Genomic DNA, 57,926 nt, shown 5'->3' on the forward strand with positions numbered 1-57,926 from the left:
CAGCAGCCTCGTTGTGGCCAAATCTCGAGGCTGGGTGCTGTGGGGTTGTTAGCATCTTATTAGTATCACTCTGTGAATGATGAATAAGCGTATTATTTTCTCTTCCTCTGTGTTTGCCCGAGGAGGGTCACAGGAGCCTTTCACAGGAGCTTCAGGAAATGAGCTCCTCCCTGTAAATCTGCGCCTGTGGGCAGGACTGAGCGCCCGCGGGAGTAGCTTCTGGCTGCTCCTGAGCCCGGGGCTCCTTGCTGACTAAGGCAGCGACTTCACCATTGTTCTCCAAGGGAGGGAAGAACATGAATCTACACGCCGCCCTGGCGGCAGGATGTGCATGAACACAGTGTGGTTTCCGGTGTTAGCCAGGAATTAGAGAAATCTAGCTTTTCTGTGGAACGAGGAGGTTGTATCAAAGAGAAGACACGGACTTTGATTCTGGTTCACCTTCTAGTTTGAACAAAAAAGGGGAGGCTGTCGATTCCAAGAATTCAGGCTCCCTAACCCTTGTGTCAGAGCCACGGAGTTTTCTTGGGGCATCTGGCCTCTCCCTGCCAGTACTGAGGCCGTACCTCACGCAGGACCGGCCTTTTCCCGGGCGGCGGACCCGCCTCACCGGAGAACATGCCGGGAGGGAGCCCTCGGCGCCCTTCCGCCACTCCCTGCTCCCGGGGCCTCACGTTGCCCTCAGCCAGGCTTCCCGCGCCCTTCCCCACGGGGCCCTCCCCCCAACCCCGCCCCCTGGCTCTGTGGGGGCAACCATACCCGACCCTATACAAAGTCTGGCTGGAGAACTACAGTTTTGACCTAAGTCCCTGGTACTGGATTGGAAACACAAGCAAAGTCAGACAGCAGCCAACTCTGTTTGTTCATTTATTTTGCATAATTTTCATGACCATGGGGCCTGTGGCGATGCCTTTCTTCCTCCCCTTCTCTCAGACAGAGATCGAGGGCATGGTTAGAAGTTCACTCTATTAACACCAGCGTCGGGGAGATGTCTTTTTAAAAATGAGGTATTTGGTTGACTGTCCCCAACCCCAGAGGTCTGGGGATATGGCAAGAGTGGTCTAGCAGGTAACACAAAGCAGGCGGACACGCTGGAGGAGGAGCAGAAACAGAACCTGGCGAAGCGTGGCCGCGCGACACCCTGAGGACCTTTATTGTGGCAGATGCGCCCGCCCACCATGCGCCAAAAAGCAAAACACAGCCCACGCCTCCCAAGGCAGACAGCCCGCGCGGGACAGAAGCGAGAACAGGGGCAGCAGCGAGGGGCTGTGGGAGGCGCTGGGGGGGCGTTCTCACGGCCCGATCCACCCACAGCCGCGGGTGAGCGGATGGCTATCTCCCTCGTCTCCAGTTCTCTCCAGAACACATTTCCAACCATGGCCACAGCAGCCTCTCCCAGCGAGGTGGCGTGGCTGCTGTCGCGGTTCCAGGTGCCGCGGGAGACCTCGTGAGGACGGGGGAGGATTTCACATAAAAAACTGGGCGGCCAGGTTGGCCAGGCCCAGGACGATGATGACCGCGTGGGAGAGGAGCGCGGGCCACGTCAGCCGGCCCTCCTGGCGGAGGGCGAGGATGTAGGTGAGCGCCGGGTAGATGAACACGAAGGCCAGGCCGCAGGCGGCGCCCGAGTACCTGCAGGGAAAGCGATCTGAGCTCATCTCCGCCCGCGTTCTGCTTTTTCTCATGCACAAGTAAGACGAGTGCAGTGCAAGTGAACCCTCCTCGGTCTGGGAGAACAAAACTATCTGACTCCCTTCCTGCCGACATAAATAAAGCAACTCATTTTACTTGCTAACTTAACAGACAGCGTCATTTCCTGTTCATCTTTAAGGCATCTGCTCGACAAAAAGCCTTTCATTCCTCCCCCAAGTCTCCATCGTTCCTGAGTCTCCGTGGCCGAGGCCGCATCCCCAGGCACATCTGGGGACCGGCCCTGCTCCCCCTTTGATGTTTTAGGAGCCGCCGGTGCACCCGAGCAGCGGAAGGACGGCCAGCATCTGCTGGGCGAGGAGGACCGCGCGCCCCCGCGGTCAGCCTGAACACCGCGGACGCACAGCCCTCCCCGCCCCGGGAGCGGCCTGCTCGGGACGTGGGTGCCCCACGCCCCGTGAGCCTCGGCGTCTGCCGCCGTCTCAGGGGAGGCTGGCTCCTCGCTGCAGGGCTCCGCCCTGCTTTCCAGGGGTTCCGGAGCTCGTGGGGACCCGGAGTTCCCTGAGACTCCGAGGTCACGACCCCACCCCCAGCCTGCTCCTCGCTCTCTCCAACGCCGCACGGCTCTTGGAGGGAGGCTATTAAGGGCAGGGCCACCTGGGGTCCGAACTCTTCCCTTCCCACGGCAGCCGGTGCTGCAATACGTTCTCGAGCAGGAACGGATTAGGGAGATCAGGATGCAGCCTTGACATGTGGGAGACCTCCCAGGCACCCCAAGAAGTTCTATATTACTTACTAAATAGACGTTTGTATTTCGGGTAAGAAGAGAGGAATACAGTAGAAAACAATGAGATGAAGGGAAAAAAGAGAGGAACAGGTGCCCCGAGCTAAGGGATAAGGGCGCGCCCAGTTAGAACCACGCGTCAGCGGAGACAGCGGGCCCCCAGCCGATGCCAGGGAAGGCCACCTGCGTGCCACTGGCCTCAAACTCCGACGTTCTGCGCAGCTAAGTCACAGCAGCAACGACAGCAACCGGAAGCGCAGGAAGGGTCCCCCTGGGAGGGGCAGGGCCCTCACGGCCGCCGTACCTGATGATGCCTCCGATGTTGGGGTAGAAACAGGCCATGACCACTCCGGCTCCCACAATCATCAGGTTAAGAACCAGCACATGGAAGATGCTAGAAGTTGATGAGAGAGTTTGGAGGAAAGAAAAAATATAAATACAGGCAAATCAGAACCATTAATATGAGGATACGATTCTTTATGAACATCTTTAATGCCAGAATGTCCTACGCTTGACACTTGAATCACAGCAGAGAGAGGGGGTGGCGGCAGGCAGGGCTGGGGATGGGCCCACGGCTGCGCTCTGCTGCGAAGGGGTCCCTTTACAGGAGCTGCCCGGGGGGCCTGTGTTGGGGTTCGCGCACCTGGGCCTCCAGCTCCACTCAGAGCGCCTTAGAAAGTAGTCAGATCTTGAAAAACCTATTATCGTAAAGATACTCATGAAAAAGCAGAAGTATCCTAGACATACAGCAAGGTAACAATTTACATGATGGAAAATATTAAAAATTATTAAAAACACTTGTTGTTACCCACATGGCAAAACTCTATCTGGGCAACTTGGGAAAAAGCTGGTTAGAGTCTAAACAGGAGAATCGGAAAACACTTGAAAAATTTCAGGAGGAAAGACACTAAAAAGACAGTAGTGATGGTGTTAAGATTTGGGGTAATTTTTTTTCTTTTCTATATTTCACAATTTTTAAAGGTGCTTATTTTACTTTTATAATTAGATAAATCAAGGAATAGGCAAAATGAGGTTTTTATTTTTCAGATTCAGCCACGAAAGGCTCCTCCGTCTTTTCAATGAACAGAACTACTAAATCCTTAAACTAGACGTTAATAATTCAAGGTCTGGGAATCAATTTGGACACAAATAAAAATAAAGTAGATGAAACCTGATGCTCAGGAAATAACCCCCTTTTCAAGGACATGGCCCCTAAAAGCCGAACGGACACAGGGAAGTGCCGCTGGAGCCCAAACTGTCAACGGCGAATCCATCCCAGGTAAAGATTACAAAGAGAATTAAAAACAAAAATTATTTACACAAGCAAGTGGTTAGTCATACACCCTGGTGAACTACGAAAACACCCAGGGCTCCAAGCCTCACTGCCTCCCCGCAACCCCAGCCTCGGCGTCCTCGGGGCCCGGGCCTGTGCTGCTCCTGCGCTGGGAGAGGGAGCAGCCTCCTGCATCTCCCAGAGCCGTGGCTCCCCGAGCGTAACCCCAGCCCCGGGGCAGTGCCCGACACCCCCCCTGGTCCCCGGGGGCACGGCCACACCAGGTGTTACTGGCCGCTCCGCAAAGGCTACGTGGGCACAGTCACGGCCTGTAGCGCACGTGGCGGCGGCAGCGGAGCGCGACCTCACCTGGGCGCGTCAGGGCCACACACGCCCCCACGACGTGGCTCAGAACCGCCCTCCACGAAGGAGCCAACGCTACCAGCCTGCTGCCCCTCAGGCGTGGGACACCAACAGCGAGTGCAGCGCAGTACACGCCTGCCGGGCTCCAAGGCTGGGGCTGTCGGGGAAGCTCTAGGCTGCGCCGCTGGGCGCCCAGCCCTCTGCCCCAGGGACGCTGTTTTCACTGAAGGGTGGAGAGAGATGGCCCTTCAGCCTTGGGCATCTGACATTTTCTTGCAAACGAGTGACACCTGCCATTCCAAGGAAAACAAATGGTGGTGTATGTGGTCGACGATAAGACTGGAGCTTTCAAGCGAAATAAGAATTTTGGAGACCTTGTAATTGCTCCCCTGTGCTCGCTGGTTTCCCAGTATTTAAAGACATAATGAAATCGATGAGAATATGAACAAATGTGTGTCTTGACACTGTATAATGACATGTGTCAACATTTGGAAGCGCCTCAGAACTCAGCGAACCAGTGTGTTCCAAATGACTAAACATGAAGTTACACAAAACCATGCGTGGGGGAAAAAGCCAAAGTGTCGGACAGATCGACGGGTTTTAATGTAACTGAGCTTCAGATTTAACTGATTTTTAAGGAACAAGCACTTGACAAGGTTTGGCTGAGTATCAAAGAAGAAATCCACAATGACCTGAAGGGCTACGAAAGTGCTCCTTTTCCCAACTAGGCGTCTATGTGAAGGGGGCGCATTGTTCACACACTTAAATAAAGACAACATATGACAGCAGTTTGAATGCAGAAGATAAAAGAATCCAATTACCACAAATCAGACGTTAAAGAGTTTTCAAAATATACAAGTTACTTTGGAAATAGTTATTCGTGAATGTTATTTATGTTAACAAGTAATGGTTTTATTATTGCTTTTAAAAAAAATGAATACTTTTAAAATTCCTGGCTTTAATTTTTTACATGTTTGATATTGACAGACACACACTAAAGCCCCTGGGGTCCGCAATAAGCTTTCGGAGTGTCACGGGGTCGCAGGACCAAAAAGCACGCCCCGAGGGACGCAGCCTGCAGGCTGCTCGTGGCCGGAGGGGGCGGCGGCGTGTGTTCCGTGGTGGGGGAGGGGACGCCACCGAGGGGAACGCAGGGGAAAGCCCGGGCTTTTCCCAAGAAGAAAAACATTCTAACGGCCACCATCGTGCATGACGACGGCAGAGGACGGGAACCGCGCTGTCACCGAGCGCGCGTCCATCTGTGACTTCACGGCGCCCCGTCTACCCCGGTGAAGGCGGAGGCCGCACGGGTGGCGACCCGGGGCGCCGTCCACTCGCCCGCACCGGTCTCTGGCTGAGCCACACCGGCACCACGGCGGCTGCTGCTGCAGTCGCTGCCGGAGACTGGGACTCTGGACTTCAGTTTGAACTGTTTATGGCTTTTAAACCAACACATTTATAACTATTTATTTATTTAATGGGGGACAGACGGTGTCCATTCACTTCAAAGAAGAAGTGATTAAGATCATTTGTTTGTTGGTTACTGTCAATGTAACTTTTTTCAAACTTTATCCAAAAGTTGTCTTCATCTAAGATCATTTATTACCAATGAAATAGGTTAGGACTAGGAAAAGTAAGAAAAGTTACCACTCTTCGTCGCGAGGAATCTCTAATAAAACTGGCTGCGAGAGCTGGAGCCAGCGGGCCCCCCGGACGTTTCGGGGGGCCTGGCGCGGCACGTGGCCACACCTCCCGGCTGAGGGGCACTCGCGCCCCCTCCGCCGCCAGCAAGAGACGGACCAGCACGGCGTCACTGCGGCAGTCCCAGGGGCAGGGCCTCTGCTCAAATCTCGGGTCGCGTCTTCTGACGGGCCAACTACCACTCATGTGGGAACGCGGGAATGTCCGTCAACAGACAAGTAACCAGCGAGTCCCAGGACCACTGACTCAAATGAAAGAGCTGCTTCTCTTTAGCTAACGCAGGGTCTTTATATGAGTAGCTTCTGGCAAGGTGAGGACTAACAGCAACCAACCCGTACGATGGACAGCTGGCATCGGACCTGGTGTAACTCTGCCGGTGGGACAGGCTGTAACTAACCCTGGGCTGGAAGTGCCTTCTGTTTGTGAGGCCTCCAGGGGAAAGAACAGCAATGACTTGTCCCTGGTAACCATGTTCATGGGGCATATTTTATAGCAACGGGAGCAGTCACATTTCCAGACGACCTGTTTGCCCCATCGCCGGTGGCTCGGCACGTCGTGCTGGCCTGGAGAAGAGCCCTCACCTGGGATACACGTCCCCGAAGACTTGGCCCAGGAGCTGGACGCGCGCCAAGTAGCCCAGGAGTGGGTACACGGTCATCATCTGGAACAGCAGGAAGATCCTCGCAATGAAAGACAGGATGTCGCTGCTGGGGAAGTTGTCTAAGAAATTCTGACCCGAGAGAGAGAGAGAGAGAGAGAGAGAGAGAGAGAGAGAATGAGAACGGAGTCGTGTTAAAATGTGAATTCAGTGCACGCCCCTCAGGAGGCGGGATGCCCCCGCCCGCTGTGAGCCGGGGCCCTGTGAGCCGGGGCCCACGCCGCGCCCTGCGGACGGGCGGCCTCTGTGGGGCGCGGCGTTCGGACCCGGGCAGGGTCAGCCACGTCCACAGACGGCCTTGCACTCCGGCTCACAGGAGGGTCAGCCTGCCGCTGGCTTGACATGCAAACAACGAGGCCTGTCCTCTACCAGGGACAGTGGGGCGCTCTGCTCTGCAAGGGCCCCATGACAGTCTGTCCGAACGTGTCCACGTGCGCTCACGGGCTGCTGTCCCCCTCGCGAGCCCTGGCGCTCGGAGGCCTTTCCAAGTCACCACGACAGAGCCTCTCTGTCCCCAGGATCCTCACTACTTACAGTCCATCACTGAGTAGAAAGGGATTTGTTTCTATTTCCTTTCGTGAGTCTTTCCTCCATTTTAGCTTGGCATCTACAGAATAGGTAATCACTCATTTTCCCCCACTTTTGAAATAAAATACCACAGCTATTCCTATTCCCAAGGGAGTGGGCTTGACGTGGGATTGTCCATGCCGGGGAATTTTCAGCAAACGTTCAGCTGCCAAAGAACTTCTGGAATGAAGGAACCCAGAGAGGCCATTCCTGGCTGCCAACCAACTTCTCCACAAAAGCGAGGGCAACGGTCACTCTGCGGGGCTGAAGGAGCCTCTGTCCCGCTCCTGGGGGCAGTCACGCTGTCTGCTCCACGACACTCTCCCAGGGGAGCTTCTTTCTGACCAGAAATCGGGTCCCCTGGGAAAAGCTACTGCTTTGGGGTTTTTTTTTTGGTGAGAAATTCTGCAGTCATACTAGACTCCAGAATGTTCTATGGCTAAGTTCCCAATGGCTCAAGTCAGGGAAAATCTTACTTACGGCAACCTCTTAGTAAAAAAAGTCTCTTGTACTCCGTCCGTCTCTCTGCCTGGTTTGCTGCCCGTCAGCAGGGCATGCTAGCCTTGAAGGGACACCTGGGGCCGGGGCTCCAGAGCCCTCGGGAGCCGAATGTGCCCTCGGCAGAGGGGCGTGACAAGGGCCCTTGATCGGAGTCACAGGTGCCAGCGGGAGGCGGGTTTCCTCCAAGAGCCCAACGGACAGCCTCCGGGAGAGCGCGCAGCTCAGGGAGTCTCGGGGTGGGCAGGGCTGAGTGCCCGGGGCGAGGGGGCGGTGGCGGCAGCGGCGCAAACGTGCTGGGGCGTCCCCGGCGGGCGGGGTGGGGGCAGATGCGGGGCCAGGGCCCACGCACGGGGCCGGGGAGGCGTGCAGAGCCTCACCTGCGCGATGCATCCTTTAGGGAGCGGTGGTGAAGGGAACGAAGCAAACACCAGGACTCCGATGTAGAGGTAGGTCAGCGTCACCAGCAGGTAGGCGATGGACAGGTCCCTCACCTGCGGGGAGCAGAGCGTCCTCAGCGCGCGGCCCGCCTGCAGCGGGCTGTCCGAGCAGGGGGCGCGCACGCCGCTCCTCTCTGGCCGCATGTGTATTGTGTGCACATGGGCCTCCTGTTCTCAGAAAGTAACCAGAACCAAACTCGCAGCCCTATGAGTTAGCCTGGCCGCACGTTCACTGTTCCAGAGCACGCAGGCCGAGCGACCTACTGGCCACCTTAGAAGCTAACAGGAGAGGTGGTGTAACACAATGGGAACACTGGCTTGACTTCAAACCTAATTTATTTACCAACTTTTAAAATGTTTAACTAAAATAATAGAGTTAAGGGATAACAAGAAGTCAAGGCTAAGCCACCTATGACCTATGGAATTCAAAATTCTTCCTTTTAGTAAATTAAGTTAAACCTTCAAAGCATGCCTAGACCAAAAGAGGCTGCTACGTAATAAAATATATTAAATGAAGGAGAGAGGCTACTTAAAGAGCAGACAGTAAGCAGGCACTGAAGACAAGCTTCGTACACCTAAACAGCAAACAAAAGGAAATCAGAAGGCAGCTGTTCCCACAGCCGCACAGAGCTGTTGCCAGAACCAGCAAACACACGCAGAGCATCGCGTGAAGTGGGTCGCTCTCCTCCAGGGTGGCCCTCGCCCCGCCTCCTCCGAGCGAAGTCGAAGGCCCCAGGATGTTGAGGGCGGCCGGCTGTCGGTCCCCACAGCACAGGCCCCGCGGCTCACCAGGCTGGTGTCCGTCAGCACTCAAGTGATGGCCAAACAGTTCCGTACAACTCGATTATGGCAAAGGACAACTCATTTTTCATTTCAAACACAAACTGCTTTGCCAGCTAAGAAAACAGATAAAGAAAAATTATATACAATTTTGCTTTGGTTTGATAGCACGGTAACTGGACATTTGGTATTAGGGAGCGTTTCTGATTTTTGGACACACTTCTTTCTTAAATGAGCTAAAGCAACAGCAGAGAGTTATAAACTTGAGTGCTGATAAATTCACTTAAAAGCCAAGTAACACACAGTGGGGCCTGAGCGGACATCCAGCTGGAAAACCAACCCGGGGTCCCCTCCCGAGGCCCGGCGGCGTCCGTGGCGGGTGGCTGGGCCTTCCCAAAGCGCCCGGGCCCAGGGCGGAGCACAGAGGGGCTGACCGCACCCCCGCGGGCTTCAAAGGCCATGGGGCTCCGGGCTCACCCCTGACCGGCCTCGTGGGCTTGCGCGGCACCCACAGAAGTGAACCGCACGCCTCTTGCTTTCCCACCCAAGGGGGGTGGTCTCAGGTTGCAAAGCTTCGAGGTCAGCCCCCCGCAGCCCGCTCAGTGCCACTCCGGGACAGGGCAGTCCTATGAAACGCAAGGCCTGGGGGCCAGGCGGCTGGGTCGCAGTGAGCTCCGCAGGGAAGGGACAGCGGCCACCGCCCGGCAGCCTTTACCCTGGCGGCCCCAGGTCGCCGCCTCCCCTGGGCCAGGCTTCCTGCAGAGACGCGCCCCTTGGCTCGCCCGGGGGTAAATCTGGTGGAGGGGAGCGGGCTGACGCGCAAGGGCTGCCCAGTAAGGTGCGCCCCGCCCCAGCCGGGCAGCACTGCACGGCTGCCGGGGCTGCAGTGTCAGGACAGGTAACTCTGAGAGGCCCCGCGAGAGGCGGCCCCGTGCTGAGGGCTCTAGGGCCGGTCACTTCACAGGAACTGTCGGTGACCCCTATTAAAAAAGCAATCCACATTCACGTGGCGGGTCTCACGTGGGAAGAAAACGCCCCTGACACCCTTAAAGTGCCCCCGGTGAATAATTCTTAGGTATTTCCATGGTTCTGCAGTGCGGCTGGCCCGCACCACCGGCCCGGGAGGCCCTGGAGAGAGGGCCGGGCCCCTCCCGGCTCTGTGCCTGCGATCCGCCGGCACCCAGGAGGCGCTCAGTCAGCGAGGCAGACAACGGGCGCCGGCTGCGATCGCTGGGGGCCGCTCGGCGCAGAGCTCCCCCGGACGGGGGTGCGGTCGTTTCCGCCGCCTCACCGGCGAGCGAGTTAGCGCACGGAGGCTCCGGGACTCCTGCTGCTCCCAGGGGACAGGCGGCGAAGGCAACAGCGAGCCCGTCCTCCTGGCCCCGGACTGCACGCCCCGAGCTCCTGGGAGGGGGACCCTCCGGTCTCCAAAGCACCGTGCCCCAGACAATGAACAACAGCCAAGAGAACAGTCAAGAGCTAACAGTTATGAATGACAACGGAGACAGCTGAGCACACTTAAAGACGCAAGAGAAACACTAACATCAAAGCTCTATCTCATAGCAGCCCGAAAGCACCTTCAGTAGAGTGAGGTCAGGAGCTGCCTATCTGTTCCCACCTGAAAAACACCCTAATGAACAGAAGGGCTACTTTAATATCGAAGCAGCTGCAGGTCAGCATGATCCTGGGCAACTGGGAGCAGCACACGCACACGCACACGCACAGGCACACGCGGGCCTGGCTGCGCCCTGGCTCCCTCGCAAGCCGTCCCCGAGCTGGGCCAGGACACGCAGCCTCTTCAAAGGCCACGTCATGGGAAACAGCAGGAGAGGCTGCCCCTTAGAACACGAGGCTCCGGGTAAAGTATCTATTTAAGAAGAGGCACAAGCGACGATCTGAAGTGTGGTGCGTGGAGAGTCCCTCCCACAGAGGAGGTCTGTCCCCTGCGTCCGGCGTGAGCATGGGGTGGGGCGGGAGGCGGGGGCGCAGAGGGTTGGCAGGAATGTCCGCTCAGAGCCAGCAGCACACAGGGCCAGGGGCACGTCCTGCTTCCCGGGCCTGGCTTCTCATCTGTCCCACGTCCCACGCACAGGGAAAACCCTGTCCAGGGCAGATATGACTCAGAGCGACGAGGGCACTGACCTCCTGGACCCCCCCAACACCTATATGAAAACCTCCGCTGAGGCTCGGGCGCCTGCCCACCCAGATTCAGAGCAAGAAGTGAAAAGTAAGTGAATTAGGACATGAAGTGTTTCGCCTTGTTTTTAAAGAGCAAAGCAGGGTATAAAACCACAGACAACCCAACCAAGGAAGGCCCTGTCTGGTTTCGGATCTGGAGTGGACTGGGCTGATCCCCTCCTGGCCGAGCAGCGGTTCCATTTCCGACTTCAGGGGCGGGGGTCCCTCTGCAGGGCCAGACGAGGCGGGACAATGCCAGGACCCCCAAAGACGCCGTGGCCACCACTGCATGGCTCGGCCGGGCCTTGCTCCCGCCGCCTGGCTGCTCGCGCTCAGGGGAACAGGCGGGCTGGGGGCGGGTGCCGGCGCCATCAGACACGGAGGAGCGGCTCTCCGCGCGCCACCCAAAGGGGCAGGTCCGGCCTCTGAGAGGCCCCGCGAGAGGCGGCCCCCGTGCTGAGGGCTCTAGGGCCAGTTACTTCATGGGAAGAGAGTGAACTTTGACTCAGTGCTGACTCCACTCCGAGGTACGAAGCTGTGCGTATGCTACCAGGTAGCAGAAAAGACACACATTTTTGGCCTCATTTGAGAGCTAACTTCCTTCTACTCAGGAAGACTTGTTCTGCCTTCATTAACGACTTTGCCAGCCATTCCCTGGAACTGCCTCAGAGTCCCCACACCCAGGGGGTGCGCCCGTCCTTGGTACTTCACCAACAGCGGCGCACGCCTCCGTTAGAGCTGCACCATGACTTCTGTCTGCATGCTTATAAGCTGTCGACTTACGTCCAAAATCTGCAGACAAGGCCACAAAGAGCTGGATGACATGCTTGTGTGGGTTTAGTTTGCTCTCCTCCTTCCAGTGTGTCAGTTAGAAGGTGAGGTTACTGACATTAGACCTTGCTTGAGGCAGGTGTTTACAGCTATAGATTTCCCTCTAAGCACTGCTTTAGCTGCATCCTATAAATTCCGATATGTTTTGTCTTCATTTTCAATAATCTCTAAGTATTTTCTTTTTTTTTTTCTTGTAATTTCCCTTCGGCCCATTGGTATAAGAATATGTTGTTTAATTTTCACCCATTTGTCAATTTCCAAAATTTCTTTCTTTTATTGATGTCTAACTTCACTGTGGTCAAAGAAATACTTGGCATGAATTCAGTCCTTGTAAATTTATCGAGACTTGTTCACTACATGGTCGATCTCGCTAAATGTTCCTGCGTGTCTGAAACAAAGCCCTTCCTGCTGGTGTCTGAGAGGAGACTTTTATAGATGTCAATCAGATCAAGTGGGTTGATAGTGTTTTTTGGATGTTCTGTATCCTCACTTATGTTCTATTTGTTCTATCAGTTATTAAGGGAGGGGTCACGAAATCTCCCATTGTAATTGTGGATTTGGCCATTTCTCCTTTCAGTTTGGACATGGCATTGGGAAGCTCTGCCGCGGGGTGCACACAGATCTAGAATTATTACCTCTTCTTGATGAATCGATCCCTAACGATCATTATGTAACGCACCTCTCTATTTCGGCAATACTCATCGTTCTGAAGTCTGCCTTGACATTAAACCAACCACTCTACTGTTTTCTGTTCAGTGCCTTTATGGCGTATCTTTATATTTAAGGTAAGTTCCTTACAGGGGGCATATACTGTAGTTAGGTTTTCTTTTCTTAATCAGTCTGACAATGCCTATGTTTTAACTGCAGTATTTAGACCACTTTATTCAAGGTAATTATCAATATCATTGGGTTTAAGTCTATTATCTTGCCATTTGCTTTCTATCTGTCCCATGAATTCTTTGTTTCCCCTTTCCTTTTAGGCCACCTCGGTATTTTTACAGAGGCAGTCGCCGCTGTTGGCTCCCGGCCATGCATCTATGTTTCAGGGTTCGCTCAAGGAGGGGCTGGGGACCTGCGGCCACCGCTGAAACCAGCCGGCTCTCTGTTGCAGTAAATACAGTTTGCTTGAAACAGAGCCACCAGCGTTTGTTTACACGTTGTCCATGGCTACTCAATGCCACACCAGCGGCCTTGGCGGTTGTCACCAAGATCACATGTCCTGCAAGGCTTCAAATATTTACATCTGCACCTTTACAGAGAGTTTGCCAACCACTGCATTATGGCTTAAATTTAAAAATTAAGACCCGGTAACAAAAATCAATTCCTCAGATAATTACTCACATTGTTCTCTTGGTTCCTGTTGTTCTTTAAGAGTGTGATAATACAATTATGAATAAAGAAAGCAAGGGTAAGCACTCCAGTCAACTGTGGAAACTGAAATCTTATCTCTAGGAGAAAAAGAGAAGGGGGAAAACCACATTAAAACTGACAACTAGAAAGTGGATATAAGCTGCCGCAAGTTGATTACTAAAAACCAGTTGTGTCTCTTTGTCTGGGAAGAAAAGGGATTAAAAGGCCTTTGCAGAGCTCCCTGAGGCCGGCACTGGGCCTGAGCAAAGCACTGGACAGGAGGAAGAGGGGATTAGGAAACGCTGGTCTGCGAGGAGACTCCGCCTCGGCCACTCCTGTCTGAGGTCACGCAGCAGCGTGCGGCAGAGCAGGATTCGGGTTACAGTGGTGAGTATGTGCAACAAGAATAAGTGTGAGTTTATTCTTGTGCTGTTACTTTATTAGTTATTGTGTTATTTTCCATACGAACACCTGCGGCCCTGCTCTGCCCCACCCTGTACCCGGCATTTCTGCCTGAGTCACGGGGCCCACGTGTGGCTGGCCAAGCAGGGCTCCAGCCCAGGGCCCGCGTGGCTCCACCGCTCCTCCTCTTCCAACGCTATGATCTGCCAGAAAAGAACCTTTCGGAAAGAAAGGAGTCATAGAAGGGAGAATGGGTCACTTAACGTTTTTAACAGCTAATCTAAAAAGCACTGCTTGAAGATACTGGAAATAAATGTCTACAGAGAAGAAAATGGCCAATATGATGAGCTGCTCAGTGATGCGCAGTGTGTGAGAGTTAATGTTCTAGGGGAAGGTCCTATGTTACGACAAACGTTCATGATTCACTTAGCACGCAGAGAATGCTGCTTTTATTTTAAACAGGGTGTGTGCGCGCGCAGAGGAAAAAGACTGGAGGAACACTCAGAAAGGCAACCAGCGGCTCCCCCCGCCAACGGATTTACTGGGTGCTAACCATCTCCCTCTGGTCCCCCGATCTACTGCAGGAACACAAGGTGTGAGGAAATAAGCACCGGAACGCGGACGGCGTCCAGGCGTCAGCCTCGCCTCCGCAGGGCCGCGGTGGAGGCCCTGGCTTCGGGAAGACGGTAACGTCATCTACACGTCATTTGTGGCCCATTCTTTTTAGAGAAACAATTGAAAAACTTTTTAGTAAGAAGTCAAAGTCATCAAATCACAAACAAAAGAAAGGAATTACAAGACAACCAGAAATCAATGGCAATAGTAAGCCCATACCTACCGGTGATGAGTTTAAATGTAAATAGATTAAATTCTCCAAAAAAAGGTGCAGAGTAGCCAAATGGATAAAAACAAAACAACAAAAAGAACAAAAAAACCCAACCAAGACCCAGCTAGATGTTGTTGACAAAGGACATTGTCAGCTTTAAGGACACCCACAGGCTGACAGTGAAGGCGTGTGAGGCTGGCAACCGTCCTCCATGGGACGGGCGCTGACAGCCACCGCTCAGGGAGGCCAGTGCACGGGGCCCTGGGCACCGTAGCCTCCGAGAAGCCCCGCCCTTCGCGCGGGTCCAGCTGCCAGTCTAACCCTTCAGGGAGGCGTATTAACGGAGGAGAATGTAGTGTGGGCAGGAGCGAGGGGCGGGGAGAGAGTTGTAACACTTTAGTTCCACAAAGAATGTGTATCTAGAATGTATAAAGAATGCTTAGAAATCAATTTAAAACATAGAAAATTGGGCAAAAGACTTGAAGAGATGCTCGACAAAGGAGGCAGCCCAAATGGTCAGGGAGCGCGTGGGAAGGGGCCGGCAAGTGCGGTGAGAGCCGCAGGCCACTCCGCCCCGCAGAGAGGACAGAGCACGAGGACAGGACCCACGGTTCCTGCGCCGGCCGCCCCCCCGCCCCCGCAGGCGCTCACCGCACGGCCGCCTACCGGCCTCTGCCCTCTGAAGCCCGCTGCCCGCTCCCGCCTCGCCGACCTTCTCTTGTGTTTGTTTTAACGTACTTCTTTACTGTTGTTCTAACAGAACTCAGGAGAAAGTAGAGATAAAAATATTTACTGACTCAATGAGTGTGTGCTAAGCACTCACTACACACACAGGCCTGGGGGCCACACAGGGACAGAGAGGCACAGAATCGGGAAGCAGGACAGCTTTTTCTCAGGGAGCCGTCACCGCAGCGGGGGCCGGGTGTGCAGGTAAAGCCCTAGGGCCTCGCCGCTCGCTCCTACCACCTGGACGGTCACTGCCCGAAGTCAAGAAACAAACAGACTTGGCAACATTGTTGGATAAATCCCTTGTTACTGTATCTTCTGCTACCTTCTACCTGAAGCTCAGGGACCAAGGCACTGAGAATAACGATATCCCTCGATACTCCCAACCCTCACCAGAGCCAGGAGCTTCAGAGCCTGAGGCCGCCGGGACATTCGCACGTAAGCTTCAGCGGCGATGAGGGCTCTGAGGAAAGACAGGGGCCAAGACAAGGCACTGGACAGGCGAGGCGGGGTGGGGAGGGCGGGGCATCAGGGAGGGCCCCGCCAGCGCCCTGACCACGGGGACCCCCGGGGACAGACTGGACGATTTTCGCACAGGGAGGATGGCGCGCCGTGGTGGAGGGCTGGGAATCGGCTTGGCGTTTTGCAGGACCGCAAGGAAGACAGTGCGGCTGGAGGGGTGAAGAGCAGGACAGTGGTGGCAGGCGGCGCTGGCGCGGACGCCGGGGCCGGGTCACCGAGGCCCCGCAGGCTGTAGCCTCCTGTGCTCTGAGCGACGTGGGAAACCCCGGACGCCCTCCCCGGGGGCGGTCTGAGACCATGGCCCGCGCTGCTGGTGCGGGGCGGACTGCGGGACAGGGGCAGAGCGGGGCGGGGACACCAGTCGGGGGTCGGTGACCCCGGGGAGGGGCCAGTGGCCTGACCTGGCTCTTTTTGGTAGAAATTACCAGGGCAGGCAGGAAGCCTCCCGAGCCGGTGACCTGGTCACACGGAAAGCAGGAGCCCCGCCCTCTGAGACTGAGACACAGAGAGAAGGGCGGGTTAAGCAGGTGGGGGGGGGGCGGATGGGGAAGGAGACAGGCACTGATTTTGGTGAACCTGAGGTTTAGACCCCGGTGGGCATCCGGACGGGGACGCACAGGGGCCGGCGGGCGCGGGAGCACGGGAGTCAGCGGGGGGCCCTGGGCCACAGGTGCAGGACTGAGACGGGTCGCCACGCGGACGTCGGAAGCCTGGCGACGACTTAGGGGTTTGGGAAGAAGGGAGAGAGGAAAGAGGTGGGAGCCCTAAGGCCTAGGTGACCTCACTACGGAGAGGCCAGGCGTGCGAGAAGGCGCCGGCGCGCACCAGAGGCGGGAGGGGGCCGGCCGCGCAGTGAGGGCCGAGGGCGGCCGGGGCGCCCGGTGCGCCAGTGCTGCCGAGGCCCGGCGGGCGCGGGGAGGCGCGCAAGGACCGGTGGTCGGGCCTGGCGGCTGCGGTCCCCGGCTGTCAGCAGAGCGACCGGCAACCACAGCAGCGCAGAGGCGAGTTCAAGGCACGAGGGGAGGGTGGAGAGCAGACGCCCTCTCAGAGGTGTTCCCTCCGCGGGCAAGCGGCACCCAGGGGGACGTGAAGCCCCGTGCGTTTTGGTTCTGCAGCTCGGAGACTGGCTTGTACCCCAACAGGAAAAGCTGAGTAAAAAAAAAATGATGGTGCTGGCCCAGGACTTAGGAGAAGGGGGGTAACCACGGAAGCGACGGGCTGGGCCGGGGAGGGCAGCCTGCAACGCGCGAGTCCGTGCTTCCTCCTGGTCCCCGGCTCCCTGCCGGGGGGACGGGGTCCGCTGCGTCAAAAAGGAAACTTTCAGGAACAAAGGAACAACAATGACGAAGGCTCCCTCAGAACCATGGGTCGCCGTGAACCCCTCATCGGGACAGTAAGGACGGATACCCCCAGAGGCCCCTGGTTCTCGGCTTCTGTTCTCGAGGCGTTTCACCCGTGAGAAATTCTTACCCCAACAGGGTAATTTACTTTGTGAGCATTTTAACACAAACATCTAGCCTCACGATTCTCCCCCTCCTGCCACTCAGAAGTGAAGTGAAATAAACTGCTTAGTAACCAGTTAAACTGGCTGTCTTTTATCTTCTCAGTAGCTACTTACACTCTCCTTCCCCTCATGTTTATCTCCCTTGTCCTATCGTTGGCCGAGACTTTTATCACGAAGACTCTGCAGATAAATCAGCACAGACCTAATTTCAGACAGTAACACCCGAGACTATTTTTACACGCGACGGGAGAGCCAGCTTCCAGTCTCTACTTCCGTCCGTGTCCAGCTCTAAACACCATGGGGGGGGGGAGGCGGAGCCCCAGCGCTTCCTTCATCCTAAACCTCCACGGACATTCTAGGCTCTGCAGGCTTCGACTAGAAAGGATACGAACAACAAAAAGCAGCCACGCGACGTGGAAACAGGTGACCGTGGTAACGGCTGGAAGCAGCGTCTTCCAGTGAGCACCGCTCAGTCCCTGGAAACCGCAGGGACGCGGTCCCCCACGGTGCAGGGGGCGGCAGCCTTCGGAGGGCGGCCCGGGGCTGGGCGGGGACTGGACACCCAGACGGCCCATGTCACGCGCCAAGGACGAGAAGAAATCCGCCCCTCTCAGCAGCGACAGAACTCGGGGCTGCTGTCCCCTTGCTCGTGTTCCCGGTACTAGCGGGCGTCGCGTCCTTCCCCACCCGCCAACTCCCTCGGCACTGCCCATCCCTGCCGCACGGGGCGCCAGCATGTCCACATGCCCTCAGCTCGGGTTTAGTGTGAGAAAAGGCCCAGTCACAACCAGGAGGGAGAAAGGGACAGGCACTTCATCATCACCACCAGCCTGAAAAGCAGCGACTTTAAAGAAAAGCCCCGAGGGGCGCGATGGCCGCGAGGGGCGGTGGCCGGGAGCTTCGGCCACCTGCCGGTCTCTGACACACACCCTAGGGGCGCGTTGTCTCAGGGAAGTCGACGACGCGTCCTTGATTTTCCCACTGCACAGTGACCTGAGTGACTTCAACCGCCCGCAGAGACGACAGAGGGCCCGCGCACCCCTGACCGTGCAGCGGCCAGGGCAGCGGCTCCGGGACCCCGGTTGGCCGGTGAGGAGCACTAAGAAGATGCTCATCGTGAAGACACCGCCGCTTGTTTCAGAACCGCAGTGGTCAGAAAGAGCCGCCTTAAAGACCCCATTGCTGTAACTTATTGGTTCCTTATTTGGCTAAAACAGCTCACCTGGGACAAAATATTCTGTTGGCGAAAACCAGTGAAATTCCAAGTGAAATCCCAAGCGAGCAGCCTTCAAGGTGACGAGGAAAATCAAATAGAGGACGGATACCGTGCCTGTGGGAGAACAGTCAGAAACCATCTGTCACCTTATTTTCACAGGCCCTGTAAAATCTGCCTTTGTCCCTACATTCTCGGGAAAGGCTGGAGTGCCTTCCCTGGTGGTGCCCACGATGGCCCAGAGGGGGTCGAAGGGCAGACACCAGCTTCGAGAGGAGAAGTACCAGGAGAGAGGCAGCGGCAGGAGAGCCGGGGACGGCCTGTGGACACCGTGCCCGGCCGGGCGCGCCCTTCTGCGAGCGCGCACACTGACCCCCAGGGTCTGTCCCGTGGGGCAGTCGCCGAGCACGCCGGCCTGGAGGCCGTGCGAGCTGCGTGAGCTGCGTGAGCTCTGCTGCGGGCCTGGCGGGCGCTGCTTCCAAAAGGGTGTGACTGAGAGGCCGCAGCGCGCAGTGCCAATGCGCCGCATCCTGTGTGTCTGCGGCAGTGGGCGCTGCCGCGAGGCCCCGCGCACAGAGAGACGGCCTGGCCTCGTCCATCCTTCGGCTTGCTGGGGACCCTGGCCGCCTCCTCGGGGACGTGCGACCTCATTGTGTGACGCCCTGGGCTGCCGACCGGGAGGCCAGGCCCATCCCTAGGGCACAGTGAGTCCCGAGCTCTGCTGGGAGCTACTGGCTCTTCGGGGGCGACATCCTTGTCTTTACCTAGCCTGCCAGAGCTTTCAGGGTGGACTCCTTTCGCCAGCTTAAATTAAGGCTGTAAGAGAAGACACAGTCAAATGCTGCTTTGGGAACTTCAGAAATTTCTGAAAACCGGGCTCACAGAGAGAAGCCCGCCCCTCCGAGGAGGCCAGTGCCCCGAGAACGGAGCTGCAGGCAGAAGGGCACAGGCAGGGCGGGCCTCGGGCGCACAGCCCAGGCCACAGGACGGCGTCCGGGCGGGAAGCCGGCAACAGCCCTGGGCTGAGCTCTGACTCGGAAACCGGGGGAAAGACGTTCTGTCGCTGCCCAGCGAGCCCTCAAGCTTCCAGGCTCTGAAGCTGCGAAGCCCTCCCGGCCTCCTCCCGGAGCCTTGTCCGACCCGCCGGGGCCCCACAGCGCGAGGCAAGCAAGGGAGGCTCGCAGCCCCGGAGCGGCCCTCAAAGGGACGGGGCCCTGACATGCTCGCCGACGCTTTCCTGTGTGCGGACTGTACCAGGAAGACCCCGAAGCCAGGCCACGCGGGCGCGGACAGACGGAGCCCGGGCACAGGCGGGGCACGCGGGCCCTCGGCGGCCGCCGCATTTCTGACCTGCGACCCGGGGCTGGAGCGCGGTGCGGCTCACCTAGGATGTTGAACTTGGAGAAGAAGGAGGGCGACTTGAAGTTGAGCAGCGGCAGGAGCAGCCCCATGAGGTAGAAGGGCACCGTCCTGGACTTGTCCCACCACTTTTCGAACTGCTGCCGACCCGTGCCATTGGCGTAGACAGTCCCCGAGCCGTTGTCGGGACGGCCGCTCCCCGGCCCCGGGCAGATCACTGCAACGGAAGAGCGTCGGGTCACAGGGAGCGCGGGGGTAGGGCCAGGAGCGCTCGCCGACACCCACACCTCTCGCCCACGTCCGCCTTTACCACGGGCACTCAGCTTCCCTTTTCTGGAAAAAACCGAGGCTTAATTCAGACATACTAGAAGTCACTTCCCTGTGAATGATTAGGGGCAGAACGTTAGAAGTCTGAGGGGCGACCTTGATGTCTGCTGGGAACTAAGCAGTTACCCCCCGAAACGCCTCCGGCTCCCTCGCCAGAGAGGAGATGCTGGGCTGGATGGCACTTGATCTTACATCCACAACAATGTAAGCATGTCCGCCAGGCCTCCTGTTCGTCCTGATGACAACCCACACCAAGGTCAAAGGACTGGTGTCTTAGAACGATAAACAAAACCTCTGGCTTTGGAATAAACGGCGGGCATCGCAGAAGCGGCTCTGAGGGCACCGCCCGCACCCAGCAGCGGCCGAGCGCTGCGGAGTCCGGGACCCGGCGGCCGCAGTGGCCTCCCGACGCGGGCCACGCTTCAGAGCGGCCCGGCGGCCCAGGGCTCGCCGGGAAACGGGCGCAACATTTGTTTCCCTACCACTGACTGCAAGCGGCCATTTCTTCTGTTAGCAGATGAAGTGCAAATCATTCTCACGGCCTCTGATTCCATGACAGGGCTTTTGCTAATACTTGGCTCTTCCTAAAGAACCCCTAGTGCTGGCGACAAACGCTCATACTAGGCCACAATCCTATGCGTCACTGGTTAAAGGGAAAATGATACATCCACTGCAAGTTCGGTTTTTAATTCTACTCTGTCTTCATTTCTTGGCATATCCCACAAAGCCAGATGCTCGCTTTTCTGTTCCCTCCTCTCTGAGTCAGCATTTGAACATGCATTTTTTTTTCCTTCTGTGCACTCTGGATGGAAGAAAATTGACTTTTTCTTGTGCAATAATTCCAGGGCAAAAAGCACAGGCTGCGGCAGTAAACCGACTGAAAAATGGACCAGGGCTTGGTCTCTTGGTTACACAACCGTGCTGGTCCTGGCTCCCCTTCGCCGCGGTTTCTGCACCCCAGGAGTGTGGACGTCAGCGCCTCCCGGCAGAGGTGCTGCGAGGCGCTCAGAGCGCCGCCCGTGGGCTCCGGCTGCGGCCCTTCCAGGAACGGAGGACTGCGCCACGTTCGCACTGTGTGACACCGCGCTTGGACTGCGCGGGAGGAGAACCAACGGGCGCTGCAGCAGCGCCAGCCACCCCTGTGCAGGGCGCGCTGGCGTGGCTGTGCCGCGCCCCAGGCCCTCGGCGCGACGGGGACGTCCGGGAACCCGACCGTGGGCCGACTCCCGGCCGACGAGACCCTATGAGATGCGGACCGACTACTTCCATGAGTTCATGTCAGGACAGCTATGGTGAAAGGCATTTCTCTTTTAACACAGGAATGCCATTTGGTCCTGTGACAATCCTGACATGAGACATGGAATGCAAGAGACATTTTAAAATCACACTAAAGTGTTTTTGCACAATTACTCAAAGATGCGTGTTTGTGTCCACAGACATAAAAGCCAGCACTTCACTCACTCGTTTTCCAGCGCTAACGAAAGACGGGCAAACAGTTAATCAGGGGCAGGGCGAGACACCCAACAGCAAACACTGGAACACACGCTGCCCGGGGCGGGGGGGGCGGTTTCTGCCTGCTCGCGGGGCCCAGAGCCAGGAACGCCCCTGACACCGGCAGGCTCCCGGAACACACATCACGCGAGTTGTTCTCTTAGTGATCAACGCGCGTCTCCACCAAAATGATGTCAAGCTGGTGTCTCTGCAACCTACACACATGTGCACACACACGCACACACATGCAAGCTTTGGGCACGGGCAGGGCTTACAGCGTAACTTCACAGTGGGACTGAACGAGGCCACACGAACTTCCACGCCCGCCCTCCCCCGCCCCCCCGTGACTGCCACCCCGGACGCGCCCACAGGCCCCAGGCTTTTGTGTGTAATAGTTAATGCAAGAAACTTTCCTACGGAATGAAGAGCTGTTTAGCCAAATCTTCAACTTATCTGTCCATATTTATTAACCTCTGTTCATTGTTAGGAAATTAATTATTCTAACGATACAGATTTGTGTATGCTATACATTAGTAACTAAAACAATAACTGTCTAAAACTAAGTTAAGAAACTGAGAACGATGCTTCTAGACCAAAACAATCTGCAGTGATATAGGTTCTTGAAAATATGTATTGATTACTCATGGGCAAATATGGATACTATAAATTCATGAGCTACAGCTGTGAATTGTATAATATGAAGTAAATATTGTTTTGCTTACATTACCACCACCTTTGGTGGAGCTGGTTTTTCATTTTTTTAAACACACTGACTGCCAACAATTTAATAGCAGCCCAGTTAACACAGTGATAATGATTTCGTGTGAACCACTGACCTAAAACAAAGTCACAGGCTCCTTTCTGAAGCAAGGTGTGGGGAATAAGAAAACAAGCTGAACTTTACTCTCCAAATTACTTACCGGGGTTGCTATCATTGGTACTCAATACAGCATCTGTGTCATTAATGTGATGGATAAAATCTAAAAATTAAAGAAAAAATACAGTTTACCACGGAATGAAAGATGCTGAATCGATCACCCACTGAAGTGTTTTATTTGTCACGACCCTCCAGGACCTGCCGTGTGGCAACACCGGTGAGTCGGCCGAGCCCAGCCTCGCCGTCGCGGGCTCCCTGGCTCCCTGCGCTCACAAAGGCGAGGCCTTCAGCGCCACGCCCCCGGCGGGACGTTTTCACTCGAGTGAGGGTTTTAAAAAACCTGCCCGCAGAGTGGATTTAGTTAAAAAGCACTAGAATAAAGACACTGTGCGTTTTTTCCCTGTACTCCCACAAATGTATGTAAGTACAGTTACCCCTTAGGTAAAGTTCTGAAGTCTGTAATAGGGGGACACCAACCCTTACAATGGCTGAATTTATCTGGAAAATCATTTAAAGTTTTTACAAGGTATAGGTGTGCTTGTACAGACCCAAGGCGGCCCCGGACTACGGTTCACAAGCACACTCAGACACGTGCTGGTGCCTGCGCGTCTACCGCTCAGCAGTGAGAGGGGACGGGTAAAGGATGCGGTTTCCTGCTGGCCTGAGAGAACCTACTTTGTTCTGTTTAACGTTAACTTTTATAACCTTAGTAATGATGACTAAACATGTTTGATTAAAACTTCAGTGAGATAGAAAAAATGATGGGTCAGACTTTAAGGTCATTCGCTCGTTGAACGTGTGAATGATTCACCTCCATTGTACGCTCGTCAGGATAGAACAAAAGGAGGCGTGGAAGTGCTCTGGCCTTTTCCAGCCCCTCCAAGGGTTACCAGTGATCTGAGGTTAGAACTTCCGAACCATTCCGTGGTCCCGGACGCCGGGCTCACACCAGGCCAGCGGCCAGGGAGCTCCTGCAACCGAGTGCACCGGGTGCACAGCGTCGCCCCAAACCCACGTGCGCCCGGGACCCTGGGCCGCGGCCTTATTTGGAAATAGAGTCATGGCAGGTACAATCCAGGTGAGACCAGGTCGCCCTGGATGAGGGTGGGCCTGAAGTTCCGTGACTGGAGTCCTTTGTAAGAACAGGAACCTTTGGGACAGATGCACAGAGAGAAGACGGTCCCGTGGAGATGGAGGCAGACACCGGAGGGACGGGGGTCACAGGCCAAGGGCGGCTGAGGGTGCACTGCCAGCGCTCGCCCACCGGGAGCTGGAGGCGGCGGGCAGGGCTCGGGCTTCTGGGGGCAGAGCCCGGCTGACACTGTGACTTTGTGCTTCTGGTCCCCAGGGCCGCCAGAGAGTAACTCCTCTCGCTGTGAGCCAGCAGGTGCCTGGCACCCGGGCTCGACAAGGACAGGGCAAGGGAGGAAAATGCCAGGCAGCATCTCCCACGGGAGCAGGCAAATGCTCTACACAAAACAGTAGCCCTGCTCCTCCCAAAACAAACTGAATCCAGTAAGAAATTTAGAAACTACATATCAGGACTAACAAATTAATCTAAGTCTTTCCAGAATATAAGAATGATATACATATTACAAAATGTATTCATGTAATGTGTTATATTAACAATTTGAAGGAGAAAACCTTATGACCATTTTAAGAGATGGAGATTACTTGATAAAAGACAGCACACATTAGTAAAAATGCTTAAGAAAACAATAGGCAAGAACATTTTCAAATGACTAAAGGCTGCAACCAACATCCTATAATAAGTTCCATAAATAATATACTTACCACGTAAGCTCTGTCACCCTACTGTCTCCTAATTTCGATCCTAATATTTTGAAAATAAGTGACTGAAGTTTGTTTCCCCAAGAGTCTACACGTCAAATTCTTCAGTAACAAACACCAATGAACTTCATAAATTCTATTATACTAAAATTTTGTGGTTAAGATCAAAACAATACTTGAAATATCTGCTGGAACTTAGGAATATTTTATATTAATTAGAGAATCTGAAGGAATATTATTTATTCAAAAATTAGTTTTTGGAAAGAAACATACACATTAAATCTGAGATTGTAGCCATAGAAGACAAACCGAATCAAGTATATTTTTCAGAATTACAAACAGTGCTTTTCACTTGATTTCTCCCCAGTCCAGAACCTGAGGCTGAAACGAAAACGTCACAGGAATTACCATCCCCGAGAGCAACTGTGTGAAAACACAGGACATGGATACTTACTAAAAATAAACTCTCCCGCATTGAAAAGGAAGTTAGACATAAGCACCCAGTACACAACCATGGCCCCAACGAGAGACACCAGGGAGAAGAGGAGGCTGGACCACTGGCCGAAGGCGCCGAAGTAGTGTCTGCAGACGTCGGGGAACTCCCAGGCCGCGGCGTCCACGGAGGCTGCGGACGAGCAGAGGGAAGAGAGCACAAGCAGGCGTCAGTCACACACTCCAGAGCCATGAACTGCTTTCCCAAATCCACTCAAGCAGTCAGAGATTCCGGGTATTCCACCCGTAGGTATTAGACCACATTAGGAAGCAGCAGAAATGAAAACATGATAGAACAAACACAGGAAAAGAAGTGTATGTCAACAGAGGTACAACAAATGAAACAGGAGAGATCATCTGAGGCACGGATTCTAGTCGAATAAAGTTTGGTAACGAATAAAGGCAAGTGATAAGCCAAGGCCAGGCACAATCACCGGCAACGGGACAGGAGCTGTTGCCGGATAATATTTGGGAATATTATCTAATGACATGGGGAAAGTTCCCCTGAGTCATTCTGTCTACCACACACGCCAAGTTTCAGACAACAGAGTTTAAAAATCAAGTAGCAGAAAAGTTAGAAGACTGTAAAACAGAACCTGAAAGTTTATCCTTTTTCTATCAACTGAATTAGGGTGGAAGAGATAGGCAGATATAAACAAGCTCATGTAATACAAGAGCCATTCAAACACTGAATGGGAGAAAACCAGAGCTAACAGGTAAGGGGCCTGTGCCTGTGTCGCATGAGAGCTCGGCAGGCCGGCAAAGGCGCCGGGGACGGGAGGTGGCAGGGAAGGGACGGGGCAAATGATCGAGAGGAAACGCGCCACCGCTCGGCAGGGACAGGAGAAACCTGGACAACGCCTGGCCTGTGGACCCGTATACTCACTCAGATTTGGTTAAGTGATGTGTGTCCATTCGGGCCCTAAACCACTTCAAAACACTCTAAGAAGGTATTTCCCTGATCCAGGTCTTAAAGAGATCAGTGGGGGGAAAAGTGTGTAATTTTGAGAATTCATTACAAAGGACACATTGCTGACATTTCCTATTTTTCTAGGTATCATGTCTTCTTTTAGGAGATTCCAACATTTTGGCCTTTTGGTGGGAATAGGTCAAAACAGTCACCATCGACTGACCAAGAATCTCAGACCTCTCAATATAGCTCTTGCACAGACCTTATTTTTAAAACAGGACTCTAAACCTGTCCTTATAAGGAAATGAACAGCACAGTGAGTGCCTTCTGCCAAGAACTCCAGCCGGCCCGGACTTCAGGGCAGCCCCGATCGCCAGGGGGGAGAGAGGCGCGTCTTCGGGCACAAACTGGAGGGCCGCCCGGCAGGCAGAAGGCACGGGTCTGCGACCCGCCGCAACGGGGACGCCCAGAAGAGCGGGCGCGCCCCCCGGCAGAGCCTTACTTATCATGGTGCACGACTTCACGACTCTGTAGCAGCAGTACAGCGTCAGGAGGCCCATGAGCACGATGACACAGATGCCCGTGGTGAATCCAGCCTGTGTGAAGACAGGAGCACAGGACAGCGCGCGTCAGCACGTGGGACAAACACACTCGCTGCCACGTTACGCTGCCCTAAATAGTTACGATAAAACCCGACACACCATCACGATGAAACCATTATACTTAGTGTGCAGCCAAATATAAGAATTTTCTTTAAAAAATTATGCAGATTTATTAAGACCTCTACTGTATGTGTCCGTGAGTTTCAGCTCTGTATCCCGCACGAGGGTGAAATCGTGCGGTCTGACTGCGGGGTGGACACACACCACATGGGTCACAGGTCAGAGAGGTGTGCACTTGAAACCTAGGTGGCCCTATTAACCAGTGTCGTCCCGATACGTTTACTAAAAATTAGAAACAGACAAACTCCAAAGTCATTGGGAAAACAAACAAACAAACAAACAAACCCACCTCTGTTGTAAAACTTACAACATGAAAAGAAAAAAATTCAGGCTAAAATTAGGCCAAAAAATGCAATTACCTGTTTTATGCCCCAAGGGATGCTTAGTATAGACGTTCCCATCATGGTGTTCCAGATCATAAAGCTGAAAGACAGAGGAACAGCAGTAAATTGCGACGCTTCAAGCCTCCCATGTTTTAATTAAGACACAACTCAGGCAGCCGGTGACGTGCATCTGCCCGGCCCGGCCCCCCAGATGCGGCTCACATGGTCACCACGCTGGCGTTCTTCCCGCACCCCGCCGAGGAGCTCGGGAGCTTGTAGGCGGAGCCAAGGGGGCTGTACACGTAGCACTCCTCGGGGGCAGGGACCACGTGGTCCGGGGCCACCTGGTGGGATGAAACAGAAACGTGAGCACCAGGAACCGTGCAAAACAGGGTGTCTTCTCGACACCAGAGCACCGGGTGCTCCGCACACTCCTCCATGTCATGAGCAGTAACGGCATGCGTCCCTGAGTGACAAGTACCAAAACCCCCTTCAAACGCAGTGAAGACCTAAAGGAGCAAGACCCTAAGGACCCCTCCCAACAAACTGTCCCTCTGAAATGAGGAGGAGTTCTGGGAATGCGTGTCTGTCAGGAGAGCTCTCTCTCCAGGTTTATGGGGAAGGAGGCAGGGGAGCCGGTGAAGACGGCCCGGGGGCTTCTGGGTGGAGGAGACTGGGCTGCGTCGAGGGGCAGTTCAAGAGCCCAGTGGCCACGGACAACGGTGAGTGGCTGGGTTTTGCAGAGGCAGGCGGGCAGGACACGCGCCCTGAGGGGGGGCTGGGCCGTCGGTAGAAGAAAGACAGGAAGAGTATAAACCAAGACTGTCCACGCGCTTCAGCAGCTGAAGAAAAAGGTGAGCTACAGGGACGTAAGGGAAAGACAAAGCCAGGATTCTGAAAGATGGAGGACGGAAACCGAAGGGGAGGAGCCCCAGAGAGGCCGAACAGACACAGAGGGCCGCGACCAGGCTGGCGCCGCGGCTCGGACTCCCAGAGCCGCCTCCCTTCCGCGCAGCCCCCCGCCCCGCCCCGCCCCCGCGTTGGAGGGAAAACGCAGTTTCCTGAGGGATTCTGCCCGTCTCCCTGGCAGCGGTCCTTTGAAAACCTCGGGATCCTCCGGGAACTACGTGGATGTGCACACACACTCATTAAGAATGGCCGTGGCACACGGTTCGTTTTAGATCGCTGTGTGCAGGCTCTGGCGTACACGAGAGCCACCGCACAGCCGGCTGACAGGCGGCTGCCACGCCGCGCGCTGCACTCAGCACACGGCCTGGCCCAGACCGGCCGCGGCGCTGCTCCGACCTGCTCCCTGAGCCCAGACGGTAGGAGGGCTGAGCTACACCTGCAGGCACTGGGCTCCTTCTAGCCACCCCCGCCCCCCCGCCCCCTCCTCCCAGGCTCACATGCTTCCAGCAGGAAACTGCAGCTTTATCACGACTATGAAGGTGCAGGCCCAGGGGAGGGGGAAGCGCAAAAACTGGGGGAGAGTGTCGTCCCATCCAGGGTACTTGCAAGTCCCTCCTCTGTGTACAAAAGCAGCTCTTACTGCTTCACGATGCTCAAAAAGAGGGCCCTACGAGACTGAGCGACAGGCCCGATCCCTGCCCCCTTAGAAAACCCAGAAAGCGGCTGGTCCCTCCTCCCATTTTGTTACAACCTATAAGAAAGTCGTTCTCTCTCCTCCCAGAATGTCTGCCTTTTTCTTTAAGCTTCTGAGTTTCTGAATCTCTCATAGTGGTAATTCTTATAAGGAACCACATTAACTGGAATAACTATTTTTGATCCCAAAATGATGATACGGATTTTAGAAGATTAAGAGTCAACACACCGCGGCCCATGCATTCGGCCTTCCCTCTGCCGTTTCCCAGCCCCTTTGCTGGGGACAACTTTTGCGTGGGTAACGATCTAACGCAGAGGTAAGGGCACGTGACGGCGTGGGTTCCCACCGCCTGGGTGTCTGGCAGCTGCTCTCTGGCCTGGGTTTTTGATCTGGGAAAGGACACACTGAATAGGGAAATATCCCACATACGTATGCATAGATTTGTTTCCCACCCCTGTAGAAAATTTCTGCACACATTTTCCCCTTGTAGCTTCAAACTTAAAAATCAAACAGACTAACCAGACCCTGTTACTATTTCTATTCATCGATGACTGAGCCACTTCAAAAGCGGTTACCCTCCTCCACGCGTTCGGCATCGGGGTTAGCGGAACCTAACCCAGCGGCCCTCCGGCTGCTGCCGCCAACGCGGCGGCATTGTTCCCACTGCCGGCTGAGCACGAAGGGACTAGCCTGAGATGCAGGACGCGCATCAATTCATGGCTGCCCTTGACTTTTCAGGACGCCACCCTGGGGACGGGACCAGCAGGAACTTCAACCGCCGGGAGCTGCCCTGCCCCTGCGGCCGCTGTCCCTTTCAGCTGCACCTTGGCCTGCGCGCGGCGCCTCGCCCCTTACCAGCGCCTTGTCCGCGGGAGCCGTGAGCCGGCTGTAGTACTGCATCCTCTTGTTCATGGCGGAGGCCTGGTCGCTGACCCTCTGCATGACGTCATCTGCACCGACGATGTTTGTGGGTTCTATGCAGAAAGGCCTAGAGGAGGGAACACATGCTTGACAGAGAGCATTCAGCCGTCGAAGGAAGGAAGTTCTTGTCCTCCCTTACAGAGAGGATGCTCCAAGGCAGGACATTCGCGTCGCACGTAGCACACAAGATGGCACAAGGGAAGTACTGTCCCATCTGCAGAATAAAGCTCTTTACTATTACTTTAAGCAGACTTTTTTTTAAAACTTAAGAAATTTAGCAACAGAGGAGACAGAACAGAAAGAGCTTCAATTAGTTATTAAAAAGAAATATAGCAGCTGTCAATTTTCAACAATGACACTTAGGCACAGCTTGGAATATTCTCTCAAAAAGCTTTTGGCACGAAATCAGAGAAACCACAGACCAGAATGTTCCTGTGCTAAAGAGTCTGCCCTCCTTCCTGGGCTGTAGTTACTTCCGATGACAAAGGGGGTTCCTGTTTCTGAGCCCGCGTGCTGAGGGCCGTCATCTCGACGGTCTCCCTGGTGGGGTTTAGCCCTGAGGACTGTCCCGGGGACATCAAGACGCCTCGTCTCATTTTGGCCACGGCCTCACTGTTCTCGGAATTCGGAAACAGCCCTGTTACGCTAGCATATGCCACCTTCGCACCCCCGTGTCCCAGCAGGCGAAGGTGTGGCCTGCCTTCTACCAGTCATTTTCTTTCTGTCGTTCACGAAGCTCCCTCTCTCTGCTAAGCCTCTCCCGTATCCGAAACGGACAGATCCGCAGAGGTGCATGAAAGCACAGCCTTCCTCTGCGGGTCCTCAGGCCCCCTGAAGTCACGGAGGATCCGGCACCCCCCACCAGAAGCAAGTTGCCGTTTCAGGTTAGGCACAGATCCGAAGGAGGAAGGGGAGAAAGGCCCGGACGTGTATCGCTGGTTCCATGTTTCTTTACAGGCAACGTTTATTAAAGTACGGCCATCAGTTCTGGAGATACCGTTAGTCTAACCCTGTGGGAAGCACTTGAAAAACCACGTGACAGAAATTTTAGTTTCTGCCCTTTTCCAGCTCTGTGATACTAGAGAAGAGGTAGCACAATGGTAAATTTAGTCCTGTCCCCTAGCTGGCGCACGGGACCTTTGAACCTTTATTTATTCTCCGCTCTAGCACTTAAACTCGGTGGGCACTCTGCAGTCTGACCCGACAGAGGTCTGAGGAGGGCCCTTGGAAGAGCAGAGACGCGTGGAGAGGGACCGACGTGACCTGCTGCCTAACTAAGCACGGAAGTGCCAGGTTAATCACGTGGAGCCAATAACCCTCCAGCGGACACGGGCGGGGAAGGGCCAGCGGCGGCATGAGCTACCCCTGCTTCGGACGGAGGGGCCCGAGACAGCGGCGGGGCTCCCGAACCCCTCGGCTCCTCCGTGCCGTGCACACCCCCAGCGACACTCGGCGGTGCTGAGAGGCAGCGCCAGACCCTGGTGGTCACACCGGGGGGGCCAGCCTCACCGGGGCTCCGCCTTCCTGTGCTGCCACGGGGACACCCCACGAAGCTCAGGTGGCAGTGATGGCGTCAGCGCCCACGTGGCGCCGAGCGAGCAGCGGATCCCGAAAGACCAAAAGGACGAAGAGGTGCGGCAGCGGCGGAAGGAGACGGACACTCTGCTCGCTGCCCGGCCTGAAAGTCCGGCCGCGTTGCTCCCCGGCACCCGGGGACCGAGGGCCAGCAAGGAGGCGGCCGCCGGCGACGCAGCGGCAGCTGTGCCGGCTTCGCGGGCTCGGGCGCCTGAGCGCAGGACGCTTTCCTTTCCCGGCAGTTTCCATCGGGCTGCCGTGCGCCTGTTCAAACCAATGCTTGGGACTCGTTTCAAATCAGACTCTCCCGAAAAACATACAACTCAGCACATTTTCACCGAATCTTTGGAAACGTCCTTAAGGCTTCATCTGAGAAAGCAAATATATACATTATATTTCTAAATTGGACTTCGGGTGGATCCGAAGACACCTACTAGGTCAATAGGGCTCTACAGAGAACAAGATTCAGAAGCGACGCCCTGACACGTGGGCTCCACCCTCCGGAGGGCCTCCCAGGCCACCGGCCAACGCCGCCTCTGCGGGAGGGCGGCTCGGGGTCCCGCAGGGAAAGGGGGCTGTGCTCCTCGTGGAGAAGTTATAGTTCCCACATCACCAGTGTTTATGGTCACGCTACGGGAAAAAGGCTTTTAACGTTCAGCGACATTTTTTAAATATTTTAAAATGTGATTCCAAACCCCCATATTTTCGCGTAACGTACTTAGAAACAAAGAAACCTTATTCCTACTCAAAGCCTTTTTTAGGTTCCACTGCTTAAGTCCCTGAACATTTTTTGGCTTTTCCACACATCTCCGCCCTCCTGCTGGCCAGCTCCGCCCCTCAAGTCCCGGAACAATTCCATGCCTCTCAGCAGGTTCGTCCTCAGCACGAAGGCTCCTGGCTCCAAACCGTCCTGCTCACCACACACCCGAGGGCCGAAGCACTCACGCACCTGCCAGACTGGGCAGTTTGTTAAAAAAAGAGTAAGAAGCAAATCAGGTATTCAAAGAATATCATGCAAATAAACATTCAAAACACTGAACCCGCTGTGCTGGCTTCCGCCTGCCCGGGGAAGCTGCGCGTGTGCGGCGGCTTCCCGGCACAGACGAGAGAAGCAGCCCGAGGACCTCTGGGCGCCCACGGGGCTCTCGGGCCTGACGCGGCCCGCGGGCTGGGCCCACCCCGGGCCCGACCCCTGCTAGGGCTCATTCTCTCACACTGGCTCTCGAAGCCCTTTGTGTGCCAAGCACGTATGAAGCATTGCACGAAACTCCTAGTGATGACGAGGGTGCCAGTCTGCTGGAGGGGGCGGGTAAGTGAGCAGTTCCAATCGCGATAGAGAATGAGAGAGAGGGAGCGGGGGAGAGAGAGAGAAGAGGGGAGAGGGAGAGGAGGAGGGGGGAGCTACAAGGGGGGAAGGGCAGAGAGGCTGTGCGGCACCGGGCTTGGGGGCTTCATCCCATGACGTAACCTGCTGTGCGTGCTGACGGCACCCAAACCGTGACCTGCAGCCTGAACTCCTGGACCACATCCCCGCTGCTCCCTGCCACCGCCACCACCTGTGCTCTCGGGCTCCCTCGCCCTCCCCACTGACCTCGCCAGCTCTGGCGCAGGACAGGCAGCGCGGACGGCAGGGCCCCCCACCCCCCGTTTCTTGCGGCAGGTGGCAGCCAGAGGCTCCGAGGCCCCGAGCGCCTGCGCGCCTGCTCCCCATGGCTTTGCCCCACGGGGCTCCCTTCCCAAGGCGTCGCTGGGCTCTCCTCGTCTCCCTCCAGCACCTCGCCCTCCTCGTTTCCTAGACGCCTTCGCTGCCCCGCATCACCTCCTGGGCACTCAAGCTACCCAGCGCCCCACGGGCTTCTTACGCACTCACTGCTGACCACGCGGGGGAACGGAAGCTCCCCGGCGGCGGGGATTTCTGTCAGAGTGGTCGCTGCCACACCCCCGGGGCCTAGAAGATACTGTGCCTGGCAAAGCGCAGGGGTGCGGTGACAGAGGGTGACTAATTAAAATGGGGCGAATAGCATGGCATGCCACTTTAAGAGAAGCAGTCTGTCCTCAGAAGGCTGTAGACTCACACGGAAACTGGGAAAGCAGCACAGAGCACCGCCCCGTGTTCCTCTCCCAGGACCCCCGCGCAAGACGTCTTATAACCGGGGTGTGGGCGTCAGAACCGGCATTATTTTACTACGTTAATGACAAATTATGGGGACAACGCTTTCCATGTTTCTGTAAGTTTAAAATTTTAAAAATAAATACTTAGAGGAGAAATAATAGAAAGAGAGATCAAAGTATCGAACACCATGCAAAGTGAGAAGCAGCAACTTATAAGAAAATCGGTCTAGTGTGGTGTCCTCCAGCCACCGAAAGGCGGTTTCCAGAGGCAGAGAGGGACTGTCCAGAGGAGCCGGGGCCGAGCAGCGTGAGCAGCTCAGCGGGGCGGTTGGGCAAAGGGCTGTCTGGATCGGGTTCTGGAGGAAACCACCGCATATGGCAAGTGTACCCAACCCTTGCAAGGAGTGCTCTGTAAAAAGGAATGAGCGAAAGCAGTGGTAGCTGAAAGGGTACGTGTGAATCCCTCTGGAAAGCGTAAGGGCGTTGAAAAGATAAACATCACCGATAGCCCCACATCCAGGCTCCGTAAGGACATTCTGCCAACTGCAGCCTCCGGCAGAGGCGGGCAGCAGGGAGCGGAGGGAGGGGCCTCACCCCCGCGGTGAGGGCGGCAGGCGGCCTGGCCCGGGGCGCCGTCTGGTCACACGGGGCACGCATGCGCGCGCCCCGGGCGGGCACAGCCCCAGGGCTGAGCCCGCTCGGGGACCCAGGAGACGCACGCAGGGGTGTTGGCAGGAGCGTCATTTGTGAGCTCTCCACGCTGGACACGTGCCACACACCCGGCCGCTGGAGAGCGATCGGCGAAGGGCAGGCGCCCACAGAATCCAACAACGGGAACCGCCACAGGCACACACAACTGGGACGGCATTCACGGTGCGGAAACAGAACTCACAGAATGATACGTGCGGTGTGATCAGAGGTAAAGCAGAGCGGGCGCGCAGGGCGGCGTGGACAGGAACTCCTTTCCGAAGTGAGGAAACGAGCACGCAGGTGCCAGAAGCGCGGCTGCCGGGCGCGCGGGGCGGGTCCGCGGGACGTCCGCGGAAGGACCGCGGGGGTGGCGGGGGGCGCTGTCCCCAGACCGCGGTGTGGCCCGCGTGGGTGCTGGCTTTATCATTACGTAAAAGCTGTACCTATGCAATAGGCACTCTTCTGTACCTATGAAACAGCACGCGATAAGATTTAAACACAGATCGTTAACACGTTCTTTCCAAATTAGCAACGAGCTCAAGAGCAACCATACCACCTTCGGTATCGTACACAAATTTGCTCCTTGTCTTGTAGCAAAACACCATGACTGGCTCGCCATAACTACAACCACCTCCTCTTCCGGCAGAGACACCTGTTTCGAGTTTGCTGACCCGGCTCGGGGCGCGGCTGCCGCCGGTAGGCGTAGAGGCGCATGGCAGGCACTCGAAAGTCCCTGCGACCCTCATCTGTCCCCCTTCCAGGGGAAGATGGTATTTTAACAGTGACTGAGAGAGTAATTGCCTTTTAAAAACTCATGTTACACAAAGAATATCCTGATAACAGATATTTGGAAATGTTTCTGCTGTCATAATTTTATGGCAGAAAATGACGTCTGTCACTAATAAAGACTCATGTGCCGTCTTATATGCGTGGATTAAAGTTTCTCTAACACAGCAAAACTTCCAAATATAGACGGTAAATACTGGTCTTTAAGCCTGTTATTAAACATTAAAAAAGTCAAGGTGATAATTAACAATGAAGCAAATGACAAACTAGCACCTTGCTATTTAGTCCATGTAATGCAAGAATTAATACCAGTATTTTCACTAAAAAATGTTTCAAAAATCGGTGAAATTAAACATTCCACATATTTTAAATATGAAAATTCGCAAACATCATACAGCATCAAATAAAACATTAATTTATAACAACGTGAACATTAGGAAGTTTAACGTGAACTACTGGGTGTGAGACTCTCTCTAATGCCCCCCGCCCTCGGCGCCCTCCCGCCCAGGGCGCCGCGCTCACTGCCCCTGTGAGAACCGGGCCGGCAAGGCTGCAGGGCCCGCGGAGGCGCCCCGGGCGCCCCCCACCCCCCGCCCGGCGCCCGCCTCGGAGCCGCTGGGAGGTCTCGCCCAGGCGCCTGGGAGGCAAGGGCGGTGCTGCCCCTGCAGGGGTCCGCCACCTTCCGAAGGCGCCCCCCGAACGCGCGCGGTTTTCTTCCTTCTCCGGGTGTGCGTGTGTCGGGGAGGAACCGCTGGAACTGGGCAGTGAGGTCAACCTTGGAAGGTGACAGCAATGAGGAAGAGGCTGAGGGGCGAACTTGAAGAGAACCAAGACCGGTGAACAAAGCTACTGGTTATTTCCAAACTCGCGGTATTAAACAAACAAAATCATCGGTGTTTTGGACTTTCAAAACGGCACGGGAGACGTGAATATACAAACCTGCACTGCAATCTCCACATGTTAAGAACTGAGGGATATGAGGGTGAAAAGTTACCAGGCAATTTCCGTAAAAACTACGATGTAATTGTTGAATGAGACTGAAATGGATTCCAACCAGTTTTACTGTGTGGCAAAGTGGTGTACGATTTTCAAAAATAGATAAAGCACATTCAATTGTTATTGATAGTATTATAAAGCGAAAGCAAAAGTTTTAGTGTGCAATTAATAAATAAAAGGTAATTTTATCAAGATTGTTGTATCTTCTAACCTAAGAATGTCCGTTTCTGTTTTATAAGGTGCAGCGGTGCAGAACTACATGCACGTCACGTGCAAATACATGCCCCCCCCCCACACATGCAGGGCCAATTTTTTTAAGATTGTTACTATTATTTTTTAACTGATAAAGAGTGGTATGATGAGAAAAGTAAATGTTGATAAACATCTGGTTTAAGATTACAGGTTCCTTACCAGTGTTAAGCTATTACTTGGTTGCTAGTAAACATCTTCATCAACAACATATAGACAAAGAACTGGACTTGAGTGTTAATTCTCAGGGCCATGTATCTTAATTAAAAACAGATGAGTGCTAAGAATGACCCTCAAGTTCTTTTAATGCAATTCGTGCTTTCAAATAAATCTATAAATCGTTTTAATTCTACTGTTATGAAAACAAATCATCTCTACTTTTAAGGCTACAACATGACCAGGAACAGAAACGCAAGCGTTTTTGCTTGGTTTTCACCGTCAGCACTGGAATGAGACTGAAAGCACCATGGCAACACCAGGGCACTCCCAGCGAGCTCAGATGCCAGACGCACCTCCCTTAACACGAGCCCCGCGGCCCTGCCGCTTTTCCGGAGGCCGACAGCAACGGTCCCACAGCCTCCAGCACACGGCCGCCGGGTGGGACAGGCCGAGACGGCCAGCAAAGCAAAGTTGGGAACGTGGGAAATGCCCAGGAGGGCCCAGGTCTCCAGGCGGCTGCTCCCCGGCCACGTCGTGAGGATGTCAAAACCCCTGCCGGATTGCCTCAATGACCTTAAATACAGCAAGTTCAGATTATGAATCTAGTATGTTGAAATAAAGAGCTTGTCTTAATTACTAATAAAGGGCAGGCTTCAGCCTGCAATGCCATGCCAAATAGTACTCTCTCTCACAAATCAGAAGAATTTCTGGAAAAGATAAATAAAATTTCCAGTTTCATAACCTAACTATTCCCCATTGGAAAAAAAGAGCAAGAAAAGTACAACGGAAGGCCATCATTTTAACTAAAGTTTCCTTTCCTTAAAAACTGGAAAGGTAATGAAAAAGGTAAAGAATTCAGTAATGTATAGAGAGATAGATATCTTTAATATACATATGTGAGTCTTCAAATGAAGACTAAAATTGCTTTCTTCATCATCTTAATTCAGTTACATAGAAACTGCACACACACACACTCACACACACACAGAACCCTCAGTTTTAAACAGATCACCAAGAAAAAGAGCCTCTTTTTCATTTGTCTTCCGTAACTTCAGGCAGCCTCGGAAATCTCCCCTGTGGCTTTCAGAAAGAAGGGCAGACGAGCCACAAAACCCCTGCTTTGCCGCGGGAAGACACTAGTGACAAACGGTCTACACAAAGCAGGCTCTCAGGTGGCAGATGCTGCGGCATCATGACCAGAATCGATTGTTGGCAGGGCGCACGTGACTCGCGGACCAATCCCAGGATAACAGAAGAGACGAAGAAGGCGCGAGTCCAGTGTGAAACCTGCCCCCGCCCCTCAGCGCCAATCAGGTAACTTTTACTAACTAGCAACGAGTATTTGTTATTGTCATTGATTGATTTCTTGCCTTTGGTGACGGTGATTTTTTTTTTTTAGCTGCAGAATTCCCATTTACTTCTCTTTTATTCAACAAACATTTTCCGTGAATTTGTTCTTTATCCCATTTCTAGCCATCACCAAGAGTCTCAACCTTGTTTTAACTTCCTTGGACATATTAAACATAGGGCTTTACAAGTCCCTTTCTGGTAACTCTGTTATCTGGATTCCTGCCAGTCTCCACCGTACACTGCGCCTCTTGAGTTCCAATCACGTCTTATCTCCTCCCATGCCTTGCTAGTTTTGATTCAGAGTCTGACATTGTACTGGAGGAACTACAGGATGCAGAACACAGCAGAAATAATTTGAGGCCTAGAACAAGAACATTTTCATTCGAAAGGGCTTACACTTGTGTTCGGGAGCCAGCCTGAGACCCCCAGCGGCCCCAGACCGCCTGACCACGGCCGCGGGGCGCCGAAGAGGCCGAGCCGAGCAACAGCCCCAGCCGGGAGGCCTTGTGTTTCGAGTTCCCTCGTCCTGGGCTCGTGGGGCTGAGGCTCCCTGCCCAAAGCCTGCGGGGGCTGCTGCGCCTTGGAAGGCTGTCAGGAGCCCTGCTCACCCCGCACCGCCCGCTCGTCAGGGGGCACCGGCAGGCACCCTTCTCCTTTCTGGGCCAGACCCCGTCGTTCTGCATCGTCTGCCTGGCGCTGCCAGGCCGTGGGCAGGGCTCGGTGCAGGCCTCGGCCGCGCGCAGCGTCCCTGGTGCGCTGCTTAGAGCTCAAGGCAATGGAGAGGCTGCCCGGCTCAGGAGAGACTCCCACCCCCTTCATAAACGAGGGGCCTGGTCCCTGCGTTGGTAGCAGAGATAACGTTTTATGGCAGAAAAAACATCTAATCACCGAACACCTGCCCTTCTGCCCTTCTTATCGTCCTGGGAAGGGCCCTCCTCCCGCCTGACGCCCCAGGGCCCCTGACCGCACCCCTCGCTCGGAACGTCACGGGGCCTCGCTTTATCTCTCGGTCTCCGGTGTGAGAGGCCTGTGACACTCACGTGTGCAGGGGCTCCTGTGTGCGCACAGGTGATTAAATGTGGTCCTTTCCTCTCGGTCCCCTCTCCCGTGTAGAGCCACCGTCGGCTCAGCCTGCAGACACTAGAAGGGCAGCAGAAAGGCTCCTCCTCCCCGGCAGCCAACTCTTCATCCCTCCTCCTCCCAAGGAAGCAGACGTCCGACTTGGCCCTCACGAGCACAGGTCAAGCTCGGCTGGGGTCCCTGCGTCTTCAAAGGGACAGAGGGATGGAAACAGAGCACAGCTAGTTTATAGGCTATGGAAACAAGTAGCAAAATCAGACAGAACACACGCACCAGGCACGCAGATCCAGGTGCAAGAGGGCAGGGAGGTGAAGGAGACACATGGGAGGAGGGGAAGAAGGAAAACATACAAGGACCCGTGACTTAGAGCGAAAGGACTGATGGGATGGGAAATCAGACCCCACTCGAACACAGCCACGTGTGTCTACGTGAATGACATCGCTACAGTGCAGAGCATCTCTAGCGCGTGGCCAGGATGGTCTTCTTCAAGTGCTTGGCAAAAGGTCACGCTGGGGAAAGACAATGGTGGAAAGTGGGGAGAAGAGAGGTGAGGGAAGAGGACTGAAGAGATAAAGAGGGGGGCAGGGAGGGGGGAGGGGGAGGGGGGAGGGGAGGGGAGGGCGCAGAGGGGCAGCACCACCAGCAAGTTGGCCGGCGGCTCCCTGGCACCGGTCACAGTCCAGGTCCTCGTCCCCTCTACTTAACATGGATGACAAGTTCCTGCAAATGCAACTCGTGCAGCTCTGGAAACGGGCCCTCCTGGGACAGGGCTCTGCCGTCTCCTGTGCCGATCTGTGTGATCCCCGACTGCGAAACCGCAACGCCCCAGGGAGCACTTCCAGGCACGGCCAGTGGGCTAACAGAGGGACTCGCTTGCTTTGTCTCTCGCTCTCTCTCCCAGAACCAAAAAGAGTCAACTGCCAGTCAAGGACAGCACCCCCGACAAAGGGCCGTGAGAAATGCCACCGGACAGACGCGCCCACCGCAGCCACTCTGAAAACCAGGGGTCGCAGGGCTCGCGCGCGTCTGAGGGCACAGGGGGGCTGCCTGAGTGACGTGTCCACCCCCACCCCTGGCCGACCAGGGCCCTTGAAGCTGCCACGAGCAAAACCTCGCTCTGAGGTCGGACGTGGAGATTTCTGTAACTCTCCACGTTAAAAGGCAAAGCGCCGTGGGAAGGGGTGGGCAGAGTTTTCACCCCCGCGACCCTAACCGGCGCCGGGGCCGATCAGTGCTGGTGACTGGGGGTGGGGAGGGATGGCTCACAGGGCACTGCGGGCTCCCCGGAGAGCTCACGCCGGGCGCGGAGAAGGGCTGGAGCCCCAGGCTCTGGGGAAAACAGAAAGGGAGCGGAGCCGGACAGACCCGAAAAGGCCAGCTCCAGAACAAACAGCCCTTCAGAGCCGGGGTTCGGGCTGGCCCGCACGGACACTCGCGGGGCGGCCGCGGGGCGTGGGTGGTCCCACGCTCCGGCTCTGCCCTGCTCACCTGCCGGCAGGCAAGGCCGCACAGCCGGGGTGGCCGCCTGCTCCCGCAGAATGCGGCAGGTCCTGCAGAGAGATGGCCCCCCACTTCTGTCCTTGCCCCATGCACGCCTGTGAAAGACTGGTGGGGGGGGGCGGGGGGAGGACGGCCGTGCAGAGGGGCACGGACTCGTGTAGTTTGCAGGAGTCCCCACGATCCAAATGGGGACCAGCACCTTCCTCCGCGTGAGTCTGACCAGGACCCGGTACCACCAAAAAGACAGGCAGACCCCCTTCTTTAATTAGAGGCGACAGGCGGTAGGGACTGCCCCCCAGGAGGGAGACAGGGTGAGCCAGGAGCCGAACCGCAGGCGAGAGCGCTCCGGTGCCACGTGCTGCTGCCTGCACTGTCAAAGCCGCCACACAGGCCCACGCGAAGGACGGCTGCTCGGTCCCGCCCAGCAAACCAGCCTAACACCCATCGCTGCATCTCAGCCTCTGCCAGGCAGGCAACCTTCCCCCAGCCACTCCGGGTTACCTGGCCACGACAGCGCCGCCCGGGCTGGAGGGCCCGCCTTCCTCCGCAGGGAGGTCCCCTGGCTGCCAGACACAGCCGGCTCTCTCGCCGCCCCTCCCTCACCGTGACCCCTTTCGGAAGACACAAGCCTCCACGTCCAAAGCCCCTCGGAGCTCCTGCTGTGGGCTGGACAGGGTGCTGCCCGACACCGGAGTCGCCACTCGGGCCGGCGAGACCTTCGGCTTGACTCAGCCGAGGTCTGTGCCTCAACGTCTCGGCCGCTCACGGCGGCTCTCCGCGGCATGGGCGCCTGGGAGATGCTGCCGGGCCGCGCGGGGCGGACGCTCCTGTCACCCGCCTGGCATTTCCGGCCGCGCATGTTAGAAGATGCGGGCGACACTCCTGCCAATGCACAAATGTGTGGAGAAGAGGCTGACTTAACCCTAATTTTTAAAATAACTAAAAAACACATTAAAATGCGGTATTTTACAGGCGGTGCTGGGATATTGCCAGCCACACGGTCACTCCAAAATGACTGCCGTTTTGGAAACAGTCGGCTGAGCTGGTTCTTCCAACAGAAAATAAATTGCCCTTAGTGTGTCTGCCATTTATTTACCTATGAAGAGTGAAGTAGCTCCTATTCTAACAGAAACGACAATGTTTAAAGTATTCCTTTTTCCTTCGCCAAATAACAGTTTCTATTTTCAACATAAATCATTTCACAGGCAAATCAGCATTCAGCACTGCTAAGTCTGTTTAAATATCTGGCTTTCTTAAAACGTCTTACCTGGGTGGTTATCCCATGATTGTAAATAGCTGATTCCCTCTCGTTTTGACAAGTTTCATTATAGAAAATACACTGCCATTCAATCCCCCTGGTTGGACAGATTCTCAGAGACCTCCCTGGACTCCTGCCGGCTCCCTGCAGCGGAATGCCCTGCGCTGACCTGTAGCCCGCTGTCAGAGGGGCCAATTGTTTGTCATAGAACTCCGTCCGCATTCACTAGTCCTCGCAGACGCGGACGCTGGCGCACGCAAGTGAGAACCGCAAGACTCATTCTGGCAGCTTTTCTGGTGGCCCCTGTATATGACGATGATAAACTTCCCACATGATAAGCTTCACACGGCCACCTCAGGCTGAGAGAAAGACTGAAAAATTAAGTACAGGCATGTGCAGCGCAACTACCCTTGGTCAGCGACCCACCGCAAACGTGACGGTCCCCAGGGGCCGCCACGGGGCTGGACAACCCCGTCACCCAGGACGGCCCATCTGGCGCAGAGCGACCCGCCGCGCAGGTGGGCTGCCTCGGAGCGACAGGTGGGGCCGTCCCTCGGGGCAGGGCCGGGCGGCCAAGGCCGGTGTGAGGGCACGCGGGACACCTGTGCACAGACCGCGCCCGCCGCACGGTTCTCGGAAGTAGCGCTGGCAGTAAGTGGCGCGTGGCTGTGTCTGGAAGGCGGAAAGGGGGTCCCCGAGACCAGCTTCCACAGTCCCCCTTCACCTCCTGGATGGGAGCTTCCTACAGCCCTTAACAAAGTCGGGGCTCTGCTGGCCAAGAACGGGGGCGGGGGGGGGCCGGCTGCTGACTGCCTGCCGGGCTCTAATCTAGCAGAGCCCCCGCCTCACCCACCCCCGCCCGGCTTCTCTCCGAGGCGCCGCCGCGACGGCAGCCTCCCATTCATTCCCGCGCAGCCGCCGGCGCCTGCTGCACTGCGTTTAACTTACTGATTTATTTTTTACCCAAATGGCGGTGCATTATACACTGCTCTGCACTTCACTTTTTCACATAAAAAAGTAAGTTGAAGCCTTGTTCTATTTTGATATGTAATAAAGCTGCTTCTTTCTTTTTAATGGGAGAAAATATGGCATTGTATCAATATGCTATAATTTATTTATCTAGTCCTGTAGGAAAAGACATTTTGTTTTTTTCAATCTTTTGCTAGTATAAAAAAAAAAACCCACAGTGCATTAAACAACCTCATGCACATATTATTTGACATTGAGAATTAATGCTTTGAAGTGAAACTGCTGGGTTATATAAACTCTGGAACTGGCTGCTGGTGTTTTGGGGGGGAATCACATTAAACTTATGAGTTAAAATGTAAAGAGCAGGACATTTTATTCTTGCCTTCCCACTGAGAGCAGAATACGCCTTTATGCTACATGTCACATGTTACTAAATCTAGTACCGTATCACATTGAAACATTTCTCCACTACGGATGCATCTCATAACCCTGGACAACGTTTCATCACCGAGAGCCTCCTGGCGGCACCGCAGAGAAACGCCATCCCTGCTGCTGCCTGGCGTCTCCACGTCTGCGGAAGGAATAGGAGCCATGCTGTCGTTGGGTGACCTTTGGTGACACCTTCTGGTGAGTTTGGGAAAGTGCAAGCACCGAAACAAAAAGTGTCAGTGATTTGGAAGAAAATTCTTTCTAGAAATGCTACATTATCAGTGCTCTTAATGGTACAAAGGACAATTTTGTATGGATGGAAAAACGCTGATTTTGGTGACTCCAAAGTGGTAGAGTAGTAATACCCTCACTGTTACAGTGTTTCTATTTTCACATTTATAGTTGCTCAGAAGATACACGACCCAGGATAAAATACCAAATACGGCGGAGAGTTCCTCAGTAAATAAAATACCAAGACAACGAAAAACGAAGTCCTTAGAGAAGACCCCCTTGGAGGCCCTGGCAGAGGTTCACCTCTGCGGGGGCATCTGCATCTCAGTCTGTGTCACCTGCACACAGTGCACCTCAGTCTCGGATTTGAAGAGATGCCCCCGATCCTCACTGAGGTCCCTCAGCGGCGCTTCAGTTGCTCGCACACAGATTTTGCACATTCTTGAAGCTGCCCCTGTGTATTTCATCTATTCTCCCATTACATTTCCCCATCAGAATGCGTTCTATTTTTGCCTATTTGTAAACAGTCACCTTCCTGAATTCTCTTAGTAGTCGTCACAATTTTCCAGTGTCTTCTTCCGGGTTTTCCAAGGGTGCAGTGAAATAAACTTTAAACTCACATCTTAAGTCATGTGCTGGAATTTGAGCTCCATGAAGGTCAGGATGGTGTATTACCCTCACCGTTCCACCCTCAGCATCTAGCATATTCCCTTGCGCAAAGCAGGTAATCAATATATATTTGATAAATGACTTACATAAATGCATTTGACTTCATAAAACTAACCATCTCCAGGGAGATGTTGAGTTTAGTTGAAAAAGTCAAATATAAATGAGGAAATAGTATTCATATTTACTCCCTCCCACCATAACCATACAGATCCTATAAGAAACTGAAGATTTTATGATTAAAGCTATATACGTTTACTTATAATTAGTTCTACTTTAATAATGAAAAGCCCTAATTATGAAATAAGTGTTTTATTTTAAACGTACCTTTTGGATCTTAGATCTGATGAATCAAACTGAATGTTCATGGGTCCAGGGTATACGCCATGGTCCTCCTCAGGGGCGAGAAGGCGCCTGGAGTCGCTGTCCATGTCTGCTGCCTTTCTCAGACTCTCAGCACTGAGGAAGTCAGTCCTACATAAATCAGAGCAGACAGACCACTTAAAGTTTTTACTCTTAACAAATAATACATTTACGTACATAAGGAACTGGAAAAACCCAGGGATTTGCTGAAGATATCTCAATGCAGTATTGCCCAAAACACCTATTTTATCAGAAACTTGCTACGGTGAAATGAAGTTAATGCTTATTTTCAGCTCACTACAACATACGTGGACCAAGCCATTTCCAGGAATAAAACAAATGAGGCTATTTGGACCCATTTTTCTGCAGAAAACAACTAAAAATACTGAGTAAAATATTAAAAATATTTTTTGGCAAGTTTCAAAACCAGTGAGAAAAATCAGGCCATTTGCAGCAGAGTTCAGGAACCTCGAGAGGCAACCGGCCTAACGGGGTCGCTCCCGCTCTGCGGGGACTGGCTGTCCCGGGGAGAAGCGGGGCTGAAGCCTCAAGGCCTTGCGAAGTGTGAAGAAAACACAAGGCAAAGCGCGGGGTCGCTCCCAGCGATGAGCGACCGGTGAGACTCTCCCCGCCGCAACGGGGCTGGGCCCGTGCACAGCCGTGCACAGCGGCACATCCCACTGGGGCCGACAGGAACTAAAACTGCTTCACTTCCCCACGAGGGGCCCGCAGATGTGCTTTGTTGGCACCGAGCACAGCGTGGGGGTGCACACCTGCCACCCCTGTGCACGCACGGGGCAGGGGACGTCGCGTCCCTGAGAACCGCACTCCATGCGGATCTGCAGGTGCTCCAAGGACGCTTAGGGGATTGCTAGGCAACTGGCAGGATGTGCGTCTTTTCTGAAGGGACGCCCCTCACCGGGGCCCTAAGACCGCTTGCTGACAATCCTTCAAGGACAATGGATAGTGCACGGTCACAGCCAGCCCGAAGAAACAGGTCCCGTTAGCGAGAAGCAGAAGAAACAATAGTGGAAATTGGCCCATGGGGACTTCGACTATAGCAATTATCAGAATAAAATTACAAAACAATATGCTTCCTATGTTTAAATAAAGAAAAAGGGCACACTTTCAAAAAGTAACTTAGCATGTTTGCAAAGGACCGGAGTGAATTTCTAGGCCCAAATTAAAAAAAAAAAATAGCCAAAATGTAAAACTCAATAAATGGGTTTAAAAGTTGACAAGAAAATGAAGAAACTATACGGTTAAATCTGAGGAAACTATCCAGAAGTGGCAGAGAGATGGGGGAAAAGACAGAAAATGTGGAAGCAGTTAGACATGGGAGATGCAGTGAGAAGGTCTAACAGGCATGTAATTGGAGAACCAGAGAGGAGCCAGCAGAGGCAATACTGGAGGAGACAATGGCTGAGAAATTTCTAGAATTCAAAAAAGATAATATGCAGACTCAGGAAGTGTAATGAATTCCATCAGAATTAATAAACAATATATTACAGGGTTGAAAAAAGGAACAAAAACTCCAGACCAAAGAGAATGAGTCAAGAGAAAGTCTTGGAATTAAGGCATTCAAAGGTCCCTGTATTGTCCAGAGCAATAAAGGTAACTACTAACATAAAAGGGTGTGTAACTTAAAATCTAGTAGAGGGGGAAAAGAGAATGATAAAAATTCATTGGCCTAAAAGGGGGCAAGAAAGAAGAAAAAAAAAAAAACACATGAAAGAGGTAGGACATACACTAGAAAGCATGAAATAGACGGGATCCACCATTCTTTCTTAAGCCCATGCGAACGAGGCCACTGCCCTCGTCCTCACAGAGGCTGCTCTTGCCGGGTCGCCAGTGGCACCGGATGGGCAAACCCCAGGCAGGGTCAGTGCCCGAGCTTCAACTTATTTGCCCGATCAGAAACATGTGCCACAAGGGATCATTCTCCTCCTTAACATGCTAGATTCACTAGGCATAGTGAATTCAATGGGCTAGATGGAATCTACACTCTCTGGTCCCCCCTCGTCCTCTGCCTCTTCTACTCTTTGCTCCTTGTCTCTCAGACTTCTTCAAATTGCAGCGTCCCAAGGCTCAGGCTTGTACCTCTTCTCTATTTACCACATTTGCCGATACAGAGGAAGTGTTAATGGGCTGGAGAGAAGACCAAACCAGCACCCACCTTCCCATAAGCCAAAGCCTAATCCCGAGGAAGGCCCTGCCTCTCCTCTGCTCTGTGAGGGCTGACAGAGATGAGGAGGCTGCAGACGGAAAGTCTGGAGCCAGCAGAGGCTGGCTGGTACGGTTTAAGGAAATGAGCCGTCACATAAAAACGCAGGGGGAGCAGCAAACACTGATGCAGAAGTGGCAGCAAGTTCCCCAGAAGATCTGGCTAAGACAATGAATGAAAGCAGCTGCACCGCCGATCTTCTGCGCAGACGAGAAGCCTTACACTGGAAGACGCTGGGACTTCCCTAGCCACAGAGCAGAGGCCAGGGCCTGGCTTCCACGCCTCGGGAGACGGGCTGGCTCTCTGGCGAGGGGCTCATGCAGCTGCGGACTTTAACTTTAATGAAGCCAGTGCTCACTTTCCACTCTAAAAATCCCAGGGCCCCGAAGAATATCCTCAGTCTAGTCTGCCTCTGCTTAATAAATGGAGCAGCAAAGCCTGCTGGCAGCACATCTGTTTACAGCATGGTTTACTGAATATTTTGAGCCCGCTCTTGAGACCCACTGCTCAGCAAAAAAGATTCCTTTCAAAATATGACTGCTCATTGATGAGGCACCGGGTCTCCCAAGAGCTCTGATGGAGATGGGACAACGAGGTCAATGCTGTTTTCTTGCTAACCCCGCATCCGTGCTGCAGCCCACGGATCAAGGAGCAATTTCAACCTTCAGGTCTTACCACTCAAGAAACGTGTTTTGCAAGGCTACAGCTGCCGTTGGTAGTGACTCCTCTGGTGGGTCCAGGCAAAGTAAATCGGAACCTTTTAGAAAGAAGTCACCGTTCCCCATGCCGTTAAGGACATGCGTGATCCCTGGGACGAGGTCAGACTACCGACATCAACAGGAGGTCGGGAGAAGCTGATCTCAACTCTCATGCGCGCCTTTGAGGGGTTCTCAACTTCAGAGGAAGAGGCAGCTGCAGACGTGGCGGAGACGGCAAGAGAACTAGAATTAGAAGCGGAGCCTGAGGAGGGGCCACGAGGCTGCGGTCTCATGACAAAACTTTAATGGGCGAGGAGTTGCTCCTTCCGGATGAGCAAAGCCAGTGGTTCCTTGAGATGGAATCTGCCCTGGTGAAGATGCTGTGAAGATTGTTGAAATGACAACAAAGGGCTTAGAATGTCACATGCCTTTAGCTGAGGAAGCAACAGCAGGTTTGGGAGGACTCACTCCAATTTTCAAAGAAGGTCTATTGCAGGTAAAATGTTAAAAAAAAAAAAAAAAAAAAAGAACGACAGCATCGCATACCACACAGGAATTGTTTGTGAAAGGAGTCAATCCGTGTAGCGCACTCCACCGTCATTTTAAGAATTGTCACAGCCACCCCAGCCTTGAGCAACACCATCCACAGCTGTCACCATGGAGGCAAAAGACATTATCTGCGGAAGGCTCAGAGGTTCGTTAGCATTTTTTAGCAATAAAATATTTTCAGCTATGATATGCACATTTGTTAGATGTAATGCTATTACACACTCAGTACACTACAGCACGGTGTAAACAGAACTATGCACCGGAAAACCAAAAAATTCAAGTGGCTCGCTGAGTTGCAGGGGTCTTCTGCGGGACCGCAGTCCCTCCAAGGTCTGCCGGTCCTCTCAGGCTGAGGCCAAGCCGCTCCCCGCCGGGCCCAGCCAAACCTGCGGGGGATGCACCTCTCTGGCCTCCCCCGACCCGCAGCCCTAGCTCAGGCACAAGGGGCTTCCCAGCGTCCCGCTCTGCGCCTCTTCTCTGCTGGAATAGAGAATCACGCTCCCATTCCCGCAGCCCCGACCTCCTGCAGCCCCTCCTTCGTCTCGGCCAGGTGTGCACCCAAGATAGCCCGGCCTGCCTGGGCCCGCGGCGGACACGCACTCCCACTGCCCCTCCCGGCTGTGCTCGCACCCGCGCTCCGGGAGCCGCGCGCGCCCCCCTCGGGAGCGATCTCCGCCCCGGCTCCGGCCTCACCGCTCCCCCGAGGAGCCAATGCTCCACGAGCGGCCCGAGAACTTCCTCGACTGACAGCCAGCGCCACCGGCCGCTCCGCTGTTTCCGCCGGCTCAGCCCTTCCGCCGCTGCCCCTTCGCCCCCGCCCGGAACGCGCCGCAACGCTGGTTGCAAGACCAGAGAACATGCTTTACCTGATCCAGGCAAGCCCTCAGCCCCCGGAGCTGGGCAGGAGGGAGGGAACGCTTCCCAGATCCTGGGACCCGGGGGTACCCCGGCTTCGAGTCCCGTGAGCAGGAAGTGGCCGCGGGGGCCGTCGGGGAATGGAGTTGGGAGAGCGCTGGGCCGCGCTGCGGACTACAACTCCCAGAGGCCCCTGCGATGGCCCCGCGCCCCCGGCCCGGGGAGGACCCCCGCACAGTTGCTCGCGGTTCTCAGCGTGGGGCGCGCGCCTTTCCTTGCGTCTCCTGCTGACCCATGTGTCACGTGCCTGCCCTGAGGCTCCAAGGCGTTTAAAAGGGAGGTGGCCGGCGGTGACACCTCCTTACAGCCCGAGGCCACGTGACTCCTGTGCTCTCTGGCCCAGGCTTCCCAGGTGGTAACCTGCGCTCCGGCTGGTGCCGCTCGAACCCAGTGCCCCGGAGGGAAGCGGGTTTGGAGGAAAGTGCTAGGTCAGCACCCCTCCCCCTCGTTTGGACCCTGTTGCCTTTCCCCCCTTCTAAATGTGTAGCGCAGTTCATCGCTAGGCCGGAGACGTTAACCTTTTTCATGTCACCACACACATAAACTTCTAAAACTCTGTGGCACACCAAAAATGTATTTTATGCTGATCTGACAAAAATATGAGATAAGTATAATTTTGATTTACTCACACCCAACAGGCTATAGTTGTGTTGGCTGTTGTCGTTTCTTTATTTGACAGTTAAGGGGAAAGTCGGTGCCCCTTGCCAAAGAGTCTGGTGTTGCATGTTTTAAAAATTCTTGTGACGCACATGGGTGGGAAATCTCTGCTTGAAGCTAAGAGAGGAGATTCGGGAGGATTTTAGCACTCTCTCCCCATCCCTAGCCATTTCTACAAAGCTCCCTCAAATAAACGTACGATCTAAGTAAAATCACTGTGCTTGTTACAAAAAGCCAGCTCAAGGTAAGTCCTCTTTGGACCCACGGACAAAGCCAAGTGGGGAAGGATTGAGGGTGGGAGGTGGGGGTGAGTGGGGCAGGGGAAACAGGCGGTGGGAAAATGTAGGCAAATGTATTTGAACAGTAAAAAATAAAAAAGTAAGTCCTCTGAAGAGTGTATGGAAAAACCTAAGTGTATCCTCCGTAGGAAGCCAGTGGCCTTTTTCTTAAAACCAGAAAAACCCCAACAGTGTACAGTAGTGTGATAACCCAAGTAAACAAATCCAGATAAAACAGCTAATGTTGAGTGCCAAGCATTTTACATATATCTTTCAATCTTCCCTGTGATCCTAGAAGTGTCTATTATCCCTATGTGACAGGTTAGGAAACAGTCCTAGAACATCTAAGTGACTTCACCCAAGGCCAAACGACTATTAGAGGCAGGTGAGCCGGAATTCAAACAGGTCTCGTTCCAAAGCTTGTGCTCCCAAACAGCACTAGACCTCACCTCGTTACTGGAGGCTCCATAAATGCATAGTAGGTGATAAAACTGAAACCGGAGGGCAACCGAGTGCTGCCTGTCACCGCTCAGCTGAAAAACAGACAGGGATGGAACCAAAATTGCGCTTTCATTACCACCCGAGGCCAGCGATCTGCGCAGGTGCCGGGTCCACCGTCCCTGGAGCGTTCAGAAGCAAGTTGCTGTAGGGGAGACGTGGGAATGTGGGCGGGGAAGCTCCCAGGGGGAGCGCGGACCAGCTGTTTCTCTTGGGCGTAAGGGCGGGGGGCTGACCGGGGAGGGGGCAGCCTCTTGCCCAGCTCGCTCGCTCCCTTTGTTCGGCGTCACCTGTTCTGTGCATGACCTTTCCTCTCTTCCCGACACCTGTGGCTCGTGGCCGCGAAGCTAAGCACTCTCAGGTCGGGGTAGGGGTGTGCACCTTGGCTCCCAGGGTCCTTGGTGAGGGGAGGCAAGGACTTGGGATTCATCTCCTGGCTCTAAGTTGCTCAAGCTGTTTGGGCTGGTTCACATTCTTGCCTCAGTTTCCCCATTCCGCTTGCCCTGGAATGTTCCCCGCTTCTCGCTCTCCTGTCTCATAAGGAATATAAAGGGTCCCGACTTTCGATGGCTTGAGTTAAGATTATTTCACCTTGCACTGGTGTGAAAGTGATACACATTCAGTAGAAACTGTACTTCGAATTTTGAATTTTGATCTTTTCCAGGCTAGGGACACGGGGTACAATGCTCACTCATGCTGCAGGTCCCTGTTAGCAGCGTGACCACGAGGGCAAACCACCAATTTGCTACGGGGTTAGCTGGGTCTGCCCAGCTGTGGGTTAATGGATGCGTGGTGAACACTTGTAAGGTAGGCCAGGTTTAGCCACGCTGCTTGGTAGGTTGGTTTGCAGGACGTGATACTTCAGCTTCCCGTGGGTTAATTGGGACATAACCCCAGGGTAAGTTGAGGAGCCTCCGTGTTGCCGTGAAGGCAGACAACAGTCATTTTGCTGATAGTATCCTGACTCAAAAACTTTGGCAACAGCTTCTTGGCCGGCCTTCAAATCCGCAGGATGTTTTCTGGACAGCGTCAGGGGTGGCAAAATTCTCTTCTTTCTCTGGTTTCCACGCTGAGACAATAATCTTAGGCGTGGCTGAAAAACAGAGTCAACAGTATGGAGCGACATCGGTGAAAAGGCAGAGATGGGGACTTACAGACGGTCCCTGTGCAAAAGCGAAATAAGCTGGAGAAACTCCCAGAATCAGCTCTTTTCTTTTCTTTTTTTTTGAACTCTGGAATCTAATAATTCGCAACAATACAGGGAGCACTTAAGAAAAGACTGGCACGTTTTGGTAAAATGTCTCTGCGACCGTCCCCGGCTGGCCAGCTCAGAAGCGGCCATGAAGGTGGCAGCCCATCTTCTTCACGCGGCGGCTAACACCAACGGGAGCGAGTGGGGCTTGTCCGCAAGGGCTTGTAATGCCTCCCCTGTCTGGTGGTTCTCTGAAGGCTCGGCCGAAGGGGCTGCCTTTGGCTTGCCGGCCTCAGAGCCATCCCAGGGCTGCCTCCCGGAAAGTGTTTGCCCAAAGTGCTTAAAGCGCCTGTGTCCGCTGCTGCCGCCAGTCACAGGGAGCAATGAACGGATCTAAAGGCCTACAAAGGAGAGGCCGGGGAGGCAGGCGCTTGGAGGCGGAAGGGTTTTGAGTAGCTCTGTCTTATTCTGGGGGACCTGGACCGCCTTGTGCGGCCCCGGGTCTGGACATGCGCTCAGAAAACACCGAAGACGACCCTGAGCTCTCCTGTCTGGCTGGTCTTTAGACTCCGTGCCAGCGGGAAGTGAAGGCCAAGGCCACCTGCACACCATGTGACTGAGCACTGAGGGAGTGCCCCGAAACGACTCATGGGCAAAGACGGGGAGAATTGTTTCCGTTTTGGCTTTTTTTTTCCCCAAAGTATAAGCAAAAGTTTATTTAGAAAGTCACAGAAGTAAAAGTGAGCTGTAGAAGAAATGGGCCCAGGAAACAAGTTACGGAGGCAAAAGAAGGGTGCTTGGAGCTGACAGAGGGAGGCAAAGACAGCGCCCTGGGAGCGGACGCGGGGGCCAAAGGGAGGGGCACGTGCGTGCTCCAGGGAGGGAGAGCGCCTGGGGTTTTCCTTCTCCGTTTTTAACTGTACGCGTCCAGGCATTAGATAAAGAACTCTCTGTGAGATCCCTAGCTGACCACTAAGCTAACGGAACAGCGGCTTCAGCAGCCCCAGAGGAAAGAGCGCAGACTTGGTAGAGTGAGTAGACGGGTAGTCACGTTTAAAACCTTGATCATATTCAAACTTCATTGTTTTAAATCAAGCCTTTATACTGGGGGGCGGGGGGACCCAAAAAACCCGGAGTTATCTTCGGGAGGCCGGGCCTCTTGTAGAACAGGCGTCCCCTGCTTCGTGAGTGTGTTAGGAACCCATCCGTGTGTGGGCACCAGCTGCTGGTGGTGTGGGAGGCTGTGTTTGGCTTCAGTGAATTTTTTGAAGACTCTCAGTGGGTTCGCCCATGTCACGATGGGCGATTTAGAAGCACACCTGCCAACACCGCCGTGAGTGTGCAGCAGTGTTTGACCGAAAATAGCGCGACCCCTGTGCCCCTCGCTCCCTGTTCACCTGATCTTGCCCTCAGCGACATTTTTTGTTTGTTTGGTTCCGTGATTAAAAACAGTCCTCAAAGGGAAAAGTTTCCCAATGTGGAAGAAGTGACGCCAAAGACAGAATCACTGAAAGGCATCAAAATCGATGAGTTCAAAAATGATTTTGAGCAGTGGAAAAAGGTCTCAGTAGGTGTATTGCATCAAATGGAGAGGCCTTTGAAGGTGGGTGAAGTTTGAACACGTAAGAATAAATACGCAATTTTTTATAAATTAATTCCTGGGTTTCTTTGGGTCCCCCGCCTCATAGGTGATGTTATATATTGGATTGGCTAAAAAATCCATTTGGCTTTTTCCATAAAATAAATTTTTTATTTTCAGCAATAACTTTGGATGGCTCTGGGGGGCGGGGCAGAATACCCAATAAATTGATCTGGATATTCTGAATATGTCAGTGGGTAGAGGCCAGGGCTGCTGCTGAACATCTGCCAATGCGTAGACCGCCCCACAGCAGGGATTTGGCCAAAATGTCAATGGGATCAAGAAGCTTCACAAACCACTTTTGACACGTTCAATTGGTCACAGCACCTTCTCCATACACTGCACAAATCTTTCTTTTTTTGCATTTCAGTTGTGCTTCTACCTTTCTTGAAATAATAAAGCATAATATGCTGGCAATGTTGCATATTTTCTTCTCCAATATTAAAATGGCTACACAAAAATTCACCAATTTCGATGTTTTTAAAAAAATGCACGCTGATACAAGAGCTGTCACTATCCAATCTAACAAAATCACTTCACCATTTACTTAAACTAGAGCCATTGCACAGAAAAAGCTAAACAAGCTTTTCGGCCAACCCAACACTCCCCACCACGTCATGAAGCGCAGTTGGCCTTTCATCTGTGACTTCAGGACTGTTCGGCGGGCTCAGAAACTGCCTCTTACGAAGTTCCTCCTCCTCGGCTCTGCGCCAGCCGTTGACGGCCATGTGCTCGCTCAGGGCCCTGTCACCCAGAGTGTCTGGGGAACTTTTTTCTCAGTGTCCTTAGTTTCTGTTTACTAGGTAAGTCCCCACAACTTCTGGCTGCAAACACCAGTGGGGATTGAGGCGGGGAAAGAAACTGCTGGAGCCCCAAGCAGTTCCTCTTAAAGAACCACATAGGGACTCACCTCCTCAGACCCGCGCCCTCTGAGCTCCAGCACCGGGGTGGCGGCGAGAAGGGCACCCGTGGCACCCAGGAGGAACTGAAGTGTCTGGCATCAAGGCGAGCAGAGGCCATTGTCCCTTCTCTGACCCCTCCCCCCACAGAGCCAGCAAGCTGGTGCCGTATCTGAGACCCCATCAGCCTGGCTGCCACTGTGTGACCTGCCTTGGAGACCCCCCGAGACTCCTCCCCGCCCAACATCAGGGCCCACCCAAGCTGCTTTTCCGAGGGAATGGCTGGTCTGACTCCTGCTTCACAGCTTCCTAAATCCTCTCAAACAAGCGGCAGCCGGCCTCAGGGAGCCCCGGGCCTGGAACTAGCAGCCTAGGTTCACAGCTTGACTTCACCTGGGAATCTCGAAGCCCAGCACAGGAAGCAGCCATCTCAGATTGCTTTATAGCTCAGGCAGGGTGGCCCCAGGAAAAACAAAGGTGGGGGCTGACCTTGGCCTGCACCATCAAGGAAACCCCAGGGCCAGTACACCCAGGGGACAGCTACAGACCATGTCAGGACACCCTGCCCTGCACAGCGGACCCTCCACGGAGGGTTGAGGCTGGTGGTCAGTGGTCCCAGCCAATCCTTGCAGCTGACTGGCCTGGGCAAATCCCTACCATTGACCTGCTAATAGCAACCAAGGCTCAACTGCAAGAGGAGGGTGTACTCAGCCCACACGAAGGGCGCACCTTGAGTACCCAGCTTGGGTGATAGGGGAGCCTGTGTCACTGGACCCTACAGGACACCTACTCCATTAGGCCACATGACCAGGACACAGAGTCAAAGCAGCCCTACCTAATACATAGTATACAAATACAGGGAGGCTGCCAAGATGAGGAGACAAAGAAACATGGCCCAAATGAAAGAATAGATCAAAACTCCAGAAAAAGAGCTAAACAAAATGGAGATAAGCAATCTATCAGATGCAGAGTTCAAACACTGTTTATAAGGATGCTCAAGGAACTTAGTGAGGACCTCAGCAGCATAAAAAAGATCTAGTCAGCAACAAAGGATACACTAATTGAAATAAAGAATAATTTACAGGGAAACAATAGTAGAGTGGATGAAACCAAGAATCAAATCAATGATTTGGAACATGAAGCAAAACAAACAAACAAGAAAACCACCAAACAGAACAACAAGAAGAAAAAATCCATAAAAATGAGGACAGTAAATGAAGCCCCTCGGACAACTTCAGGAGGTCCAATATTTGCACCATACGGGTGCCAGGAGGAGAAGAGAAAGAGCCAGAAATTGGAAATCTATTTGAAAAAGCAGTGGGAGAAAACTTCCCTAATTTGGTGAAGGACATAGATATGCAAGTCCAGGAAGCACAGAGTCCCAAACAAGATGGATGCAAAGAGGCCCACCCCAAGACGCATCTTAATTAAAATGCCAAAGGGTTAAAGATAAAGAGAGAGTCTTAAAAGCAGCCAGAGAAAAACAGAGAGTTACCTACAGGGGAGTTCCCATAGGACTGTCAGCTGATTTCTCCAAAGAAATTTTGCAGGCTAGAAGGGATTGGCAAGAAATATTCAAAGTCATGAAAAACAGGGACCTACAGCCAAGATTACCCAGAAAAGCTATTATTTAGAGTTGAAGGGCAGATAAAGTCTTTGCCAGGCAAGAAAAAACTAAAGGAGTTCATCATCACCAAACCATTATTATATGAAATATTAAAGGGACTTATTTGAGAAAAAGATCAAAATTATGAAAAATAAAATGGCAATCAATACATATCTATCAACAATTGATCTAAAAAACAAACCAAGCAAATAAGAACAGAGAGAGGATCATGGATGCAGAGAAGGTTTTGAGGATCTCCAGATGGGAGGGGGTGTGGGGGATGGGGGAGGGGGCGAGGGGATTAAGACGTGCAAATAAGTGGTTACAGAATAGCCACAGGGATGTAAAATACAGTAGAGGAAACGGAGTAGCCACAGAACTTATACACGTGCCTCATGGACACGAACAATGGTGGGGGGACTGCCTGAGGGAGTGTGGGACGGGGAGGGAAGGGGGAAAAATCGGGACAACTGTAATAGCATAATCAGTATAATTAAAAAAAAGTTCTCTATGTGCAGATGAGCACAGTCCATTCGGATAAGGCAAGTGACCGTCTCGTGTGTGTCGTCCTGGTTTAGTCACGTCCGGAGTCATGTCCTCTGGCTCCATGTCATCCTGGCTTCATGGTTGAAGGCCAGCAAATCCTCCGGAGCTGGGATGCCGAAGGTCGGGGTCTGTTTCTTCTGAAGGCAGGTCCTAGGGTTCTTATAAAACAGGCTGTTCATCTACAAGCTACACATCAGTCCGAGTCCGCACTCAGAGACGCGGTGTCAAAGAGTGGCGCGGCGGGTGACAGTTCCCCGCTGTCACAAGGGTTTTTATTTTATTTAATGCCTTATACGGTGTTACTCTCATCTTTTACTGCGATGTTTAAATTGTCCCAGATTGGCTAGGGGGCGCCCGTTTCAGTTGGTTCCTCAGGGTTTTGGTGAATTTTGAAAGCTTTCCTGCTTTTCCTGTGTGAGCTGTTGTTTCAGGCTGGTCCTGTATATTTCCAGCCCCAGCCGACACGGTATCTGTTTATCCCCCAAAGGATGCTGGGAGATGGTGTTCAGAGGCCCCGGTCTGTGTGCCAGCCTGCCCACTGCTAACGGGTGGGTCATTGTTTCTAGGCTTTCTTCAGTGGGCACAGTTGGGACATCCTTTTTTCTTTAAAAAGGACATATGAGTTCATACTGATATTTCCAATTCAAATGTAGGGATATAGAGTTATTTCTTGACCTCTTTGATTTTCTATTTCAATTTCTTCTCTCTCACAAAAACAGTAACTTCACAGTATACTATTTTATTACTAACAATATGATTATTTTTTGTAGTTCCTTTTGCATGATGATATATCCCACTAGGAACATATGGTCAAATTACTGCATTTTAAATCACTTGAAATAACTGTTCTCCGTGTGGTTAATCCATTAACTTCGTACATATTTGCGTGTACTTCTTTCTTTTTTGCTTTGAGTTTTAAGATTGCTCGGCAGATTTTGATGGCACTTTGTTTTGTGACGAGGCACAACAGTCCCATGGTGTCACAATCGAATCCACTCAGAGAGGTCTCCCTCGTCTCAGCCTGTCCCCTCTTTCCTTTCTTATAGTAGCATTTTATACATTTTTGGTTTATCCTTCTATTTTTTAAAAATATAATAAGTAGCCCTGGCTGGTGTGGCTCAGTGGATGGAGCACTGGTCTGTGAACAAAAGGGTCAACGGTTCGATGCCCAATCAGGCACAGGCCTGGGTTGTGGGCCAGGTCCCCAGTAGAGGGCGGATGAGAGGCGACCACACATGGATGTTTCCCTCTCTACCTCCCTTCCCTTCTCTAACAAAACAAATAAAATCTTTAAATATATATATAAAATAAGTAAACGTAAGCGAGCACACCGGACATGCTACTCTGTACCTGGCTCTGTCCCGGTAATATTTCCCAGTGCTCACCCCAAACCAGCACAGGAGCTAATCCTCATGTCTTCGCACAGCTGCACAGCATGCCAAAGGGGAGTAGAACGGGCCACCCCAAAACATGCCACTCGAGAATATTGTTTTGAATTAAAGGTGCTTGAGAAACAGCCAGAGCAAGGGCACTACAACCCTCCTCTGTCCCCTGGAAATCATGAGATAAATCCCCCCCCCGGGATCCCCCACCCCGTCCCCCATACCAAGAGGGCAGAAGGCGTCCTTATCACACCACAGGGAAGTTAGGGCCCAGAGGCTGTATCAACAACCATTGCTACTTCTTCACCAACGTTATCAGCCCAAGACCAAACCGCTTTGTTTTGTCCATTCTTCATGAATGTATTGTTTTTCTATGTAAATGATTTAAAAGCTTACTGCTTGGGTCACTTTTTAAGGCTCATACTTTTATAAGGCTCCTGCATGTGCAAAATTAAACTTCCCTCCTGTCTTATGTCAATTTAGCCCTTCAATCCGTCAGACAACCTCGAGGAAGGGGACAATTTTTTACCCTGCCACTCCATGGGTGGATGTATTGCTGCCTTCTTGCCTTTTGGTTTGGGGCAGGGTCTTCCACCCAGGACTGCATCTGGTGGCCTTCGCTGTCCCCGTTCTACAAAGAGAGACATTGAATAACTAGCCCAAGTTCATGTGGTCAGTAAACGGACAACCAGAGACTACCAACGCCGGCTTTCCAGCCAGTGGTTGGTGATTGCTTCCTCCAGCCCTGCTTGGAAGCTCGGACTCTGCCGTCTTCAGAGCAGTAGACAAGAAGAGAGTCATCGCTGTTTACTGACAGGGCCTGGTCCCTCCTTCCCCGGGTGAATGAGCCCCTCTTTGATACCTTGAGTGACAGCGATGACGTTCACAAATCCCTCTTCCTTTGCCATTTGGAACACAGAAGAACCAGCGTCTTTCCTAGGAATGGCTAACACTTAGAGCGAAGGGAATGGGCTAGACCTTGCTATACTATGCTTTCCTAGTTCAATAAGTGCCACAATTCACTGATGAAACACTTATGCTGCAAAGGACCAGGAATTCCCGAGTCAGGAAATGGTTGTCCAAGAAACCCTACCCCGGTGTTTGACTTTTTGCTCTGCACTCGTTTTGAGCTCTTACATAAATAGACCTGTGGGAGTGCTCAGGAACCAGGGAATGGATGTCATTTAGGAGGTCCGGCTGACAGCAAGCAAGATCTCTAGGAAGGCCAGTTAAATTCCAACAAGACCGATTTCTAACCGAGAACCTCAATGTCTCAAATCACAGTGGGGGACAAATGAATCTTATGCACTGGACCCCCTTTCTCATCATCGAAATCCCTGGGGGTGTT

At 53.6% G+C, this 57,926-nt stretch overlaps 1 protein-coding gene across 1 annotated transcript; it reads right to left on the reverse strand.

The window, feature by feature from the left end:
• Positions 1–862: 862 nt before the first annotated feature.
• Positions 863–47,949, reverse strand: SLC38A9 (solute carrier family 38 member 9). Its single transcript, XM_054575348.1, has 15 exons — positions 47,833–47,949; positions 43,460–43,606; positions 29,017–29,149; positions 26,781–26,902; positions 26,595–26,658; positions 26,016–26,109; positions 24,566–24,736; positions 22,364–22,423; positions 19,651–19,842; positions 18,276–18,383; positions 13,065–13,171; positions 7,875–7,988; positions 6,353–6,501; positions 2,739–2,828; positions 863–1,632 (listed from the first exon to the last, which is right to left on the reverse strand). The coding sequence occupies exons 2-15, from the start codon at positions 43,561–43,563 to the stop codon at positions 1,467–1,469; spliced, it is 1,674 nt and encodes a 557-aa protein (XP_054431323.1). The 5' UTR covers positions 43,564–43,606; positions 47,833–47,949; the 3' UTR covers positions 863–1,466.
• Positions 47,950–57,926: the final 9,977 nt, after the last annotated feature.

Source organism: Pteronotus mesoamericanus, unplaced genomic scaffold (genome assembly GCF_021234165.1).
Source record: "Pteronotus mesoamericanus isolate MK-2021 breed Mesoamerican mustached bat unplaced genomic scaffold, CSHL_Meso_final contig_29, whole genome shotgun sequence".
In the NCBI taxonomy this organism is placed as follows: domain Eukaryota; kingdom Metazoa; phylum Chordata; class Mammalia; order Chiroptera; family Mormoopidae; genus Pteronotus; species Pteronotus mesoamericanus.

Coding starts and splice junctions, on each gene's coding strand:
- SLC38A9 (XM_054575348.1), bottom strand. CDS start 43,563: ATGGACAGCGACTCCAGGCGCCTTCTCGCCCCTGAGGAGGACCATGGC. Junction 26,903..29,016: donor CTCCCGCGGACAAGGCGCTG/GTAAGGGGCGAG, acceptor TCATCCCACCAG/GTGGCCCCGGACCACGTGGT. Junction 1,633..2,738: donor AACATCGGAGGCATCATCAG/GTACGGCGGCCG, acceptor CTTTCCCTGCAG/GTACTCGGGCGCCGCCTGCG.